The sequence below is a fragment of the Anas acuta genome, chromosome 1, assembly GCF_963932015.1.
Source record: "Anas acuta chromosome 1, bAnaAcu1.1, whole genome shotgun sequence".
NCBI lineage: Eukaryota > Metazoa > Chordata > Aves > Anseriformes > Anatidae > Anas > Anas acuta.
The window spans coordinates 106,137,062-106,209,150 of NC_088979.1; the positions used below are offsets into that span (position 1 = coordinate 106,137,062).

At 39.8% G+C, this 72,089-nt stretch overlaps 1 protein-coding gene and 1 long non-coding RNA gene across 2 annotated transcripts; both read right to left on the minus strand.

Moving 5' to 3' along the window:
• Window positions 1-1,701: 1,701 nt before the first annotated feature.
• LOC137860685 (uncharacterized) lies at window positions 1,702-47,038 on the minus strand. The gene is made up of 4 exons (XR_011099127.1): window positions 46,881-47,038; window positions 43,387-43,496; window positions 2,584-2,680; window positions 1,702-2,031 (listed from the first exon to the last, which is right to left on the minus strand). It is a non-coding gene; the product is annotated as an uncharacterized lncRNA (long non-coding RNA).
• Window positions 47,039-63,395: 16,357 nt separating this feature from the next.
• LOC137850215 (inositol 1,4,5-trisphosphate receptor-interacting protein-like 1) lies at window positions 63,396-65,197 on the minus strand. The gene has a single exon (XM_068670337.1). It carries the CDS (start codon window positions 64,900-64,902, stop codon window positions 63,871-63,873), a length of 1,032 nt encoding a protein of 343 aa, XP_068526438.1. The 5' UTR covers window positions 64,903-65,197; the 3' UTR covers window positions 63,396-63,870.
• Between the last annotated feature and the right edge of the window lie 6,892 nt (window positions 65,198-72,089).

A 72,089-nucleotide genomic window follows, 5' to 3' on the forward strand; every position in this document is an offset into this window, starting at 1 on the left:
GGAGGAGAAGGAAAGTAATTGTAATTCTATCAAGACTTCTAATTCAAGCAAACTGCTTCAAATGTTAATAGATTTCCAACACCATACCAGCTAATCCTAGGCTGTCAATTTATATAGCAGGAGAATCACCTGCACTGACATGTTTAACATGCTCTTTGTAGCCAACCACCTTGAGGTGCGATCTCGTCGCTTCTCGTTAAGCAAATGAAGCAGAGGCAGGTCAGCCTGTGGACAGCTGGATGCTGTAGCGCACTTCCACGAGGAAGCACATTCAGTCACGAAGGAGGTGGCACAGCAGCACCTCCACTGTCCTGCTCAGCTCCATGCACTGTCACAGAGTCATCTCCAGCAGTAGGCAAATCACTTTTTGCCTTGCACGCCTCCACCTTGCCCTCCTCCAAGCAGGCAGCAGTGGTGGCAGCAGCAACTCACTATAGGAGCTCGCATCCTTCCACATGGGTCCCTGTTACACCAACATTACAGCCACTGGCAGGAGGCATGCTGCTAACAGAGATTTCATCCTCAGGATGGGAAATAAAACTTGATCCAGCTTGTAGCTATTAAAAATCCCACAGTGCCTTTCACAGGACTACAGTTTAATGCTGGCAACCTGATCATATCCCAATGCAGGTAATTGCATTGCACCCACTTAAATTCCCCTGATGCACCACCTGAATTCGCCTCCTGAGCTGAAATCAGTTGCTCCAGCAGTGTGAAGGTTGCTACCTTACACTGCCCTGCTGAAGGCTGTGTTTCAGCAGAGCAGTACATTGCTTCCTACATACAGAGCATTTCAGATTCTTTGTAGGGCATCTTGATGCATGTGAATGGTGCTATATATACATGCAAAATAATCAGTCAATAACAGGGAAATGGTGCAGCATGAGAGGATTTCAAAATAGATTAAGCTACTCTCCTCACAAATCATTAACTTAAAAAAAACAGACAACACAGCATATACAAATTAATATCTTGGTCAGGTGAAGAAGTAAACATTTCTCTAATATAACTGAGAGCATAGATATCGATTTCTGAGCAGATAGGGTACTGCAGCCTCTAGCAATCCTATGATTAAATCACTAGCTTCAGCTCTGGCATCAGTGTTTCCTTCAGATGGAAAAAAATAAAAATAAAAATGCCAAGGATATCTCCAGATCCCCAGAGCCATTCCTCTGAGTAAACTGGCAAAATGTAAATATTTCCCTGAGGGGTTTTGATCTAGTGCTAGATTATCTGACTGAAGTTGATCATTTTAGCACTGCTTTGAAGGGGAAGTAGGTGCTGCCTTTCAGACTTGATTTGTTAAGGCTTTGAATGGAAATAAATTAAAAACTGCAACCAGCCTCTGTGACAGGGGTTTCTGAGCACTCTGCAGGCAAACAGATTTCCTAGTCTCACAGGTTCTGACCCCAGTCTCCAGAAAGTTAATACACCTCCTTCCCTTGGTTTTACTGACTTAAATCAAGGCTTCCCACTTGGAGGCAGCAGGTGCTGTGAAGACACAGTACTGCCAGAAATGGAGGGCTTCATATAACTCAACAGCAATCAGCAAAAATTGTGGAACGCAGAGACCTTATAAACTTTTAACCTGCCATCATAGCAATCTGTGCCATAAGATATGCAAGGAAATTTGGAGATCTGATCTAAAAATCCACTGTAATCACTGGCTAGGTTAATATACAGGAAAATGAAACCTAGAGATGCCTTGGTAAAATCAAGTTTATTATTGTTCGTTATGCTTCTAATAAATTCAACATTTAAAGTTTATCATCTCTCTTTTGTCCAGTGTATCTTAAGGAACAAGAGAGAAACACAAAGTTCTGCAAAATCTTCTTTACAGCTGTCTTAGATGGCTCAAATCTTCAGTACTTGAAGAGGTACACAAAGGGGCATATTTTCCATTTTAATTAAAAGAATGAGAAACTGGAACATTAAACCTGTTGAATTTTTTATATATAAATTAAATGGGGAACTTAAATGACGAGGCCGAGAACGGAGCTCTATTGAAACAGCAGCCCTGAGCAGAATGATCTGTGAAAAGGATTAGAGGAGAAATTCTCTAAATATTAATAAAATAAGAGAAGTTACTGGAAATTATAATTCTTAATTTAATGCCATTTATTCCTTATAAATATTTTCTATTTAAGTCCTAATATGCATTAAATATTGATAAAGTCTTTATTAAAACAGTTTCACAGTGGCACGATCGTTTCTGAGTTCCCGCAACAACGGGGCAAAGGAGTCCCCAATGGGCAGGCGTGCCTAGGAGGGCCCATGGGGAGCCTCCCCAGATATCGAGACCCACCAAGGCAGCTTCTACCCCACGCCCTGGAGGGCTGTGTCCTGGGAGCACGGGAGGGCCACGGGCAGTGCCTGATTTCAGCCAAGACATTTTCGGTTACTCCAGGTAAAAAAATAAAAATAAAAAAATCTATTACTCCAATCATTATGAACACAGCTCTAGAGTAATGAGACTGTAGAATAGAAAGGGTACGCTATAGGGAACTTGCACTACATGAAGACTTTTCTTGGCAATAACTTTTTATCAAGAAAATTTTGTTCATACCACCTCTTGCTCGTTACCTTTTTCATTGAAGTAGCTGTAGTTTTCAAATGTGTTTGTGTATCGTTTTCTTTTTTCCTTCCCCCTTTCCTTCCTCCCAAATGTGTTCTTATAGCTCTGCAACAGTAATACCATCCCCAAATGAGCATGTTTTGCCAGTGTTGCATAGTATTGCTATCAATATTTTCAGCCAACCATTTAATATCTACTACTTTTATTCAACTCAAGGGTGATTTGTTTTGAAAATAATGAAAAAATATTCATTTTTCCTTACACAAGTATTAAGGTAAAATTATTTAGAAATTACCAGCAGCTGTTAAGTTATTTTTCTGAGCTCTAATAACCTACATTGTGTTCAGTTTCTAAACTAGTTCTCAGAATGGTTTTGCTTGCTCCTAGAGAACTGTTAGTGCATCCTAAGCATCTTTCAAGCAAACATGAAATCACAGCCAACTGACACATGATGGCAGGGATCTTAAATTTGGATTTTTGAGAAAACAATGTTTTTGTTTTTTTATGAACAGAGAAATGTAAGTAGAAAAATCTGGCTCAGTATTTAATAGCAGTATTGTGTTCCTGCCTCACAAACTTTACAGTGGAATAATACAACAGATCTTAGCAAATGTTTAAATCACTTCTGCTATTGACCTTGTCCCCCTATCATTCATCATAGGAAAAGTTCCTTTTGATGTACATATCATAAGCTTGTCTTCAGTTTTCAGTAATACATTGAGACATGAAGGAAACAGAAGACCAACAGCAAATGTGACAGTGTCCCCCCTCCTCTCTTTTGAAATTTCCTGAACTGCACTCTGTTCTCAAAGAAGCAAATTTTTGGGCATATTGCAGAAAACAGAAGAGGATTCATACTCACAGCTTTAGAAACAGATTTCTTGCTTTCTGTTACTCATACAAATTTGGTGCTTGTGTTTTATAATTGCTCAACAACGCTCATTATTCTATCCCACATAGCCCTCATATGTGGTGAGACGGATTATATCATCTGCACACAGAGGGAATGTATCCATATCACCTTGCTATGCAGGGATGAGGGAGCTCTAGTCATGAGGTGGAAGAGAGCTTTAGCCTATTTAGTTTGCACTCTCCGTGTGTCAGAGCATTTCAGTCTGAGAAAAGACATGCCTCACTAACCCAACTGCCATTTCAGATGATTTGTCCTCTAGGAAAGAAGTAAAAAAGAAAAAAAATCCACCAAATTTACCTGTTCATAAATACTATTTACTGAACTTTTCCTGTTCTTACCAAACTCTTGCTCTGAGCTTAAGAAGCTCCATACTGAAGGCAAGAAACGTGTTTAGTTTTCTAAAGTAGAACCTCAAATTTAAACAAACTTTTTCAGCCCTTAGATGCTCATCTCCACGGCAACCAGGGACATTCAGGAAATTCTTGTGACTATGGAGTCACAAGATGCACACTTCATATATTATTAATATATCTCCTAGAGGAAGTTCCAAATGACTGAATTACTTCCCACCCCACACACCCCTATCTTGGCCTTATCTTCTAATGTTTCTTGTTATTGCCCAGTTGTCATCCAGTCTCAACACAATTAAAATAGAGCCCTTCCTCCTTTTCTTCACAAAATATCCTTTTTTTTTTTTTTGTCTTAGATTTAGGACAGCCCCAACTGTCCTCCCACTCAGTTACACAATTTGTAGTCAATTTTGAGCTGTCCCTCCATTTAATCCCACAACAAATATATCTCAAAGGTTCCTCAAGCCCATGGTATTTAAGAAGTTGAGCTGTCTGGAATGAGAGGAGAAACAGGTTTTTATCCAAGACTTCCTTCTGTCACGTCTAGGCTACTGAAGTTTCCACCCCTCTGGCCAAAACACCATATGCCTTCACTTGTATCTGTCCAAATTTTGCTGCCAAAATAATTGTTTGGGCTCATACATTTCTGGCACCATCTCCCTCATTTATTTCTACAAGTTTCTTCCCAAGTATAAGACATAATTCATAACGTAGCTGTTTCATGCCTACTATCACCGGCACTATTGGTGCTGAAGATAGAATGGTAGCAGTGACTATTGAATAGCATCAAGGGGAAGAACAGTGCCATTTTTTATACATACAACTCTGCTCAGATCTTCTGTTTCTGTTTTGCTCAGTCAAGATGCGGGTCCTGATAAGGCAGCACTGTTCAGTTGCTTTACCCTGTTTGCCTTGTCAGACCTATGAAAAGCTCACAGGTGGTAAGACAGTTTGTATGCTATCACTAAAACATTTTTCAGAATTAGTTCAGTTTATTCTTCCTTACTCACTTTCACACATTAATCGTCTCTCGTTATATCTAGATTGGAGGGACAGGAAGTTATTTTCTTTCTAGACTTGATGATGTTCGTACAGAAAGTCATGCCTACCTAATACTTGAATCCTTAAGTTCCACTACAGGACAAAGCCACCCCAATGGGCATACTTTCAGTGCATGCAGCTCGTGCTGAGGGAATGGTGCAGAGACATACTAATGCCTCATCACAGGTGGATCATGCAAGGCACAAAATGTTGGACCTTTACACAGTGTATTCTACTGTGCCTTGATATTCCACTGATCACAGAAAAGCTGTTGTTTTTTAACCAATGTCGCAATTCTTTGGCTTTTTTTTTTCCTCCCTTTGTATATTTAATTTCCTCACTGAGGACAAGGAACCATACCTAGGAAGGCATATCCTGCTTTTTAAACCATTTATAATACAACAGTTAGCCCCCCAACACAGGGGGCTTTTTTTTTTTTTTTTTTTTTTTTCAAAAAAGAAAAACACTTAGAGTGAAAGATTTCAGGAACCGTGGACAATAAATATTGTACCTTTGCATAACACATTACCCTCAAACTTACACTGTAGTTCTGCACTACTACTTGGGGTTTTCAGTATTAAGTGATGTTTTATGTGATTGCATTAGTTACCTTTCTTTTAAAAAAAAAAAAGTTGAATATATTTGTGTTAGTGCACTGTCAGATGGCTAATAAGGCATAAAAAATGTCATTAGCTTAACCTCCAAAAGATATCTTAACTAGTGAACTATAAAATTCTGAGCTCTTTTAAGCATCACCTGGAGAACTAGGAGGCATCTTCCATCTCTTTAATTCAAAAAACTGAAATTGAATATCCTGCTATACTTGAATAAGCAAATAATGAGTGCTGCTTATGCAGTTAGCACTTAGATGTGGTCACTGCGAGAAAGGGCAAGAACGAAGAAGCATATGTGACTGAAAAACTGAAAAGATATTAATGAGATTTCAAATATGAAGTGAAAATCTGAAGTTGTTGTACATTTAAAAAGAGACTGAAACTGTGGAGTCACTTTTTAATTATGATTATGTCTTGTTTCTATCTGAAGTCATAACTGTGTCGTCTCATTATATGACCCCAGTACAGCAATTCGATCTGCTCAGCTGAACATGGATATCTAACAATTCCAGGGAAGTCCCTAGGATTTTGCATAGATTGCAAGAAGAAAATTGTGATGAATTCATTAAATTTTGCTTGTCTTTTAACTTTATAATTACCATTGCTTGCCTCTCTCTCTCTCTAGATACAGACTCACACACAGGTCAGTGTTGTTAAATACTGAAAATCAAGTGTGTTAACAGTGAGCAGAGATACAATTTATTGAATATGGTCCATTTTAAGCAGATGAAACTTTCTCAGGAAAATAGTGTATAACGAAGCCCAACTTTGTCTCCTCTGTTTAGGGAAAAACTACCTAGCATGCAGAGATATCCAGTGGTTGAACAAGAAACCACATGCTAACATACCTTTAGATGTAACTAGCCCTAAAATACAGAGCAGCTATATAATTTAAAAAAATGCTAAACAGATCTAGTAAACTACTATAAAAAATTTATTAGAAGAGGTAGAATAGATCATTCCAGACGTGTATTACCATTTGCTGTAATTTGAACCCATGACTGTGCAATTCAAATGCCCCCTACTCACTACCCTTTACGGCAATTCTTCCTTCATTACCAAGGCAAAGAAGTATTTCAGACAGGGAAAAGAAATATACAAGGTTTTTTCTCACTTCTACTACCTCAAGTCTTTATCGTGTTGTACAGTCCTTAGACGAAGTAGAAAAAGCCTACTTATTTTATCTTCTTGAACATACAGTAGAAATAAGGACAACTATTTTACTTCCTCTGTTCTTAACTAAAACATTGCTTTCTTGTCCATTTTGCCATTAAATCTTGAATGAAATCTTAACTTCTCCTTCATGCTTTTCATGCTTTGCTGTTGCTATTATCTCTGTGAGTACATTATATGAATTAGTAAAGCATTTGGAGAGTGAATTTATATGAAAAGATGATACAACAAGAAAAAACATACTTGAGCATGTAACCCAGATTCGCCACTTCTACCTTACAACAAAGCTTAGATTTCAGTAATAGCAATGCTATGCAACTAGCAGCATAGTTTGATCTCATTTAAAAACAGGATATTTCTCCTCTCCTCCTTTTCCCTTCAACAGAACCATTAACAACTAGAAAATAATATAGCTGTTTTGCACGCAAATTTTAAAAACTACGTAATTCATTAAAATAAGCTACTCTTTCTTAAAAACCCTCTTCCTCTGCAAATGAATACAGTTAAACAGAAATTATTCCTATTTCTCCCTTTGGACAGATTCATACATACTATGAATACCTTGTTGTCTGATCACAGGTACAAAATGTACCTTTCACAGAAAGGATATATTTTAATTCTGTGACTTCAGAGCACCAGGATGCATATCAGGATGTATGTAGACAGCCTCAGTCCCACAGCTGTTGGCTATTCTGCTTTTCATAGGCTTACATCAGTTAAGCAATACAGCTCGATAGCTTACATTTCCGTTTCTTCAATCCTGGACCAATAAGGACTACTTTTCTTATTTCTGGAGCTGTACTTAGTATTTGAATAGCTGAAGAGCAACTCATTTAGTGCTGACAGCTGTTTGTCATACCCAGCTAAGGAAAAGATGAGCTGAAAAAACCCTTCTGCTATAAGAAGAACTGTTATGTATCCTAACTGATACACAGTGCTAAATATTTCAACTCTGTATAGTAGCAACTAGCAGGTTGCCACATCAAGGTGACAACACAGAATGGGTAAGGTTGAAAGGGACCCCTGGTGGTCATCTGGGCCAAGCCCCTGCTCAAGCAGGGCTGCCTACTCCAGATTGCCAACCAGGACCACATCCAGGTGGCTTTTGAAGATCTCCAGGGAGGAAGACCCCCACAACCTCTCTGGGCAGCCTGTGCCAGTGCCTATACCAGAGTATGAACTTGTCCAGGTGCAGAACTTCACATTTCTTTTGTTTGATTTTTTTTTTTCTCCAAACAGCTTCACCTGCAGCAAACTACAGAATTAATATGTACCACAAAGACTTGTACAAGAACGATGAACTGAGTCTGAGAAACAGTATCAAAGCAAATGCTATCAGATGAAAAAAACATATACATGTATATTCTGGAATCCTGGTAATTCTGGAAAAATCTTGCAGAATGACAACAGGGATAAGTTCTTAATAGTACTCCAAAATAGTAATAGCATGTTCTTTATTCAGCTTGTCAGTTTCTATTATTAAGCTAAGCACATGCCAAAGGAACTGCAAGACACATGCCTGAAACATTTTTCTTTGCACACTTCATCCTAGTATCCTCTGGTTTTATAAAACATTATGCATATATAAAATGTTCACCTTTGCAAACTAAGTCTTCATTGGAATATTCCATGTATTATTAGCAGGGCTAAGAGTATCAGCTATAGTAGGGGCTACTAATCTCTTTCCATGGCAGGACTCTTTTAAGTTGATTATAGTTACATTCTATATCCTATATATAACCTATATCCAGGTGTTGCCCTGAGGTTGAACTTTTTTTTAAGTATATCAATTAACACATTTCCAGTTTCTACATGAAATAACGTGATTCTGCTAAAGGAATCATCCCTATATGAAGATAAACACATTGTCCAAATTCTAACAAGCTAGTACTCTATACATTTGAACCAAGATTTGTGGAACCTTTTGACTTGGAGTACAAGGTTATTCATTTAGAGAACAATCTCCAACTGCAGATACCATTCAGAGATTTTCCCTGAAATTAATCCTTTTAGATACAGAATCACAGAATTTCTACGTTGGAAGAGACCTCAAGATCATCGAGTCCAACCTCTGACCTAACGCTAACAAGTCCTCCACTAAACCATAGCACTAAGCTCTACATCTAAACGTCTTTTAAAGACCTCCAGGGATGGTGACTCCACCACTTCCCTGGGCAGCACATTCCAATGCCTAACAACCCTTTCAGTAAAGAAGTTCTTCCTAACATCCAACCTAAAACTCCCCTGGCGCAACGTTAGCCCATTCCCCCTCGTCCTGTCACCAGGCACATGGGAGAACAGACCAATGCCCACCTTGCTACAGTCTCCTTTAAGGTACCTGTAGAGAGCAATAAGGTTGCCCCTGAGCCTCCTCTTCTCCAGGCTGAACAAGCCCAGCTCCTTCAGCCGCTCCTCATAGGACTTGTTCTCCAGGCCCCTCACCAGCTTCGTCGCCCTTCTCTGGACCCGCTCAAGCACCTTGATGTCCTTCTTGTAGCGAGGGGCCCAAAACTGAACACAGTACTCAAGGTGCGGCCTCACCAGAGCCAAGTACAGGGGCATAATCACTTCCCTAGCCCTGCTGGCCACACTGCTTCTGATACAAACCAGGATGCTGTTGGCCTTCTTGGCCACCAGAGCACACTGCTGGCTCATATTCAGCCGACTATCAACCATCACTCCCAGGTCCTTCTCTGCCTGGCAGCTTTCCAACCACTCATCTCCCAGCCTGTAGCTCTGCTTGGGGTTATTGCGCCCCAGCTGCAGGACCCGGCACTTGGCCTTGTTGAACTTCATGCAGTTGACCTCAGCCCATCAATGCAGCCTATCCAGATCCTCCTGCAGAGCCTTCCTACCCTCAAGATCGACACACGCATCTAGCTTGGTGTCATCTGCAAACTTACTGAGGGTGCACTCAATGCCCTCGTCCAGATCATCAATAAAGATATTAAAGAGGACCGGCCCCAGCACCGAGCCCTGGGGGACGCCACTAGTGACCGGCCTCCAACTGGACTTGACTCTATTTACCACGACTCTTTGGGCCCAGCTATCCAGCCAGTTTCTAACCCAATGAAGCGTGCGCCAGTCCAAGCCAAGAGCAGCCAGTTTCTTGAGGAGAATGCTGTGGGAGACAGTGTCAAAAGCCTTGCTGAAGTCAAGGTAGACCACATCCACAGCCTTTCCCTCGTCCACCCAGCGCATCACTTTGTCATAGAAGGAGATCAGGTTTGTCAAGCAGGACCTGCCTTTCATAAACCCATGCTGACTGGGCCTGATTGCCTGCGTGTAAGTGCTGCGTGATGACTCTCAAGATGATCTGCTCCATGAGTTTCCCTGGTACTGAGGTCAAACTGAAAGGCCTGTAGTTTCCCCGGTCTGCCTTCCGGCCCTTCTTGTAGATGGGCATCACATTTCTAGCCGCCAGTCAGCTGGGACCTCCCCTGATAGCCAGGACTGCTGATAAATGATGGATAGGGGCTTGGCCAGCTCCTCTGCCAGTTCTCTCAGTACCCTCGGGTGGATCCCACCCGGCCCCATCGACTTGCGCACATCCAAGCACCATAGCAGGTCGTCAACCATTTCCTCATGGATAGTGAGGGCCACATCCTGCTCCCCATCCCCTTCCACCAGCTCAGGGTACTGGGTATCCAGAGAACAACCGGTATTGCCGCTAAAGACTGAGGCAAAGAAGGCATTAAGCACCTCCGCCTTTTCCTCATCTCTTGTAACTAGGTTTCCTCCTGCATCCAGTAAAGGATGGAAATTGTCCTTAGTCCTCCTTTTTGTGTTGATGTATTTATAAAAACATTTTTTTTTGTCTTTAACGGCAGTAGCCAGATTGAGCTCCAGATGAGCTTTGGCCTTTCTAATTTTGTCCCTGCACAGCCTCGCAACATCCTTATAGTCCTCCTCAGTGGCCCGCCCTTTTTTCCAAAGATTATAAACCCTCTTTTTTCTCCTAAACTCAAGCTGCAACTCTCTGTTGAGCCAGGCCAGTCTTCTTTGGGCATGGCTTGCCTTTGGGCACGTGGGGACAGACCGTTCCTGTGCCATTAAGATTTTTAAGAAAGGATACGATGCATCCTTTACTATAGTCTCAGAAGTCAGAGCAGGGACGCTGACAACACAGACAAGAAAATGATAGCATTTTCTAGTGCATAACAAAGAAAAGCAATACATTCAAGCATCCTTCTTCCCTAGCCTTCATCCCTTAAAATAATCATGCAAACTTTAAGAACCATCCTCCTGTATTCGTACCAGAAGTAAGCAAATCTGCTGTCATTTAAGTGGTATTCTTGCACACATGCTGTGGACAATCACTTTATGCCTTTGGACAGTGAATTGTATACTGAAATAAATCAAAATGAATTTCAGTTGAGCCCTAATTTTACAGGCTATGGTCCATTACAGGAGAAATATAATCCCATATTGACGTCAGGTACAAAGATATCCAGACATATGATATAGAAATGTCAAATATTGCTAATCCAACATGCAAATGTAATGAGCAAATATACATAGAAACAGAGCTATGAAAAAGAGAAAAAAAACATTTTGCAAATTCTCTTCTGAATACCTTCAAAATATTTAACCCTAAGGATGTTTCAGTCCTAAGTACTTAAAGATTTTGGCCCCTACTGGGTTCTAGCTAGCACTGAATTTGTTAATACACCAAAGTTTGCAATGAATTCTAATTCAGCAGTCAATACCACTGATGAGCTGGGAGAAAGCAAAAAACACAGTAAATTCAGTACTTTTGCCTTTGAAAAAAAAAAATAAGTCCACTAATTTCTTTTGTCATTATGAGGCAGCAGCATAGATCAGTGAGAATTATAGCTGGATGCATGAGTTATCAGTTTCAGTACTGCCTGGCAAGTAAAACAATAGTGAAACAATAAAATAAATAAGTCCATAATAACATTATTAGTTACAGTTTATGCAACCAAAAGAAAAGCAAGTAATAACCAGGCATCTGAATGTTAAAGACCCCATCACATGTTTCTGTAGATGAGTTCAAATTACAAGATTCTGCCTAAAAAGTAGAGCTCACTGTTTAAATCAATTTGAGTTCCACATAACACACAACAACATAGTTGATATATTTCAATGTATTTCCTGGAGAGGATTTGAAAGAGATTGCAGCTTATATGTCAGGGACACGGGGAAAAAATAGAGAAGGAAGCACTGAAATAAAGTAATCCAACCAGTACCATGACTGAATTTCAAATAAAACTCCGGAGAAATTATAGCTTATGTCTTAACATCTACAGTTATCTATTAACCAACCAAAGCAAAAAATCCGCAAAGTTATTGGATATAAAATATTCTGTATAGAAGGCAATCTATTTTTAAATAATGGTGTTAATGCGCAGCACAATTAAAACCCATGAGAACCTTTTTTTTTTTTGTCATTTATTTTGTGGTTCTTTCCATCTCCTTCAGCTTGAATTTCGTATCAGTTACTTTGCCAATCAATCATAATGAATGATTCCAGCTGGCACAGATTAAAAGATTGTCCAGGTGGAACGAAAGTATCATGGAGTATCCTGGGGAATGCACACAAATTTTTTTCAATACTTCCACCATATCTTCAATGGAGCCATTCCCTATGTTTTCTGTTCTTTAACTCATTTCAGCACAATAGTTTCATGGGCAACGTAATCTTGAAGTTTCAAGATTTAACATTGACAGAAGATTCTTGCTAGAACATTTCCAAAGGATTGTGGTGTGAAGAACAAAATACCCTCTGAATTGAGGCATGACAGCAGCAGAAAGCAGTTTCCAGCATATTGAAGAAAAGCACATTGAATGGAAAAGAAATGAAATGTAAGATATAATTTAAAAAAATCCTTTGCACTTCATTGTACATCCAACTGCTTCCTCCACAGAGACGCATCTGGATACCCAATGTCGCTGAGGCAACTGGAAAGAAATTTTGCCTGAAAAGATGGGATGAGTTTCCTGGTAAAGTCTCTCAGTTAACAACAGTTCATCTGCAGTAACAGTTAAAGCAGTGGGGAAGTATTTGATCAGCACTAAAGTCCAAGATATGACTGCCCTGGCGTGAACACATTAGTGACGAGCAATGCCAAGGACCTGTTCCTGGGGGAGACCGGCTGACACGGCACCTCAGAGTGCACCATGTGGCATTGCACTGTCAGCATGACAGGGAAAGTGGAAGAAGGCCAGGAGTGGCTCCTGTTTGGCTCTTGGAGGTGGAAATTCGGGGGAACAAAGGATCATGGTGCCATTATCAAAATAAATATGGTAAGATTCAGTCATGAGAACAGTGGAGGAAGCACCTTAGTGAGAAGCTCTGCAAGACTATGCAGCTCTGAAAAAACACCTTACAGGAAAGCTTGTAGGAAAATCTCATAACTGAACTCTGAGAATTAGAAAGTACACGTATAATTGACGAGGGTAGAATAAATTATTATGGTTGAATTTTTCCAGAAGTGTGTGAATGAATTAGAAGATCCATCCACAAACATGCGTATATATACACACATGCTTTTTTTCCAACAACATCTAAGTTGAAGTCTTCACTACTTTAAAAGTATTATTAGTGCTTAGTAGAGTAGAAATTATACAGGGTAAAGTCCTCAGATGTCACTGAAATCAAGGAGAGCTTTATCCTTGATTCATTCACAGCCAGAATTTCACTCGTAGAGAGCATGAGGAGGAATTTCCAGCAGTCTCTAGCACACCTAAATCAGGCAGCTGCATCTTCCCAATCCCCTGCCTCTCATTTCTTATGTTATCACTGAAATTTCCACTGAAAGTTTGCCTTAAAGTTTCCTCGAAGAACTTGACCCCCCTACAGAATGAAACACATCTAAATAAGACGATGTATTTAGATGGTAGGTAAATCCTTAATGCCAACACAAACAGCTTCAGAGAAGGGAAAATGTCGATTCATTCTTAAAAGGGGAGAAAAATACCAACTGATAAAATGGTCAAACAGGGCTTGATCACAATTTATTTCTGACCTTTTAACGTCTTCTGTTCTCAACGATTTTCTGTCATTTCTGCCTGGCTTGGACCTGAGCCCCGTCCCAGAGGTGTTTAGCTTTATGTTGCCACTTAACTTTCAACCTCTGTTTTCAGGACTGAAAGATAAGTAACTAATTGTCACTGTGATATCCGAGAGTTTATCAGCTGTCCAAATCTACCAGGTTGGAAGAAGCCTTGCACTTGAAAACTTTTTTGTACTCATTCTGTATGAAAGCTAGCTTTATATGATAACTTGCTGGGGCCTGCTGCTGTCAGCGCCGTTATTTAAGATCACGGTGATGACCCGCCTGCTCTTCTGCTAGGCAGCAATTAATTTCATTTTCATCTTCTCCCTTCTCTCTTGAAGTGAAACAGAACAGACTCATCTAAAAATCCACTAAATAAACAAACACACCACTTTATATTATTACTTTCCTCTTTAAGCGTGACTGGTTGCTATCTGAGGAAACATATTCTGCTTCTATTTAAATGCACCCACCCAATACATGCAAAATATTGGCAGCACAAGGAAAGTTTCTTTACCGGTGTTTATGCTGCTGTGGTTCATCTTGTATCACCTTGGTTTTATTTTTGTGTACAACATCTGAATGTCTGACAAAGCACAGATGTTAGGAGAAGGTAAAAAGAATGACTTGAAAAAGAATTTAACATTTTGCTATGCTTTAAAAGAAGCATTTATAAGGGAAGTATTAAACACTGTTGGGAAAAATGATTCTTTTGAAGAAGAAAGACACTAGCCCATACAGGCATACATATGTATACTGATTGCATCTTGATAACAAAATGCTTCGACCATATGCTCATATTTTGGAATAAGAAAGGAAAAGAACCACACATCCATCAAGTGTGTTGCTTATCCAAAGCAGTTATTGCCCTTGAGTTACATTTCTGGACCTTATTGAAGAACAAGCGATACATTGTTAACGCTTCGATCAATAAACAATTATTGTTCTTTGTGAGATGCTGAAAGGGGATTTGGAGAGTTTACAGGTAAGAGGCGTAATTTACTAGTGGCTGTCAAACAACTGCAGCGCGTTCCTTCCCTACGCCCCCTCCCCTTTTTATTCTCGCAGGCTTCAGCAGAGACCCCATCCGACTGGAGCTGGTTCCACGCCTCGTGGTGGGACACGGTCATGGTGGGACCTGCGGTGGGACCAGGGGGCTCCCTCGGTTCCTTTCCAAGCACAGCACCAGCAGCGATTCCAAATGCCTCTTCCCTGAGGCATCTCAACAGCTACCATTCACCTGAACCACTGCTTCATCAGCTGGTAATGGGTTTTGCTTTTAAATGAAATAAGGAGGTCAACTGACAAAGGCCATATTCTATCAAATACATAAACAATGCTAGATTATTTTTTTTCTAAATGGAAAAAACAAAAACACCTCCCCTTTCTTCAGGGGTCAAGTAATTAACGTTGCCAGCCACAAGTGTTTTGTGAAGAACAAACAACCTGAAATCTCTTGACACCCATTTAATTCCCCTGAACTGTGCCCCTTTCTCCTATGCATACCACAAGCTCCAGCTTTTACACTTGCCCACTTCAAATGGCTTTTACACAAAAAACTCCCAGAGTGGGAAGTTTCAGCTTTCTGTAATAAGGTTATTGATCAGCTAGGTTTACTAACACCAGTATAATGTCATTTTCTTTTTCTTCTAGCTTAACGGATGTATTTTTCTTAAAAAGTCCCCTTCTCTGCCTTGTAAAGGCAGTGAGAACTGCATCAAGAATGAAGCCTAGATCCACGAGCACAGTAGGATCCATGACACAGTCCACAAATTGCTTCTGAAAGAGCTTAGTAATGGTAGCTTGCTAACACCAGTTACTACTAAATACTCCCTTCTGGTTTTTCGAACTACAAGCACAACTAAATCCCCGAAAACCTTAATAACATGTCACCAAAACCATTTATTGTGAAGTGAGTAGAATAGGAGCTTAATTGACGTTCTCAATAGGTCACCGATGCAAATAAAAGAGCAGCTAGTGTCCTCAGACCAGATTCAGCCTTCCCTTATTCTGATACATCTTAACGGGGTCAATAAATTTGTACTTGGGTCCCTCAAAGCCACTTCCTGGAATCAGATCAGTGCCTCGTAAACATGCAGCCACTTTCAATCCAAACATGGATCCCAAAGTCCTATACAAGCAGTAAAAGTCCAATGAATATTATTATATTTTGTACATAATGGAACACAGTGGGAAGTTTGTGTTTGGCTGTTGAAAGAGACTTCATAAATGCTCTGGCTAGGAACCAGGAACCCCAACTAATCCAAGCCCAACCTCTGAACAGGGAAGTCCACAGCAGCATCATACTTCCACCATCCACCATGCACTAGCCTAAACACATTAATTTGTTACAACCTGTACCCTTTCTTGTGATAGAAATTATTTCACTTTAAAAAACAAGGAACAGTCCAAACATTGTATTTTCCACCACACGTATCTTAAAATATCACAGATTAGCAGCTTCCTCTCCATCTCTTTATGACTGCCCTCCAGACAATCAGAATATTTATTTATTTGTTTTTAAATTAAAGGAAGGCAATTTTACATTGGGGCCTTAGAACCCTTAGATTACTTCAAAGTTTTTGAACAATGACAATCTATACTAAATTTCTCAAACAATCATGAGGGTTCTTTATGAAATCATTTGATGTGACAAGGTTTTAAGGAAAAAAATATTTTTAGATTTCATTAAAGAAAAATTCAAGTGTTACTAATGATTCCTAATGCTTTATTGAGTTCCAGCAGGGCAGACAACATTTTTTATCATATTACTCTAGAAATAATTTTACTGATTGTGCTTATTTCTGAGGCTTGCAACTTCTCCCATAAGCATGTGTATTAGTAGGTCTCATAGAAGACGTACCTCACACTTAATTTTTTTGAGCATTGAAACTGTAACAGCAGAATGGCCACATGGACTGCATGATGGTGGCTCGAGTTTGATAGAACATTCTTTTGACACATACCTTTTGAATGGTTTTCCATCTAATAAACCTGCAAAATTGCATTTCCATAGTTGTGACTTGTAGTTTCACTTATTTTGGAGACTCCCTCTACATAGTTGAGATTCATGAGCTAGTCAGGCAGTAGGATGTTCCTTCACCAGAGAACCTGAAGTTCTGCATTCACACCCAGCACTTTCCAGCAAACAAACTGAAAGATAGCACTTAGCTTGGCAAAGATTAAAGGCTACCTTTTCAGATTTGGGTGTATGTTTCACACACATTGTATGTGTGTCTCAGAATGGGTTTGGAACCACATTTCTGCTTCTAAACAGTAATCCTTTAAAAAACTTCCACCACCATTTGCTCTTTCAATAGCTATCAAGTATTTGGTTCTGTCAGTTACGCACAGCATCAAGTCATGTTTCCTCGCTGCACAACGCTCTGCGTGATTTTTACTCAGTTAATTTCTTTTCCACTCATTCACACAATAAGTGGGACAATTGCAAATGCATGAGGGTGTGTATCTGATGTTTTTTTGCAATGGATAACAGAGCATCTTAAATGTTTTAGGTGCATCAAATCTAACTTGACACACTAACATAGCTTGCTTAACAAAAGAAATCAGCAACTCAAGGACATTTCACTAGTGTAAAAAGTATCTAAGAGTTCTAAACGGTAAACTTTGCATTTTTGTGTGAATGATTTTTAGGAGCATATTCTCACAGAATCACAGAATTTCTAGGTTGGAAGAGACCTCAAGATCATCGAGTCCAACCTCTGACCTAACACTAACAGTCCCCACTAAACCATATCCCTAAGCTCTACATCTAAACGTCTTTTGAAGACTTCCAGGGATGGTGACTCCACCACCTCCCTGGGCAGCCCGTTCCAATGCCTCACAACCCTTTCAGTAAAGAAACTCTTCCTAACATCTAACCTAAAACTCCCCTGGCGTAACTTTAGCCCATTCCCCCTCGTCCTGTCACCAGGCACATGGGAGAACAGGCCAACCCCCACCTCGCTACAGCCTCCTTTAATGTACTTATACAGAGCAATAAGGTCACCCCTGAGCCTCCTCTTCTCTAGGCTGAACAAGCCCAGCTCCTTCAGCTGCTCCTCGTAGGACTTGCTCTCCAGGCCCCTCACCAGCTTCGTCGCCCTTCTTTGGACCCGCTCAAGCACCTCGATGTCCTTCTTGTAGCGAGGGGCCCAAAACTGAACACAGTACTCGAGGTGCGGCCTCACCAGAGCCGAGTACAGGGGGACGATCACCTCCCTAGCCCTGCTGGTCACAGTGTTTCTGATACAAGCCAGGATGCCGTTGGCCTTCTTGGCCACCTGAGCACACTGCTGGCTCATATTCAGCCGACTGTCCACCATCACTCCCAGGTCCTTCTCTGCCTGGCAGCTCTCCAACCACTCATCTCCCAGCCTGTAGTTCTGCTTGGGGTTATTGCGCCCCAGGTGCAGGACCCGGCACTTGGCCTTGTTGAACTTCATACAGTTGACCTCAGCCCATCGGTGCAGCCTATCCAGATCCTCCTGCAGAGCCTTCCTACCCTCGAGCAGATCGACACACGCACCTAGCTTGGTGTCATCTGCAAACTTACTGAGGGTGCACTCAATGCTGTCATCCAGATCATTGATGAAGATGTTAAAGAGGACCGGCCCCAGCACCGAGCCCTGGGGGACGCCACTAGTGACTGGCCTCCAACTGGACTTGGCTCCATTCACCATCCCTTCCTTTTCTCCCCCCCCCCTTAAACAAGCTTAGGAAAGCATGACTGCTTTATTATACTTTCTTCACTGCACTTATTCACTACACTTATTATACTTTCTTCACTGCAGACATAGCTGAAGATAACATGCCCTCCCGGCTAAACAGAATTCCTTTGGTAGTGACATCTCATTTCCATTTTTAAAAAGATCACCTCTGTCAAAATCAGAATTTGAATTCATGATTTTTGATTGTCATGCCTTTTCATTTAATATTAAACTCTTGAATTACTAAAAAATCACAGAATATGGTGTGCATGTTACAGTACGTGTTGCATGTTAAAGCAAGTGCTTTAAAAACTAGCTATTTCTTGACTTCAAACTGTAACTCTTCATGGGCCCCCTTCACCTGTGATGTGCAACTGGTAGACGACACTGGAGAGAGACAGAGCAAGATGCCAGCTCTGCTAAAATCACTGCCAAAACTTCATCAGCTTCACCGAGGATGTGGATTAAGATTACCCCATATAGCAGACAGAGCTGCCCTCCTCCCACTTCCACCCAACTGTGGGGCTATGAACTGTCCAGAAAAAAATACTCGTTTTAAATTAGATGGGGAACATAAACTTCTACTGATTGTTTCAAGAAACTCTGGTTGGAGAAGTCTTCGGTTTGCTGCTTGTCCTTTTTATCCTTGTTTCTCTGTCTTCTTGCAACATAAGACAACTCTTCATAACAGAAGCCTGACACCATTACAGCTGCTAAGAGGTTTGTGACATTTCTTTGTCTCTGCTGGACTGAGTTAGGAAAGCTTCAAGGTCATTTTCAGCACAAACCTTATCTCCCACTTGTCATTAGCAAGGATGATAATATGTTGTGACAGTGAAATGTCTGCTGCAAATGAAACGTCCTTTATATATTTCTTGACAGTATGACATCACAAATACATACCTACAATGAACTACATGACTGAATTTATGCAATACCTAACTCTGTTGTGTATATTCAGACCAACTCCATAGATTTCAACAGAGGCAGGATTCCTAACAAAAGTACTTATAATTACACTTGGGACAAGAATGTTTTTTGCCTGTATTATTCTCTCATTTTGAAAGGAAAAACATATTTCATTATGATCATGCAAGTATCTGCTATTTATAATTCATACATTTTAGGAAATAGTGATTTTTCCTGACTCAAAAAATTCTGCCTGACTGTGGTTGTTTTTATTCTATGCGTATAATTGTGCATTTTTCAGCGGTATCATCATACTCATCTTTCATCAAGCAGTGGAGACACGCTTCTCTGATTTTTAGTCTAAAGAAATGGTGCATTCTTCCTTGTGAACCAAGATTAAGCAAAAAGATAAGTGAAAAGCATGAAAATGTCTAACTAGTGAGCAAAGCATGAGTTCCCAAGGTTTTTCCCTATTCTCATTGCACCTCATTTTGATTTAAGACTTTTAAAGAAAGAAAAACTGTTGCCATAAAAAAATATTTTTCTCCTTAAAAGCATAGAAAGGAATTCAGCCAATTTTTCTGCCATTTTCTTACAGATCAGTGGTTACCTCTCAGACTAGGTTTATTTAGTTACTTGTTGGATTAAGTTGTCTCAGTGGTGGAAATCTAAATGAAGTGACACGTCCTGTGATGACAAATACAAACAATGACAGTCCGCAAGAAAGATACTTAAAATCTCTTTCTACAGATGAATAAAGAGTTAATTTTGCCCAGCCTTTAGGTATCTGTATTTGAGCCATACATCTGGAATTTCTTCAAAGACAGTGGTGAGAACGAAGGATGCAATTGACCTTGACTTTGAGTAAACATCTAAAATAAATCAGACTAATCACACACTGCTTCTCTCTAGCATCCAAACAGGCAATCAAGACATGTAGCTAACAGAATTAACTGATATATTTCAAGCTACTGCAAAGAAAGTCATTTCACTGAACCCTGGGAGTACAACTTTTATAGCACAGTAGTTGTATCAGTCACAGCTTGGGAAGACATCCAAACATCTCCCTACGCTTCTCAAAGCTAGACACTCAAACCTCTCCTATACAATATTCCTGTGCTACCAAAAACCAGAGGAAGTTGACATCAATATAGGAACACAGCCTGAGTCCTTCCTAACAGTTTGCAGGCAAAGGGTGGTGGGTGATAAATTGTATCTCTGCCAAAAAAAAAAAACAAGAGTTGTTTCTTTGCCACTGAAAAGTTCACTGGTAATCCTAATACAGCATGATTAGGATCTGACAGACGCGTGCTCACGTGATGGGTGCTATGCATGCCACATTTGCTCAGTTTATCCTGTACTTTGCAAATCAGTTTGAATTTGTCAATGGAACTAAGCTCTCCAATAGCACTACCTTTCTTAACTACAATTTCCTTCCATACAGTAGTCTTGACCCCACTTTGACAAACAACCAAAAAAGAAAAAGTATTTGGCATCTTCTTTGTTTCTTCAATTTTTTGTTACATTACAACATGTAGGTATATTAAAATAATAATAAAAGCACTTCTTGAGCAGCTGTTACACTGAACACTGTGGTTCACCTTCCCAGTAACACAAACTAATGAATATATATACGTGTGTGTCTGTGTGTGTATATACATATGTATGTATTAAAGTCTCTTACACTTTCCACAGGAGAGCCAAATAAAATGAGAAGGATAAAGGTTTTGAACATTTAACGGCCTAACACATGAAAATTACCTCCAGTTCCAGGATGCAAAGCTTGGCTGACAGTCAGGCTCTGCTGGATGAGGAAACCAGACATACCCTGCAGGCAGCATTTTCCTTAGGCCCTGACCAAGGAACTACTTTCCCGTTGAAGGACAAAGCACGCTTTTATGACCTTGCACACTAACAGAAATACAGAACAACACGTGCAATTTAAGAACTGAAATCCCTATCAGAACATAACACTTCACTGTCCATACTTCTTCCTCTGAGGAGACAATGGGAGAACAAACAGTATCTGACAGGTATTTAGTCAGTTTGCTTAATGTGTAAAGTCCAGCAACTGGGGAGTACAGCAACAACAGCAGCATAAAGAAAGCCAGCCAGCCAGTTCCAGCTTGTTCCATGAAATGATGATCCAGAGGAAAAGGTTAGAAGAGGGAAAAACTGCTAGTAGTGAAAAGCATTAGAAAGGAGATAATTTTACAAAAAAAAAAAAAAAAAAAAAAAAAGTAAAGAATAACAATACACTTTGACCTGCACTTAAAAATGAACTGAAGATTACATCGCTTTGGATGTTTTAGTATTTTCTTTAGAGATCATTTTAATATGAAAGAATCTGTGTAAAAAGCAAAAAGAAAACTAGAAGAACCTCACCCATATACTTCCAGAAATAGCCTTAAAGAAAACCTCAGAATTTAAACACTACGATTTTAACAGTACTTTTTCTCTTGTATTTTTGTTGCAATTGGGTGACAATTCCGAAGTAAGTTTTTGTTTCTCCCAAACTGGATTTATCCCCAAATTAGTTTGTTAAATACACTTAGTTCTGTGAGATGCACAAAGGACCAAAGACAAACCAGCCCTAACTGAGAAGGTTTCAGTACTTTTGCCTAACTTCTAATTTCATATTGAGGAAAAAACTAGTCAATTCCAAGCAACGATAATTAGAGGACACACAACATTAATTGAGAAGAAAAGACAGGCAAGAGAACCGCGTTCAACTGCACAGACCTGGAAGCAGAGTGTCATTGCTACACTTGTAAAGGCACCAAAGTTCGGCAAGGCATCCAGCAATCCAGCAGATTGTGGGTTTGTTTTTTTTTTGTTCGTTTGTTTTTCTTTTGTTTGTGCGTGTGTGTGTGTGTGTGTTTGTTTGCTTTCCTGGAGTCTGTGTTACAGATGTAGAGTTATTTCCTTGTCAACAACAAATACTTGATGATGAAAGCTTCCAGCAGAGACTGTTTTTAACCAACAGCTAACTTTTTGACTGAAATTTGGTTTCTAGTCTACCTACTACCCAGCAAACACCACAAGTTCCTACAGGGAACACGCATGTGCTACCCAAGCTTTGGATTTTCAGTGGAGACATAAAGCACCTTTTCTCCACAGCATACCTGCAGCATATTTGGGGAATGCCAGCTCTGGCACATGGTTGTCCCACCCTGCCCTCACCCTTTCCTGGTGGAGAGCTCCATCACAGGGAGAAAAAGAAATCTCAGCACCTTCTGAGACATTTAACACCAGCCGGCAAACTTCATGCTCTTTCAGGGCTTAATCACTGCAGACTCCTAATCCCCCCCGGGCTTGGCAGACTACCTAGAAAATAAATGTTACTGCCTCACACAAGGCTGAGCTGCTCAGACAGGCACTATAATGCTGATGAGACCAGTAAAATGCAGTGTTTGCAAAGAGATCCCTTTTCTGGGTAAAATAATTTTATTTTTACTGATAATGGTGAGGTCTCAGTAAACAACACATAATTGCACTTCAATACCCCTTTTTCATTCCAAGTTTTATTTCAGTGTTACTGGGCTAGTTTCAGTAGCACAGTTCTTGTAATACTGGACACATCATTATCACAATATTTTAAGCTTGCATTAAACACACAAAAGGCCTGTTGATGCCAAAAGCAAGAAACATTAATTTAGTTCCAAGATACAAAATCAAAAAGATAAAAACAGTATCTAATAAAATAACCAGGTATTTTCGAGGAGGGACCCATGATTATTTTCTGCTGTACTTTTTAGGGGGATGAGAATTTTGCTTACTGTGTGGGGATATCACACAAGATGTATAATAAATTGGCAGAGACTCGTCAGCCTTTGGGTAGTTAATGGCATTTCAGTTTTGCAAGGCAAAAGCATTCCTGTAACAAAGTGTCAGCTGTGAGATATTACATGAAGGAATATGACACAGCAGAAGTGACATGGCTGCTGGGGATTATGGCACAGCAAGGAGTGTCCTGTTTGACTCAGCTTCTTCTAATCAGAAATAAGTTTGTCTGACATGCCTGTGAATTCATAATTTGTAAAGTTTAAATTGAAAAAAAATAAATAAAAAATGCCAGTTGCTTCTTCTTCAGGGGGGCAATCTGAGTCTTTCCCAGAGGTGTATTTCTTATTCAGAGGAGTGCTATAAAGCAGCCGACCCTAGCAGCTTCCAGACAATAGAATCTAGTTACTTTATCCTTCCCTTTATTCAGTAAAAAAAAAAAAGAAATGCTCTATATAAATGCTGCTGCTCATTATCATGAGGATGACTGCTATTTTAAAAACAAACAGAAAACACATCTTACAGATTTATTTAAAATACGAAAGTATTAAAGACATCTCAGTGAGTACCACTAAAGCAGAAAACAATGTAAATCAATTTCACAATTCTAGAACCGACTTTTTTTTTTTTTTTTTTAAATCTTCAACTGAGTTGGGGCTGGAATTTAGAAAACATGAATGTACCTGAAGGACCACCTTCATTTTCGACAAGTTTCTCATTCATAGAATTAAACAGGGAGCCCATGCAAGTGCCATCCAGGTTTGCACTGCTAGAATACATTATGAAAACAAACTGGTTTAGAAAGTCCATATTTCCGCTTAGATAACAAGTGTATCAGGTTTTCCTGACTGAAAGAATCAGAAAGCACAACACCACCGAGAGAAAATGAAATAAATCTGCCACGGTGGTTGTAAGTCATGCAAGCATAAAGCCTGATGGATACGAGAGAGACTCTTTGCCATGACCCTTCCTTAGACCTACTGCCTCCATCACTGATGTGAGTAGCTGTATTCTGTCCTAAGATAAATGATTGTCACTGATAAGATGGAATAAATAGACAATCAGCTACCTGATTGAAATTCTGTCTATTTTTTTCCCCCGGTACTGTTTAATCACTGATTGATTGACTGATTGACTGACTGGGTGATTTGAAAGCAGGGTCAGTTTCTGTCTTTGCTTTGGGTTATCTTCCTGACAAGGGGGGGGCTCGGCCATAGCTAGAGGCATCTGAGATCTTCTGACCTGTATTAAGATTTGAGGGCCTTGTATTCCTGATTCCCATCGTAATGAGCTAGCTAGGTACAAACAATGCTCATTTTCTATACAGATAGATACACTCCACCCTCATTATAAAACTATTTTCAAAAGCCAAGGATATTGAATGTTATAACAGTAATGTCAGCTCTCATGATTTAATCATGAGGCACATGAGTTTTCCGTTTAAATTTGATGTTCTCATGATCTCAATATTTTTCATGCAAATCTTGTTATTTCTGCATCCTTTCACGCTGTAGCTTAAATTGCTTGTCAATTGCATTGCTCTCCTCGAGTGCGGTGATTCTGAGATTCACCAGTATGATTTTACACTTCTATTTATAACTATTACTTTAGCATTTTATCTCTTAAAGAAGACATTATACATTACCCAAAATCTATTCACTGCACCAGATGAGTTGGAAGAAATATTTCTTTCATTTTTGAGAAAAGGAATAGAGAAACAGTTTAATTATCAATATTTAAATTAGCCCAGCATAAGGCTCCTCAGAAGAACCAAGGAGAGCAAAAGGGCACTAGACCCAACAGAAGAGAAAGGCAGCATACAGGAAGTTAATTGCAGTGCTGTTTCAAATACACCTTATAAGAAGGAGAGGAAAAGGCATTTTATCTTTACTATATCTCCAAGCAGGAGCGTCTCTGGGGCTTAAATTAGCCACAGTTCCCCTGACTAACTCTTACTTTTGGAAATTCTCCCTCCCTACCCACCCATCCCACCAGCAGGAAGACTCTAGTGCCTTAATCCCCAAATGACGTGGTCTTTATGTGCTGTGAAACTACAACCACAGCCTACATACCTATTTTTTTCCACCTTTTATAGCAAGGAATTACTAAAGGCCTCTAAGGTTCCACACAGATGTGCATGTAAGTTGAGTCTCGCTGCAAATAAGGACAATCAGGACGTATTTTAGTCTCATAACCTAGCAAAATGAGCTATGTGTGATCTTGCCATCTCTGCCCATTTGTCAGTCCTTAATAAAAATTATCAGTCCCCATCAGCCAAATGGGCAGGAGAGTTGAGATTTCCCCGTGTTCTACAGATCAGAAATGTAAATTAGGACACAAGGCTGCCGTATCCGCTCAACTCTCGGAGGCTCTGTTTGGTCTGTCAGCTGCCACTCAGCAAATGTGCAGCTCAGTGCCATCTGCAACACATGCTGCTGCTTGCCCAGCCTGCAATTAGAAAACACAGGATGGAGCACAAGACATTCGGGGGATTTAGAGATGCAAAAGTCAGGGATTAGAGAGAGAATGGCACAGGTGATGCAAGAGGGAGCTAAGACTAGTGCTGTCAGAGAGAGTACGTAAGACATGAATCCATACACGCACACAAAAAGTTGCTTTGGTTTCCCCCACTCATAGAATAAAATCTTATAAAACAGCAGCAACCCTTTGCCTAGCACACCAACCTGAGAGGTTTCCACAACCTTTTCTGTCATACCATAGTGATCTTTCCTATCACTTCTAGATAGCAGTGTACTGTTTGAATTCATAGCTATTGTGAAAAAATCAAATGTAAAAAGTCCTACCTCATTTTTGCTCATTAAGGATACACAGACACAGGCTGCATAGTTTTTCATTATTTTAAAGGAGAACTAAGCTCTTGTACAATTAGTACAATTCTAAGTAAAATTATTACTGTACAACACCCATCAGCACAGTTATAAATTAACAAAGAAGCTTGCTAAAAGAGTACCAGTTTTATATACATATATATACACGCACACACAATACATGCATCCCTACAATGAATTGCTCTTTCAGAGCCAACATTTTTCATTAAAAGTACTCTAAATGAATAAAATCATTGATGAAGAAGAGGTCAGAGAAAAAATAAAAAGCAGGAAAATTGCTGAGCATCAGCAAGAAATAAAATACGACTTATTTACATATGGGCCAGAATAATTATTCCATAGACTACTTTTAGGCTTGTCTAAGCACATTCTCGGTGCAGGTAGAATGAAAGAAAAGTAGAATACTAAATCAAAGTACACACCACTAGCTCTGTAGGGGGAGTGTAGAGGGCAGCGTAGGTGTGATTGGATTTTACTAGGCTTATACTGTGGGACAAAGTGACCTGTCACCCTCAGGGACTTTCTACTACACCTCTTTACTGGAGTGCATCCAGAAAAATCCATGCCTTTCATTGCAGTTTTGGAAATAAGTTTGGTTAGGAATTATAAGCCTAAAGCAGCTCAGTTTGTGCCTGGAATAAAAATGCATGAGGTCCAAACATGCAAATACATTTTGAATCACCTCCATTAAAATTATATATTTAGAATGAAGACAACAGCACTTCCTTTCCTACCCCCAGCCAGTGACAGCACACAAGTTGGATCAGGGCTTCCAAATGCGCAGGCAGAATTCATTTCTGTTGCTCTGGCTGGGGTGTGCATGCATGGGAAGGAGAAGTCCAGCCTTGGGACAGCTGTCTTCTACCATAAAAAGGGAAGATTTAGAGGGAAACAGGAGACGGGAACCAGGCAGCAGGAGAAAGCTGCGTAAGGGTCAGGCACTGCTCCAACTGCCCCTGGAGCTACGCTGGAGTAAGAAGAGTGGTGTCCTCCCATTGCCCCTGTCAACACAGTCGGTGCCAGGAGCACATTTGCCTGCACAAGTTTGCCTTTGCCAAGGTGGCAGGAGAAGCCTGCGTACCCCCATGGCTGCACAGCTCTCCCCAGGCTCCACTGGAAGAAGAAAGGAGGTGAACACAGGGCTGCCCTCGTCATTCAGGAAAGAAACAGGACAACAGCAGGGCAACGGAGCGTGACAGAAGAGGGGTTGTCTGCTCAGTGAGATGGGACAATGGCTTGTAGAAATCTGTCAGAAATATTATAGGGAAAAGTATAGAGTTATTACCTTTGCTATAGCCCCTAGGATCCTCCGGTGGCAGAACATTTTCAATGATTGTTTCTGTTTGGTGGAATCAATTATCTCCTGATAGATTCTCCTTCCAAGTTTAAGATTGCATTTAAAACTCATCTGCTTTCTGAATTCTAATTGGGTATGTTTTGAACCGCAGATTTTTTTGGGTGAATATTTCGTTTATGAATTTCTTTATATTTCAAAGTGGTTGCCAAAGCCATTTATGTGTCTGCGTGGTATAAACTGTTCTACATGCAGTATACAATTTAACTTGGAGATCTGATTTATTAAGAATGGTTTGATATGCTATCAAAGTGAGAAACAAAAAGACAAAGCTGAGAAAAATGAAGCTCATTAATGTTTATGTATTTTTAAAATCACACTTGTGCCTGGGAAGCTTGATTTATTATTTCAATAGACATTCAGACATGCTAGAAATAGTATTATTATTAATTTTATTTCAGACAAAGTGAAAATGGGGAAAAGGGGGCAATAAAAGATAAAATTGCCCTTTTTATTTGTTCATTGTTGAATCAAGCAGTCTTATATGTAACTGATATTATATGTGCATAACAATTCCTTCTGAAGAATTCTTAAACGCTTCATAAAATATGAATAAATCCTGAATGACATACTACTGCCTTCCTTACTCAAGCAAATCGCTTTTAAAGTTAGCGACCATTTGTCTGGTTAATTAGAAAAAAAAAAAAAAAAACACAAAAAAAACAGTTAAATCAGGACCTTAATCTTGGTGAGGACCCCAGGCTGAGATGTGGCTCAGGGGAGATGCTGCTAGGTGCCCCCCAGCAGTGCCCATCCCTGATGCAAAGCTCTAGCTGAGGTGCGCGAAGCATGCATGGACAAAGCCTCCCTTTGTGCCGGAAGGCAGCCGACCACTTTCCTCTGCTCCATCCTTCTCTCTCATCATCTCCAGCTCTTCCACCTCCCAGAAAGTACCAGAAAAGGCATCTGTATGCATCTGTTTCTGAATACCATTGTGAACGAGAGTGAACGTGAGCTGAAGCACTCAGCCAGCCTGTCGGCATCAGCTGCAGGGAGCGTATCATGCAGCACGCTCATCCATAATTGATGTTGTGGGTGTTTATTTTACAGCTGCCAGTTGTGTGCAAGGACACAGGTGCTTCCTGGGTAACAGAGGGGAAGATTAATATGATGATGGAACACAAGCTTTGGGGGTTGCAGTGTCTGAGATGTTGTTGGGCCTTAGATTTGCCAGTTCTGTTGATGAAATCATCCCTGAGGTCTTCATATACATGTACACACACCTCCACCACCCCACCTCCTACGATGTGTTACTGGGAAGCCTTTGATGACTTTCAGAAAGACCTGTGCCAGCTGTAATCACTGTTCTGCACTGGTACCAGTTCTGCTTCTAGGGTTTGCTCCCACTTAACACTTTTGCAGTGTGGTCTGTTCCTAGAAGCCCTATTCCACCTGGAGGAATGCAGCCTGCGGTTGCATTGCTCACTGAGCCTTTGCCCATGCAGGTGAAATCTTCATGAAGGGATGATTTGCCCAACACCTTCTAGACTCTAGGAGCAACCAATGCCTCTGCCTCAGCTGACCTAGTCTCCACTATCATGGCTTTCAGGTATTACTGCAACACATATAGGTAGGATTGCAATACAACACAGCATTTTAGAAAACAAATTTGTTGCTTTGAGTTAAAAAAAAACAAAAAACAAACACACCTGTAGTTGCAGTGCAGTGCTTTGAAATCACCTTCATTTGCAAGCTTTTTGTTAAATAACATATCTCCATGTAAGTATTTAGCTGCACGAAGCAGATTTGCAAAAAGCAAATGGAAAAGAATATTCATTGCTGAAGCAAATGAATTTTCTTAACTTCTCTCTTCAGTAGTATGTTGTTTTTGTAATACATCTTTCACTTAAAGGTCTTTCCAAGGTCTGTAGTACAGACATCATTGCATCACACAATCTTTGCAACACCTTCAGGGACAAAGGGACAATTTTTTAAATTTTGTTTTTAATGTGGGATTTGAATCCAAAGATGTTACCACAACATTCAATTTCCGTAAGTCAAGCACACTTTGTAAAACTCCTAGAAACCAATGGAAATGTAACCTTTGAGAATCAAACTAATTTTACAGGAAACACCAATGACTAATTTTTAGCAGCATTAAGCAGTTACAGACAGCATTTCTGGAAAACACAGGGGCCTACGAACTTTGGAAAGTCCCACCCTTCTTTGAACCCAGCTATTGCACTTTGCTAATTAGCGTGCTTGCCTTTCAAGAATACTTCTTATTTTGAACCCTAAGTTTGCTCTTCTTTGCCTATCTATATTTGATAATGCGCTATGCCCAATATACAGTATACTTAATCTCAAAATAACAAGCAGCATAGATGACACTCTTGTCAGCAAATGTGGTGAAAAAATAAAAGGACAATCTTTTTCATGCAGCAGAGCACTTATTTCTGAATTGGAATTTTCACTTGAAATAAATGTATGGGGGGAAAAAATAAATCAAATCTCCATGGATATAAAAAGGTCAGAAAACTTTCTTGCCATTTGGATTTAGTACCATCCCTGCTGTCTGATGTGCCCAGCCCCTCAGCTCTCAGGACAGATACTCTCAACACTCACTGGCTCCCCTTCAGCATTCAGGACCAAATTGCACCAGAAGGACCTGACAGTACAGCTGCTTGCCGATTGCAAGGCACTCCAGCACATCTCAAGATGAGATGAAAATGTTCCATGCCAGTTCAGTAAGGGATTTATTATTTCCCAGTCCCTTCCTCTATAGCATAATGAGAATAAAAGCTTCTGAGATTCACAGATCTTTCCTGAGGTAGTATAATGCATAGAAAACAGCATCTATTTCTTCAAGAAATAACCCAAAGATTTTACCAAAGGCAAGAGAAAAGGAGCTAACGTTAGACAAAGAAAACTTTTCCTGGATTTAAAAAAAAATAAGAGCACATGAGATTTCAGGCTTGAAAAAAATAAATCTGTGCTGAGACATGGAACCTCTAAGGTGCTTCATTACTGGCACTTAAAGCTACTTCCAAGAAACACCTGAACTTGAGTAAGCAGTGTGATCAGACAGTGTCAGCAAGGGTGGACGGATTTAGAGAGAAGAGCATTACAGATTCAAAATCCATTTTAAAGCTGGAAACTGCATTATAAGCAAACCATTTACAAGTATCCCAAAGTACATTGTTATTAATGCTGGAGCTCTGCTATCGGTCACTCAACACTCATCCAGTACGACTGCTCTCAGAAAAAAAAAAGTGGTTTCTGTTTTTTAATTATCATAACAACATTATTAGCAATAGCTTTAACATACATGATCCCAAGCAAGCTCTTCTGCATATCCTTTTGTTTTCAATTTTAATTTTATTTAAAAAAATGCCTATAGCAATACTTGCTAATAATCACAATTTTCCCTTCCTGAACAGGATGATTCCCAGGATGAAGTCCTTTGCCTCATGCATTAAATTTCAGGATGAAGGAGAATATGTTCAGTGGTCACCGCTTTGTTTGCATTCCCATTTGGATTACTGCTTGGAAAGCCTGAGCTTTCTGCAGTGTTATTGAGACTGTGAAGTAATCGCCAAAATTCAAAGCAGCCATAAGCTTTTCTGTTTTCCATGTAGCCAAAAATACCTGATAAGCCATTTATGCCTATATGGATCTCATTATGCTCAAGAACTTGCACTGATCTAATTAATAACACTCCTTCCAGATAGTGACGCTTAAGCAGAGACTAAAATTGCTCAAAAGTGAGCATGAACACCATTTCACAGATGGAAAAAAAGACTTGATGAATTGGTTTGCATAAGACTTCAAAGAGAAGGAAAGAGCAAATTTATGTGATTCACACCCCAGTTATTTTTATTTTACCACCATATTCTTGTCTGTAAAGATACCTACACATGTATTACACAAATACACACATATCAATAAGAATCATTTAAGTCAAAAGTACCTTCCAGAAAAATATTTTAAAATTAACTAATAAATGGATATTTGTCTTATTCCTCAAATTATGGGCATAAGAAGTGTTATTCTGTAATTAAATATCTCATGGCAAGAATGAAATGCAGTCATCTGAGCATACCAGTTGCTGCTTCACACCCTCAGCCCTGACTTCCAGCATGCACCATATATTCAAACTGCTTCCTCAAATACTAGTGGAAGCAGAAAAGAAAAAGGTACAGCCAGAAGTTACCTTTCAAAAGTTGGAATGCTGAAAGGTACCTTCAGGACAGAGATGAATTCCTCCAGAAGGACAGAGCATGTGTTTTTGTCCGCAAAACCACATTTCTGCAAGAGTGACAGAGGAGCCAGTTTCTTCACATTGGCACGTCCATATTGGTAGCAGCAATCACCTATTAATTATTTTCATGTAGCACTCTTTGCTGTATCCCAATTGTCACTCCATATTGGGAAAGATTTAAAGAAAGCAAGCCAATTCACCAACACATTTTGGGACATTCTCCCATCCAACTGGAAGGCAGGAATGAGCATGGCTCATGCAAACCTGACCCAAAGAACCTTTGTAGTTAGAAAGGTTTTGAGCATGTAACGAAGGCAGAACAACAACTCCTCCATAGCTCCAGAGAATGGACTTAATTCCCTACCTACGTGACAACTGAGCTGATACCACCTTTACTCTCACACAAACGATTGCCTGTAGCTTCCAAACATCACTTCATTTATTCAGTCAACTCATCGATTTGGGTCAGGTTCAGACATAAACATGTGTCCAATATCCACATTGATAATACGCTTAAAAGAAAGTAATGAATGCTGTACTTTCAGAGATAAAATGAACACAAACCCTCCCAAAATAACTGTATGTGCATGCACTCGAGCAAGAGCAATGCTCTGAGCAGCAATAATCCATCTTTCCTGTTGGCAAAATATTCCACCAGTCTATCAAATTTTTAGTTTTGTACTTCAGTGTCTTCTCATGCATAATGCACAAACACTTGGATTCCAGGTGGACATCCAAATTATTTCATGTTTTTAAGCCATAATTTTGGATTTCTTAAATAAGCTGCTCCTCATTATGGACATTTTTAAAACATTATTTGGAGAGTTACAATAAACTTCAGGGCATATTTTATAAATTCAGAACTTAAGTTGGTCTCACAGAGCATCCCTTTAAAACTTAGCATACACAAAGTAAATGTGAACACAAAAATAGGCAAATACATAAATAATTACCTGTTTTGTAAATACGTATTTTTTTTTACATACAGAAAGAACATTTGTTCATATTTTGCAGAGGAAGTTTCAGATATGACGTTAAAAATGTACTGGCATTCTGAATTTTAGCTTGGTCTTCAGTTAATTAGTCATGACCTGTGTTATTCCTGTCCATTAAAAGGAATCAGTATCATCTTGAAGATATAGATGAAGCAAGAACTAATGTAATCTGAGGTAATTACATGTTTTTTGAACATTAGTTTGCAAACATGTTTCTGCCCTTTGTGTCCATCACAAAGCTTTGTGACTTGTGGCTGTAGTTAGACTGCATACCCAGAACCTAGAAGGAACAATTGGAAATACACCAGAATAACTCTGCTGAAGTGCAGTACCACAGCACTTGTGACATGCACATTGAGCATCTAAGGAGGAGATCTGCCTATTGTCATCTTAAATCTAGACAAGAGACTGTTTGATACAGTAGACCATTGAACTACAGAAATCACAACTTCCAAATGCAAGTATTCTGCCTTAAAAAGAGAAGGCAGAGAAACAGGGAGGGATAAACATCCCTACCTCCTGCTAAGCAAAATAGACCTTTGAGAACAATCTGCAACATGTAGTTTGAGGTTCTGGTTTTCGTGTTCCAAATTCAACTTGAGAGGGACTTGAGTTGTCCAAAGACTACTACTTCTGCTGTCATCAGAAGTGTGAGTTCTGCTCTCTGAAGGAGTTCATTTTTGTGCTTATGGATCTTCAACCCCTTTGCACTCTGACAACACATTTACTGAACTGGAACCTATACCAGTTTCAACAGATGCTGCAGAGCAAGACTCAGCAAGAAGCAATGTTTGCCGCCATCAGGGAATTAAAGAGAAGACTACACTAGGCTGAGACTGCAGTTTTAACTACAAATATCAGAGACAAATCATGGTTTTGGGGGCTTGCAAGCACAAATTGAACATCAAGGGACAAGATTAAAAAAGCAACTTTTTTTTTGTTTCTGATTTTGTTTTAAATGGAGAAACAAGGAATTCCTGATGTGGCATTTCCTTCTTGGACCGAGTCATAAATCATGTGGATCTTTGACTGAAACAACACCTTTGCTACTCTTTGAAACAGCGATGTTTTCCTGAAGTGTTACCCCACAGTTTGTTTCACATATTAGTATAACACAAAGATTATGCCAGTCTTTACTACAGTCAGATTTACATTCCTAGTCTTTCACTTTAGTGTTCTCTCTTTCAGCACACACTCTTTCCATCTTACTTCCTTCAATTAAATGTATCCCTTACCAACACAAATCCACAGAAAAAGCACAAAAAGAGCTAACTAAAACACTGCCATAACTTGAAGCTCATATATTGCCTGCCTCTTTATCATTCCTCTCTTGCATAGCTTAAACACTCACGGGAACTAGATTAGATACTTTTTTTTTAAAACATTGCCCAAAAACAATTGGTTTCAACTGCTCCCTTGGCACTAATATAGTCTTCTACTTGCTGAAAGATCTGAAAAATAACATTCTCAGAAACAACCTCAATTGGCAATTGAGTAGAAGTTTCTTTCAAGGCTTCTTTAAAGTAACACTGAACCTTATCTTTAACTATATATATTTGGTACTTTTAATGTCAAAAAAAAAAAACAACACAAAAAACAAGTATTTATAAGCAAAAACAGAGTTAAACACAGTAACAGTAATTAATAACAATCAAAATAACAATTATCTACTGTAAACTCAGCTTCAGTAAGGAAAGGCAAAGCAAGTCATTGAACTACTTTGCAACACTTTGTACCTGTGCATCTAGAGATAGGATATTGACTTCATCCAGTTTTTGTCTTATGCTTGAAAAAAAACGAAAGATTCAAAGTCAATGCCACTGCTGCCTTGGTCTTTTCGCATAACAGCATCCAGAAGTTGTTTCCATTACCAATACCCTCACATTTAAATTCTCTTGAAGAGACCTACAGCTGTTAAAGGATCTAGATATGTCTCAGAAAAAGCACACCATAGATTTATGCCCTGAAATTACATTAGAAAGACAGTTTAATTACAGTGGTAAAGGTGTAGTGTTGAAGTCTTGTTTGTGGACCTCAGTTATGACTAGGCAGTCAGTTGATTACCAAATGTATCTGTGAACTTGAAAGATAAGTGATCAGTTTGATTGTGTTCTTGTCTTGTACTGTTAAGATCTACTACAGAATGGCATTATAGAGTTTTCATACTTATGTTACTCTACTACATCAACTGTACATATACAATAACATTGACAATTTGACCATTATTCTATGATGCACACATTTTGTCTACTTAAATACATACATACACTGCCGTAGTTGTGTCCGGAGTTTCAAGGACACGCTATTGTTCTTAGTTACCTTCTCCAGGCTAGATAATCTTGTGCAAAAAAGCTGTCAAGCATTTTCAGGTCAGAATAGCGTATACCTAGCCTTGCTATAAGAAACTGTAAGATATAAAGCATGGGAACATCCAGCACAACTTCTTTCTTTTGTGCTCTGAAAAATACCAATAATTTCAGTCAGCAAAATGCTGAGTGGCAACAGAAAAGGTGGGCTGGAAGAGAGGACTCATTGTGTTTATCCGATTATAATAACTAGTTAGAATTACACATTATGCATTTAAATTGATTAGTTACACACACTTACTATAGGCAACAGTGTTTTTTTCCCCTCTGTCTTCCCCCCCCCCCTTTTTTTTTGTCGCATAAAGGCATTTGCTGACAAGAGAAGCTTAAAAGAAAAGCTGAATTGGACAATAAAGAATTATTCTGCAGGGACAAGAGAAAAACATGGAAGGCAACAAAGGCAGCAGGAGAAGGGCTGATGTATATGATGGCGAGGGAGCCATGGCAGCTGGAAGGAAACGGGATGCGGGATCAAAACATAAGAAATGAGAACAGCAAGAGCAGAAACTTTTTCTGTGTTAGGAGAGCAATGGTGAAAGAAGGGGAGATCTGCACGTTTCTGCTGACCACTTCCAATCTGAAGTCTCCTTTTTTCTTAATGGTTCCAGTAGCCCAGAAGACTTAAAAGCCTTGCCTAGAGGAGCTCTAGCATTAAAAGAATATAAAAATAGTGCAATGATTCAGAGTAGGAGCCCTGCAAAACAAGCAACAATGAGGCAACAGTAGTTCTGCTAGCTGACCCAGTGCACCCAAAGAAAAATAATCTGTTATTATAGTTTAAACAAGTAAGAAGTCTATGCATTTCAGAATCTTTTCTCACCTTACATTCTCTTATTAAGGTAAAGTATTATTTCCCTAGTAAGGTAAATCATAATTAAACTGATGCCATAGTCTTTTCTCCCCCGATATTACTGTAATGTAATGAATTCCTTTAATATGTCTTTTGCTCTAAGTGCACTGATCAGGTATCGTCTTAACTGCCTTTAGTGTTTCAAAGGCTATCCTCAAAATAAGACCCCCGTTCACAGATGGTTTCAACATCTTCATCTATCAAGACCTTAAACAACCTTTTCTCTTTTCAGAGAAAAATAGCAACAACGAAGTATGCTGTTAAAACATCTGTGGCATTCCACTTAGTTATACTGTGGGTTCCATGCAAACCTGAAGTGCCTTATCCTCCCTCAAAAGTTCTCCTCGCCTTTGGCTGCTTTGGTCTCTGCTCAATTGGCATATGAGATGGACCATTACAAAGAGTTGTGCTCTGGGGCTCTTCAAAGCACAGTAATGTTTCTGTCTCTATGACTCTTGCCTCTCAAATCTTTTATATATAGGTTTTCTGTCCCTACAAATTAAGGAAAAATCTAACATTTGGATTTAATTTTCTCCCCTCAAATTGACATCTTTCGTTTTATGAAGTGATTTTATTTTATAGTTGCATATAGTGCTTTTCTAAAGCCAGTTGTATGTTTTGTAGGACATATACTGATCCCATTATCATAGAAGCTCAAACTAGTAGAAGACATGGAGGGTGTATGCATGTGAAATCTGTAAGCATCCATTCTTATCAGACCAATTTTGTCCTTCTTGCTCACTTTCCACAGAAGATTACCAGTTTTTTCAACACTTCAGAAGTTTGCAGTAGGAGCAGATGAACAATCAGCTGAATCTATCATCCTGTCACCAGAGAAGGCACTGTAATGTACCAAGGGCTACCTAAGGATTATACAAGCTAGCATACTTGAACACCAGTATTTCACTGCAGCTGCACAAAGGACAGAGCCTAGCTTGCCCTGCTGCTTGGTAGGCTGACGGTAGGGTGTGGATACTGGTAGATAAGCTAGCTTTTTAGTTATTCTTGGGCAGGTGACCGGTCCACATCAACCAATGAGTAACTCAAGTGTACAGATCAGGGACTATCTAATGCTCTTTGCCCTAAATAAATGGAAGAATTGGTCTGTGTGTTGTTGTGCATGTGTGACATCTTGCATCATGCACTCATGATCTTGATTCTAGTCTCAGAAATAAAGGGTCAGTTTTGTAAACAAAGTTGGTGCACAAGCTTTGCTTCTCAAACAGCCGGGTGGATATACGTGATGTTTCTAAAGGCCTGTTGGCAGCCTTACAAACATTTCTGGACCACAGTTGCAGTTTGTGTTCCAGAGATCCATGAGCAGCTCTTCTCCTCTTAACATTACACAGACTTCTGTTTTCAAATGAGAACTGACCCAAAGCAAAGCCACTTACTTCTGGGGCTGTAAGCTTCATGTGAGCTCATGCTCCTTAGATTAGGTCATGATAAGGGGCAAAACTGTAGAGTTGCAAGAGAAAGTCGGGACCACAGGAGACTGATACAATAAGTCAGGAAAACAACAAGAAGGAAAACCTGTTGTTAGGATTACTAGCAGCTTTCACTTCACAGCCTCTGAAGTATCATCATGTTACAAAACACAATCACGGGGTATTGTGTACTGATGCTCTGGAAATAAAATCTGTAAATACTATCCCTCAAAATTGATAATTACAGAAACATATATAGAACAAAGCAACAAATATCATGTAACAGTAATACATATTAATGACTACCATCAACAACAACTATTTATTCTCATATATCACTCTTACTACTGCTACATTTGCTTTATTGGTAATTATTGATAAAGCTGTCTGCTATTTATTCTGGCAAGGTCATTAGCTACTTATTCTTATATTTTATTGGATGTATTAGCCGGACTTTTTCCCTCCATTCCCAGTCCTTCTTTCTAGGAATTAGGACACACAGACCCATCCCATCAGACACCGAGCAGCCACCCCCAAGTTTGCATATTATTTTATACCTTCGATATATAACAATATATGAATTAACACGAAGAGGAGAAACAGAAGGGGAAAAAAAAAACTGTGTGTAATTACTGAAGACAAAAAAAACACTTATCTGTGAGAAGAACAGCAGGTTTTTGTTTGTTTTGTAAAGTTTCCACCACTCACGCTGTCGGGGAGACCCCACCTGCTGTTAGAGCAGCAGCACAGGTCCCTGGCCACCCACTGCTTCGCCCTGCCAGCTACCAAGCCAGAGTTGCTCATCAGTAAGAGCACTACTTACACCTGTGTTACTGCCTCAGGAACTCCTCAAACACCCTCCCATTGCCATTGTTGTCACCAGTTTGCTGGCAGATCAGTTACTCCTGTCTTTACCGAGGATAGTACGAACATTGCTGGTAGTGAGTGTTATTTACCTTGAGGCCCGTCATGCCAGGAAAGCAGTATGTCCCAGCCTAAACAACTGTTAGACAGCAAAAAAGCATAGTTAAGAAAACACTTTGCAAAGATTACCACTGGTGTACATTAGGCTGTAAAGTACCCATTGCAAAAATACATAAAGAAAGTCAATGACAATTTTTTATTTTATGGCTCTTAATCCATGTTCAAGTTCATTGCTACAGCCTTGCTGTGTCCTAATGGGGATTTGTATACATGAGCAGATTCTATGAAATCAAGAGCAATTAAGCTAATGGGACTGCTAGAACTAGTTGTAGAGTAGTAGTAGTATAAGAATTACATATAAACCATGCATTTCTGTGTTATTCCATAAGTTATTTGCTCCCAAATGAAAATTGTCAGTAGCCTGTGTTTATGTTTTGGAGCAGAAAATAATTTGTTTCATTTCTGATGCAAACGCTTCCCTAGAAAGAAAAAAACATTTACTTGTTTTAATTGACCCTGACTTGAAATCAGCATGGGATTTGTTTGTTGGCCAAAAACATTTCAACAATGCTTGTGATTACAGAGCTAGCTAACTGTTTTTAATTTTAAAAGAGTTCCCAATTCTGTACAGTTTTCTTGGAGAGAAGAAAACACAAAATCAACCATCAACAACAACAAAACTACACACTCCTGCCTTCAAAGTCCAAATTCTTTAAAACAAACAAAAAAACTTAGTTGGCCATTGCCTTCAATGAACCTGTTCAACTGGACCCCAAAACTGCATCTAATAGCAAATATTTTACTGCATAGTACACCCAGTAGTTTTCTGATATTAGAAGATATGCCATTTATGTGGAGAGTACTTGTGTACTGCAGGATGCAGGTGGAGTAGGAAAAAAAAACACACCTTGGCAAATCAAGTCCACCAAATAGACTCATCACTTCTAATTGGCTCTGCTGTGCATATAGCAAGTAGTGCAACTGCGTGTTACCACTCTCTAAGGGCTATTTATATACTGCGACACATTGAAATACTCTGCTGGAAGAGGAAGGAGTCTGTAACAGCAAAGCCTGGTTTCACAAGTCAGCTCTTGTCTGGCTTTGTTAGCATCAGGGAAATCTAAGAAGGACCGACACCTTTATGCGATGCAGAGAATTAGGATCAAAGCAATCCTTCCGCAATCTGACATTGTTTTGCACTCTGAAGTACATTGACCCTTTTAAATTTGTTTACTATTTTGACCTTTTTAAATTGAGACCTTACTTTTTTTCCCCCCCATTGACAGTAAAGCACAGACAAAATTGCAAACTAGGCATAAACTGATCAAAGATTCATTAAGAACAAGACAAATAGCATATCAAGTTAAATGTACAACACCATTAGATGGTTTAAAGGGTTGATTCAGTAAATTGAACCTCACACTACGCTACAGAACTGAGACTTAATAGAGAGTAAGAAGTCAGAGCAAGTCAGGTTTTGTGCAACTAATGCTTCTGTATTTCAGATATTCCATACTAATATCACAAATTAACATCCAATTCTCACAATGCCACATTGCAGATATGAGAACGGGGGTGAGATGGAGTGTGTGTGTGTGTAAAGAATGAGACATGTTTAAAAGCTTCACTATGGGTCAAGGTTTGAGAGGACTTTAACAGTGCTACTAATCACCACATCATCCCTATCAAACACGTGGTCGTAATGTTACAGCTTGGTGATGGCATAGCCACAGCATGGCCGGTGGCTATCAGAAAGAAAGGGGTGTTATCTGCCACAGAAGAGCACTTCTCCCATTCCAGGAAATGAGAAGGTGGGTGCCAGTGTTAGACCTCTGTAGTCTGTGTGCATAGATGGAAGCAGGGAGGAATGCCAGATTAGAGTTCCTTACAATTAATTTAAGGAAGGTTAAAAAAAATTGTAGGTCCCTAAGGATAATCCTGCCATCTCTGCTGCTTTGCATCAGCACACAGACAATATTATTCAGCAGCATAGTCATCATCTCAATATTTTTGTTCCCTGTCCCCTTTTCTGACAGGTAACTATCAAGACTGCAGCATGTCCAATAGGGAACATCCCCATCAGACAAGCCAATACAGAGCACACAATCCCCATGCCACCATTTACTGAAGTGCAATCAAAGATCTGCAAATTGCAATGAGGTAAGTTCATCTTGAGTACTGCTCCAGCCTCCCAAAGATTAAGTCAAATTTGAGCATTTATAGTGGACATATAAATTCATGGTCAATCATCTAGGCCAGTTCTACTTTGGCTGTGGGATTGGTCCAGATAACATCCAAAGGTCCTTCCAGTCTAAATTACTCTATGTATCGCCCATTTATGCCTTGCCTAACACCACAAAGGAGACAGAGCATCAGTCCTCCTCCCTTCTTTTATACCACAGCTGAAATAAACCAGCTACATTTGCATCCACTCCTAGTTTAAATACTAAGCTTACCTTTGAGAATGTTTTTATGAGTTTCCCAATTTACCTCCCCAAACTCAAAATACACGAAGAAATACTTGTTGCATCATTTTTATAGTAATTTTTTTTCTAACATGTCTTCAAATTACTTAAATCCTGAGAGTTTCCAATAGAAAAAGTGATGGAAACAGCACATTTTAATGAGATGGACAGCAATGACTTCAAAGGGCTTTGCATTCAAGCAGAGGGCTTCTGCATACCAAGAGGGGATGATTACTGTATGTCTTCAACTTCTGTAAACTCAAGCAAGTTTTCTGATTGCTTTTATTTCTATTAATGCAACTTGTCCTCATGACTTTGTGCAGGAATGATTACAATTCGGAGACAAACAGGCTTAGAATAGCAGGTCACACTGTTTTCCTCCCTGTTAATGCAGCCTTAAAAAAAAAAACTTGCATTTTGCTTATACTGTTCTGTTTGCCTGCAGTGAGATTACACACTCCAGCATTTTCTGTCCTAGGTTTCTTTGGCTACTGACACAGCAGCTGCCTGCATCCCCTCAGGATCATGACTTCCAGCACAGTACATGTCTAGCAGCAGCCTGTTGGTTTGGACATGGGATCCTCAGAGCCCCAGGAATGGCCGTGCCATAGCACACAGACAGTTTGAGTATCTGTACAACACAGCATGATGCTGAAACCGCCCGGGGCTGAGATACTTGTGGGTCTGGAATCAGGAAGACCTGTGCAGAGGTAGAGCTTATGGGGTTAGATGTAATGTCGTGCTAACGCAGTTACCATACCTCCTGGACTCAAGCAGGTATTGCCACACAAAGCTGCGCACTGACTGTGCAGGTATGTGCATGTAAAGGCACAGGCATGTATACGCATGCACCAAACCCTTACAACTAGCCCAAGGCTTCTTTTGCAGGTCTCTAGTACGCACTGAAGAAAAGCACTATGAACCTCTTTGGAAAATGTGATTTTTTTCAAGGTGTTACCTTTTGATATTTAAGGATGAATCAATCAAAGCAAAATATCAGACTGCATGATATATACCTAGCATAAATGAAAATATTATGAAAGGCACTGTTGTTTTAGGAAATGATTGACAGGAAAAAAAATTGTGACAGGCAGGTGACTCAAATTCCTTTGAATTAAGTAGTGTTAACTATGTCAATATCAGCATTCCTCTAACCAGAGAGTAGGGATTCATAGAGAGACAGACAGCCCCAGTGAAGACCACAGTCATCCTAGATCTGTGAAGTTACAAAACCAACACCAATGGAAGATAAAAGGCTTTTATGGTAACACCACTCAGAGCAAGGCTTTCAGTAAAATAACATTCCTCAGGCGATAACTGCAGACAGAGCAGAGGAAGTGGGAGAAACATGAAGTCCAACCAAAATGAATAAGACTCTTCTAATGCTAATACTTTTAAAAGGTTTGTGGAGGTATTTCTAGTGGAGGATAACCTCTTACACTTGCAAAATCTGCTTGAACCAACCACTCTTACCAGTCACACCTAGCATCATTTTACCCATTTCTCCAACTCTGGGGATGTACAAATAGTCAGTGTCATGAGAGAAAAACAGCAAGATAGATATGTTTAAGATGAGAACTGCAGAAAAGTGTTCCCCCCTCTCCCCAGTGTACATTCAAAACACATTACTACTGCACTTGTTCAGTATTGTTTTAAGTTTAACATTTTAGTGAAGGCGTAGCTAAAATAAACACTTGCTTTATTTTAGCAGGATATTTTTCAAAATCCAGTGGCAAACTTGCAACCTTTTGCTATCGGCTAAAGGTTATACTAGCCATTGGTCAAAATGAGAGGAGTAATATTATTTACATACTGATAATGCAGCTTCACCTTGTCCACAGAGGCACACAACACACATTATGGAAACACTGGACAGCCAACTGAGCCATAAGAACAGAAGAGCAAACACTAGTTGCACCACTTGAAATCTGGCATGGCAAAAAATCGATGCACGCTTATTTTTAGTTGGTCTAAAACTGGCTTCATTTTGTCACTTAATCAGAAGCTGCTTTATGTAATTTTGGTCAACATGAAACATTTGAAGTAGCATGCACACATGTACACTGCCTTACTTCAAAAAGGTTTCAAAAAAAATCAAAATAACAAAGAAGTTAGATCAAACATCAGTTTTTAAGGAGTGAAACATCAACGATGCATCCACTGAAGCAAATGAAGGAAAAAATGCATAAGAATGCTTAAGCACTAGAAAAAGCCCCCCCCCCCCCCCCCAAAAAAAAAAAGCCTTCCAGATTTTATTTCCTTTAACAGATGCAAGGAAAACATTAGATGTACAAACTGATCAGGCTGTGCCAAACATGATTCCTCTGTTACAACAGCATGGATCCAGCACACTTCAGTTGACACCTATTGTGTGACACCCTATTTACTCCTGCTGGGCTGAGAATTTGCAGCTTCTGCGGGAAGCTGCAGCCTGAGCTATCAGAAATGGCAGGCTGGGGGAGGTCCACAAAGTCCTGGAAGCAGCTTCGTGCAGCTGGCGTATTTCAGCTCAGCAATAACTGTTTAGAGTCAAGTACTCAGAATGTCTTGCACTACTCCCCAGTCCCAGTTCAGAATCTATTTAGAGGTGAATCTCAAGAAAAAGGGAGTTTGCTGTCTATAGCTGAAGGCAAAATCCAGCTCCCCCTGATGAGTATGCAAACTTGATGTGAATATCAAGTAGCAAGAACTGCTTATATTAATTTTGCACCAGCAAAACACTAGTAAGGGAAAAGACTGCAAACACTACCATTTCCCATCCCTGTGCCACATATGCACTGACACCTGCTATGTCCACCTCCTGTACTATGATTTTAATCATGTGTGGGACAAACAATTCATTGGGATAGAAATTCCAGAGTCCACATACCTGTGATTTTTGTAGGGAGAAACATTCATTCTTCACTGTGATGTCAGGGGGATACGTCATTACATCAGAAGCAAACCCTCATCATTTTCTTGGATTGTTTTCAAGTGTACCTGCAGGAAGGTAAAAAAATATCTTAACAGTGCTAAGAGTTTCTGTACACTAACTACTGTAAGAATAATAATGATCTTGGCTCATATTTTGTCAGCAAGGGCAAATTTCCTTTAAAGAAATAGCTAATTACGTCTGTTTCAGATCTCTAAACTCCCTCAAGGTTGCATTTTAATGAGATTCAAAAGACTCGCCAAAACCAAGTTGAAAGCACATTTGGCATTTTTAAATATGCATTCAGATAAACTTGATAAATCTGCTGATATGCTGTTATCTATCACTCTAAGATACCCCAACATGTTATTCTTTACACAAAACCTGTCGTCAAACATGCTGCACCTTTAGTAGAAAAAGGTAATGCATTCATCAGGGACTAGCAATATAATCATGTTAAATGAAAAGAAACAAGGAATAAAGAAGTCAAATATGCAAGAGAGGGAAGATGCAATGAATCCAAACTTGCATGGATTGAAACCTCACTTGCCATGCTATCAGAGCAGTGTCATGACAGAATTATCCCCTATATGAGTTTTTTTTTTTTTTTTTTAAAAGGGGGGAGGACCACTACCATACTTAGAAGTGCTGAGGTTACCATGACAGTACAAGTATGTGCTTCTATGCTGAAAGCTGTCTTTGTGCAAGAGCATCTTTACATTCAGCAGGATTGCATAGCCATTCATATCACACAGAGCGCTTTACTGGATTTTTGTTCTTATTAGCTCTGTGCAAATGACTGAACAGGGAGTGAGGGTGCTGAATCCTATCCCTCCTTGAGCATTGTTTACCAGGTCCCTCACTAACTCCCAATCAGTTCCACCTCTGCAATTCTGCTGAAGGCAATGAGTTTCCACAGGTATTGCCACACACCATAATTAGAAAGCAGTTTCAGTTCAATGAGGCTTTATTGGCTTGACAAGGCATACAGGGCTTATAAGTGTGTAAGAAAAGGCAGAACATTCCCAGCTCTGTCAAAAATCAAGTAATATCCATCAAGGAGAAAGCCATTTCTTGAGCATGAGCTTTGATATCCTTCGCTGTCTGTCAACACCTGCAATGCATTGGAACTGGAAGACCTCACTTGGTGTATTTGAGTGCATTTAACGTGCTTCATATTCCTGTTTTTTCTCTTCAAGGTCTCAGCTAGAAGAGCTCCAACACAACAGCTGGTTCTGTATTCCTTAAGCACATTTATTTCATATATTTTATTTTTATTTTTTTAAGCAACAGCATGCATTCTATTGTCACTTTTTTGTTGTTGCTTTGTAATAACCCATATGAGTAGTGGTAGCATAAAAATAGTTATGTCTCTTTGTATTTTGGTTCACAAAGCTGATCATTTCAGCAACCTGCCCGAAAGTTTGCTGTTGCAGTCCAGCACTCCCCTAATGTCAATGACAAGCCTAGGGCTCTCGGAAGGAAAAATCAACATCTCAGCTGGGCTGTCTATGGGATTTTTGCTTTTCAATAACAGTTATCTCCTTTTCCTATGAATGGAAGCCAAGGATAGTCGTAGGCAAGAGCTACCATGCTGTGTAAAATGCAGAACTTCATGTATGACTCAGGGCTTCAGGAAAACTGTTGTACCTGACTGTTAACATAGCTCTTCACTTTCAGAGTGTTTAAACCTGGTTTTCATGCCCAATTTTACATGGAGATTTTAGGATATGGATTTAAATGTTGCTGTCATAATTCCCCCTTCTGCCTGTTTTACTCACTGTATTAAGAGGTATCCTAAATAATTGTTATGCTTCATAGGCCTGCGACACATCCACATGCTTACTGAGAACTCTGAGCATTCAAACACTTTGATAATCACATATGTTTAGTATTGGTTCATTCATACTAATGAGACAAGTATGGTACCCCTCATCAGACATGTATTTAACTGAATCCTTGTCTTGACCATTTCAGCTCTCTCACATATTGTCATTCTTGGTTGATCTAGGTCCTTCTAGAAACATGAGTTTCCCCAACAGTTCTTCGATGAGATTTGGCAATTGCATGAGTACTAGTCAGATTGTCACTTAAATCCTTATTTTATTTTTTTGTTCTTTACTTCATGTCTTCCTCTATCAGCCTTCCATACAAATAAAGCTAAATTTAAGTTACTCTACCCCATGCTTCTTAGCTCACTGAATGAATCAGATGAAAATATTCTCTATATGATAATTAGCGTCACATAATATCACAGATTATCTCCAGCTGTACCCTTGTTATCTCAAGGAAGTCTTTGCCTCCTGGGCAGTCTTGCAGACAGTTGCCTGCTAAACCCTTTAAGCAACTCTTCCCCCTCCTTCCCTCAGGTGTATCTGACCTTGTAGTCAAACATGAGGACAATTACCTCCTCTCTGCCAGCTGCCCCATCACCTGCTTCAGGTGAGGTTCCTCTGTGAAGTTTATTCCTACAAGATGATTCCCTCAAAGATCTGTCTGCCCTCATACTTTCTTCTAAATTAGGATTCTCCCCCACCTGTGCCATCATTTTTACATCTTGATTTTTTAATTTGTTTTGCAAAAGCCTCCAGACTAGCTTTACGTAAAGCCCTTTTATAAGGTACATTTTATTATTATTTCATTTACTTAAGAAAATATTTAAATACACATTTATTTAAACCCTGGACACTTGCTTTTCAAAAAAGCAGACTCAAACGTCCATACCAAGGACACTAAGGATCTGCATCAAAATATAAGCAGAGAGGCTTTGACCAGGTTTCATGGAGTTATGTATTTCTTACAGTTGTACTTAGTTGCATTAAAACATTGCAATACTATAACTTGTGTCAACGGAGGAAGGGAATACTGACTTTCAGCATGGTAAACCTTATTTTTAGAACTAGGTAGAGCTTCTGGCTCAGTGCTCATGAACTCAAATTCAGGTTCCAATGGCTCTCTCCCTAAAACCTTGAAAAAATAATCATACTTTTTCCTTTGTAAGACAGTTATTACATTTTTATACTAGAAGAATTAGATTTTTTTTAAGGCATAAGCTATCACTTTCTAGAATTAGAGTATTTCCACAGCAAAGGTGATCTCTCTCACCTGTTCCTTCTTTTCCCCCAAATCCCAAAGCCCCACATGCCATCAAAATGCAGGATAAAAAGAGAATGCATGTGTGGGTAGAGATTTACAAGTCTGACAAAACAGAAGCCAAGAAGGCAATAGTTGAGCAGGTAAGTTACCCTTCCAGAAGAAGAAAAAAAAAAAAAGCCTTCTGACTAATTTAACAACAAAAAAGGATTTATTTTCCATAGGGAATGTATTGATGAACATCTTTAAAAGCCAAAGTTATACATTACAGTTGCCCCTCTGCACAGATCATCACCAGAAGAGAGAAAAAAAATATTATTAATAACATAATTCAAGAAAACAAACCCAAACAGGCTTACCTGCATGCACTAGCACAGCTCCTGACCCAGCCAGCTGCCAGCCCACTCTGAATACCCAGAGCTCCAGCAGCAGCCCCAGCCCAGCTGGGCTGATGGAAGCTGCCTCTACTACCTGTCCCACTCCAACAGCTGCTGTCAGTTATCTCATCACAGACATGTGAGGGATGGAAAATATCAACCCAGTTTTCTCCTTAGAGGAATAAAGGGCTTATAAAGTTTCCAGCAAGAAATAGTTTTCTTGCAATTATATTTCAGAAAATGTTAAAAGTTTCTTCCAAATTAAATGATGCTTAAGATTAAAAAAGAAGAAAAATCATACTTGTTCAAATGTGCAAAAGAACTAAACAAAGGACATATTTCTTTCATGAACATACAGGAAGTTTTTACTGTTCCTATACCTATTTGTCTTTCTTTTTTTTTTTTTTTTAAAGCAGGACCGAGAAACAACAATAGCAAAAAATGATGTAACATAATAAGCAGAGAAACTCTTCTCACAAGGAGCTAACAACTTCCTACCATCTCCCCACTAAAAATCTGAATATATTTTATAAACAAGATTTATGTCTCCAAAATACCATTTCCTCCTTATAAAAATCAATAGCTTCTCTAAAGTAAAATGTGCTTAGGTATAACAGATTACTATGAAAAGCAACATTGAGAAAACCATCACGTTAAAATGCTTCACAAGACTTTTCTGTGGAAGTTTACAGAGCAAATGTTATTGGCAACTTACAGACCCTTAGGTTTACATTTTGGAGTTCCACATTTCAGAGTAACTCATATCTAGGGTTTTAAATTTTGATCCCTCATTAAGTTTCCTGTATATTAAAAGATGACCTGTTATGCACTGATCCTGGAAATAATTATGCACATGCTAAAGTTAATGTGCTGTAAGTAATCATTGCAATGACCCTTGGTGCATATAAAATTAAGTAGGTGTGTATGTCCTAGCAAGTTGTAGGCCATAGTTTGTTTTATTGCACAATTTCTTCTTTATTCACTTTATTTAGATAAGGAACCAAGAACAGTAAGATAGGCCTTTGCAAAACTTAGAGAAATCAGAGACAAGAACAACTAATGGGAATCATTAGTTTTCACCTGCCACTTTTTATGATGCATGGACAAATACTAATTCTTAAAATTGCCTGCTTCTAAAAAAATGATCATCATGATTAAAACAATGCACTAAGAAGTGGCTGTGGCCATCGGAAGGGATGCCCACACAAAATCTCTCTGTGCTTCAGCTGGAGCTCACCAGACTCAGTCAGTCTCTGCGAATATAGGGATTCACTTGTGCGAATTATAGCCTGAGCAGGACCTTTGGAAGTGAAACACTTCTGCCTTGCCTTGTAACTTCACCAGAAAAAGGCTTCAGGTTTGGAGCAAAGTCCTGAAGGCTTGGCATAGATCCTGAGATAGATGACAGGGAAGAGACCAGATTGCAGCTCTCTGGTTTTGTGAGCACCTGGGAGCTCAGACCCTGCCAGAAGGGAGAACCATCACAGGGAAGTATACAATGCTCTGTAGCACAAACATTTTAAGTGGCAGAACTAATGTGTCAGGAATGCAAATTAAAATACATGTTCTCTACAACCGCTCTTAGGTAATATGAAATAGCATTGTCAAAAATAAATAAACAACAAAGAAAACAGATGAACAAACACAACTTCTCAGAAATTTGGGGAAAGAAGAAATAAGCCATATTGTTTCCCACTCACTTGGGGACATTGAGGTGAGTGGACAGAATGAGATGATGTGAAGGACAAAAAGGATGGGAAGAGAAGCAATGAAAGTGGGTTACAAGCTTTGCTTTCTAGTTTTGCTGAGCATCGAAGTGTGGCCCTTTTAGCTTTTACATTTGTATTTGCAGAGCGTATAGAAAAGATGAAAAAGAGTATGGAAGTTCAGGTGTGACTTACTATGTACACAGATTATACAAGGACTTGTTCTTGAAACAGCAAGGCAAAATGTACCACTTGTATGAGCAGTTGCGCTTAGCTTTGCAACAATATCACTGTGCTTAAGTGTCCACTCAAGACTTTCATAAACTTGTGCAAACAGACTAGACATTATAAAGACTAACAGATATCAGAATCGAGTGCCAATTCTTGAAATGAAAAGAATTTTACAAATTAGTGTTCATTAAAAGCAAGACTCTCAAAACCTCCTTGAGGACTCAAGTATGCCTTCCTTATGGTCTAACTAGGAGAGAATATACAAGTCTTCTCCATTTTCAGCTTACTTACACTTTAGAGGAAGTGAAAACTGCCTCTGTTTCAGCAAGAAAACAGTGGATTTCTATCTTTGCCTGTCCAAGTTATGTGCCTAAATACCTGCACTCCCCCTGCCGCAAGTGATAGTGGTGTTGCAGATACCCTTCCAGTGACTATCCTGCTATGAACCTCTCCCTAGAGAAGCTTACATCTGATCATTAAAAACACCAAGTGTCTAGGACGTCTGGTCTCTCCACCTTAAGGTCCTGACCCTCATGTCTTGATTTCTCCAATTTAAGACCTCTCATACGGAAAATAGTTAATAATACCTCTCAATCCTTTTCTTATGACATCCTTGGACAGCATCTCTTAAATGAGCCAGCATTCAAACATTCTTAAATTAATGGGTGAATTTCAGCTCATTCAACACAGCTTTTAAGCTTATGTGGAAGCTTCAGCTGGTAGCTAAATTCTCCCCAGGTCAATGGGTTGCAAACACACCTTTTTTGTTAGCAACTGCCAAGAGCCTGGCTAGACTGCATTAGTTTCAGCAGGATATGACCCCTGGCCTTGGAGTGAAGAGCAGGGCTCTGAGCAGCCACTGCCCTGTTATGCTGAACAGGGAATTGCATACAATCATATATATATATATATACACACACACAGATCTAAATATTTGGGATGCATATGCACATACATCCCAGAGACATTGCTTCTGACAAGACACAGGCTGTGATACTCTTCTTCTGGAGGCCCAGGTAACTTTAGATGATGGTATCACCAGACTGGGTGAACAAAAGACCACTGAACAAAAGGATTTCAAAGTCTAGCTGCATTCACCAGGCTTGTGCCAGAGACTTTCGCCTCACACCCAGAATGCCTGTGTTTCAATAAACACTGATAAAACACACACTGCCTCTACTTTTCCAGGCAGATCTGCTTGAGCAAGGACTTGATGCTGTCCTTCTGGTAGCTCCACCATCTAGACTCATTATGGACAGGGGTCCTCTTCCCTCAGCTCGTGCCTGCCAGCTGCCTGTGCCACCTGCCAAAGCCAGAAGGGCTCCCTGTGCCACCGACCACCTGCCACAGGACGCCCCGTGCCACCCTTCACCCATGCCTGGCAACTCTCCATGCCTCAGGCTGGTATGGGGAGAGCTGGCTCCCCAGGACCTCCTCTGCCAAAGCTGGCCCAGGCCCTGCTCTTGCTTCAGGCCATCCCCGAGGCCCCTGGGCCACCTGCACCAGCAGCCATGGCTGATCTCCTCACAGAGAGCTGCTGGGCACTGTGGTAAAATAGCTCTGGCCTCTTCCCAGCAGCTCAGCTGCCCAGACAGCCCGCCAGCCTCCTGCAGTGGCTGCCTTGCCATTCCTGCTCTCCTCTCCCTCCTGCACAAGGTGGGTAAGAGTGAAACGATCCACTGGTGTCTGTACACCACTTCCCCCCGATGTGCTCCTCAGCTCCTCCGCCAGGGTTAAAACAATGTTGGCTGATGCTCAGCTTTGCTGGGAACGAGGAAACCTCCTGCTCCCACCCCTGCTGGGTTCTCCTGCTGTCTTCCCCCAGAAGTGCCATCTACCCCAGGCATTTAACCCGTACCTCCACATGCATTATTTAAGGGCTGCTTTGGGTACTTCAGTGATGAAGGGAGAGATTTCAACTAAGCTGCCAAAGGGAGGGCTGTCACAGCTGCCACTCTGTGGCACCCTTCATAGTTTCAGCTCTTGTCATTTATGCTCAGATGCTGCAGAGAGGTCCGCACATCTTCTGAAACAGAGACAAAGCAGTATTAAAGAGTTTTAAATCTATCCTACATGACTGCTTATGGCACTAGCATTATTTATTCTGTCTGCACTTCTAGGTAATGTCAAGAGGAAACAGCCTGCATTTTCAAACACTCAGGGTGATCTCTTGTTACCTAGTCAGTACAGGAAAGCGCTACGGTAATAACAGAAATGATTACTCCTTTCCAAAGCAGAGACATTTCTAGTCTGAGCTGCCCTGGCGTCCAGGTTCACTGGACCTTCCCGTGTCCCACTCCACAGTAAGCCTATGATGTCCACAGGGAGACAAGCACTTCTCGCAGTTCCCAAGGTATGCACTGCCTGCGCAGACATCTGCAAACTTGTCCCTCGCCTCTCAATTCCAAGAGCCTGCACTGCAGCTAGGAAGGATTTGCCCCTCGGCTGTTAACATTGCTTCTCACAGTTTTAACTTGAAGTAAATGCTTAATGATATATGAAAGGGATGCAAGAGCAACTGCAGGTTAATTCAGAATTAATTTGTATAAAGGGAATCACAGATGTCAGGCTCAACTATGAGGTCAGGAGTGAAAAAGATAGTTTTGAAATAAAAAAGTTAAGACAGAATAGAGGTGCACAGACAAAGAAGGAAATCAGGTAAGAAAAAAAGCATCAGGCATCTTGAGCAGGGTCTTGAGCAGTCTTTTCTCTGTTTCTATGATTTCTCATGCTCTTGTGTTCTAAGCCAAGATCAATTGAGATTAATCAGTTGTATAGAAACCATTGTAAACTCATTGCAGGCTTTTAGAGTTTAAATTTGTTTATTGAGCACAATTTGGTTAGCATCAGGTGCTGAAGTTACAGACACCAACACTAGCATAGAAATTACTTTATTTAGCTCCCAGTAGTAAGTTTCTATAGCAACCTGGTCCTATAACAGGAAGCTGAGTTTCTGGCACATGAATGCTGCTACTGCTGCTAGAGATTGTTAATACAGTATTTTTGGAGCACTCAGCTGTTCCTTAATTCTTTCTAACATCCCTCCAGGCCCACTCCCCTACCCCCCTTGCTTCTTCCTGAGGTCTGTCTTCAGCATAAATCTGCCTGCTTAGTCATACTTGTAATTGCACCTTTTGCTCTTAACCTTCCTTCCTTGGCTGTAACATAAAGTACCTATTTCAGCAAAGGTTCAGTTTCCCTGGCACTCTTTGTAGGGCGCACCGTGCTGCATTCAGATACGCTTTCCAAACTGTGCAAAGTGGTGGAGCTGGAGGGAGACGACCTGGGTGCTGAAGCTGTCAGGACTGTCCAGAAAAATGATACGTGCCTCCTTTGGACAAACAACTCTCTGTGGCTTTAAACCTTCTGGACAATACAGAGTTGTGGCAGCTCAGCCCACGAGACGGACATCTCTGATGAACCTCAAGGAAGGGCTCATTCTATAGATGCTCCTTGTGTCTCACATTCAGAAGACAATCATGCTCCAACCTTACATAAGCTCAGATTTTTTGAGGTGGTGTCAAGGATGAAGCTGTGGCACTTTGTTGCAAAGATTAGAGACCCCATTGCAACTCCCGTATTTATTGGAAACTCTTGGCAGAATACCACCTTTAGACATTAAATTTTAAAGGCAATCTCCTCAAGACACTTCCAGTTTTATCCCTTCATTTACTGAGCTCTTTTAAAAGGCTGCAGGAGCACTCCATGAAGAGGCCTGTTATTATTATTGTAGCATGATCAAATTTTTCTTTTTACCTGTAAGATATATATATATATATAAATGCGTGTATTTCACAAGTGCGAATAAATAGTTTTTCTCTGCAACTAGCTTTTTTCTGGTGCACATTCAAATGTTTGTATGAGGTGTTGGACAGTCACACAAACCATTGCTGAGATAACAGAAAACACTAATAATATAAGTAGGTGTTCAGGTGGCATTTAGCAGCTATTTTGAGATTCTGCTTTGGGTGTTGTTCTTTTTTGTTGTAAAATTACTTTGCATTGTTGTTTTTAAAACAATGGTAGGTTGAAGCATTAGATGTTTATACACTCTAGTACTGTTTTCAACTTATCTGGCTCAATTCCTTCTACATCAAAGAGAAATGTGTTAATCTACCCAAAACCCTCTGGGGATGTCCCTTCTGCTGTCCTGGAGCCCTCTGTCCCATGAGGAAGAGTCCAGGCTATCTCAAAGCCTCAGAAAACAAATCCTGATATCAATGAGATGCAAATTTTTATTTGGTGACTGAGGCACAGCACAGACCATATGTTTTGAATAACAATAGCTTCAAGTATCCCCAGGTAGGCTGGCTACTGCAACCAGAATTAATTCTTGTGATTCTTCACACATGAAAGAAGAAGCTGCTGTAGGGTCTCACTTCTATGCACTTTCTAGCTGAGGCAGCAGCTCCAGGAGAATAATGAACACCACAAGATCACCTGGCTGTACACCATAAGAAAGCTTTAAGAGCACTGAGCCTTGCATGGGCATCTGTTGTTTTGTTGCAGAAAAACTTCCAGGAAGAAGTATGCTGAACCTAGAATTAACTACTAGCAGGTCCAGCCCCAGTCTATGTTGGCAAAGCCTAGATAACAGGGATATTGGCTGTTTGCTTCTGTTGTTACCTTTCCAATACCGTTCACTTTGGTTGTCTCTTATCACTTCTAATAGGTACTTTTGCTTTCCCATCTGACCTTAATAAAATGGGATCATCCTTGCTCAGGTTTCTAGGACTGCTATTTTTAGTGCTGACAGTTCAAGAATATCTATCTGTAGAAGTCCTTTCTTTCTTCCAGAGCCCTGCTTTTTGCCCATCCCAGGGGTGGATTCCCTGTCCCGCAGTATTCAGCAGGGTGATGTGGTGTGCTGTGGACTGGCTGGGGTGTCTGTCTGTCCAGAACACTCCTTACCTGACAGCCGCAGGCCATTTCATCTGTCTTGCTACAGATCTATGCCAATGTATAGCTCATTCTCTAAATTCCTAACAATGAACTGCTGAGTTTCCGTGAGGGCCTATTTCAGAATAGAGGTCAGAGCCCCAGAGCGGGCTGTGCCTCCACCCAGCGCTGAGGGCAACACAAGTCTTTGGGAGACCAGCGAGAAAGTTAAGATGCTGGAAACTGTTGCCTTAAAAGCATTCATCATCTCTCCAATGACTCAATTGGCATTGCAGGCAAACTCAGCAGTACCTTCTGCTGCTCCTGCTCCTCTTGCATGGAGAGCCCACACAACCTGAGCAGAGGACATGCTGCCACCAGCTTTTGCCAAAACACTTCTCCCTGCAGAACTAAAGGTTTTCATTTTCTTCTATTTTTCTTTCATAGGTATCTGGCTTCTTTCTTAACAAGCTTTGAAGAGCTTTTTTTTTTTTCCAAAATGGCAGCTGCAAAGGTCATCTCTTTCTCTGCTTCTTGCACAGAGACAGGAATCATGCTTTACAGTAGAGATGCAAGGCAACTTCACAGAGAACAAAAATTCAGCATTCAGATATTTTCTCCAGACTACAACCGCTGACCAAGACAAGGAGAGGGCCATGCAAAATTAGAGATTTGACTTTTGAGGATTTTTTTTTTTTTTTTAAACCATAAAGATAACAGGCATGTGAACTGTAGTGTAAGGTTCCTGAGCTGGGCATAGCTATTGGAATTGTATTCTCAAGGAACAGAGCAGGCCCTTCTTCTTAGAAAGAAGGAAACAAAGGAAAGAAACAGTAATTTCTTTTCCTTCATGAAGGAAAGAAACAGTAATTGCATCACTTCTGCATTTTTATAAACTTTTATCATTTTCATTCATTAATCCACAATGATTATAATTTGCCTAGTTTAGATCTACTTCTGTTATGAAACACATGGTTTATCAGATAGAATATATTCTATATAGAATATATAGAATATATTATATGTGAAAAAAAAAAAAACACAAAAAAAAAACAACACACAAAAAAACAAACAAACAAACAAACAAAAAAACCACGTGAATTGTTAGATATGTGAATTTCTCCAGCTAAGTCCACTAAGAAAGTACTTCAGGAACAGATCATAAATTAAAATTGCATATTGTATGACAGTTTCTGAGAAAAACCATCAGTCAAACACTATGAGGTAAAGAGTTCACTGCTATATCTGAAAACAGCTTGCCCTTAGTGTTTTCAGTTATTACTAATCTTGTGCTTAACGCATTTCTAATGGAATAAATGAGCTCTGAAACAAGCTAGAAGAAAAAATAAAGAAAAAAAAAATCAAATGCGATCCCAAAATCTCAACAGAAAATTTCTTTTAGCTCTGGGGCCCTACACTCACTCCCCACTCCTTCCTAGCGTGCAGACCCCTTTTCTCCCTCTGCACAGTTACCAGATGTGCAAGAAGCAGCCTCCAGAAATCTGGCTCCTTCATTCCCTGCTGAAGGCGTTGTCTCACAATCTGTTTAAGGGAATCAGTGCAGATGTCACTGCACGGAGAGACAAGTCTCTTGCCCGTCCTACACAACTCCAGTATTGAGCTCCCACTTTTGTGCCAGCACCCAGCATTGAAGCAGTTGCATCTGCAGTCAGACTGATATTGATCCACCTGAAGATATTCCACTAGTAAGTTTGTAGCTGGATTAGTTTTAACCTAGACCATGACTTTATGACCAACAGTGCTAGTGATTTCTGTGGCAAAGCAACGTAATAGGAAGGGTGAGGACCCTGCTGACACTGACAGTGTGGATTTACAGTAATGAGTCCGTTCCCAGTGACATTTGATCAACATTATTGAACAACTTGATTAAACACAAGAAATTCTTATTTGGTGCAACCAGGATGTAGACATAGACTAGATTTAGATGTTTAACAACTCTTTGCATCAATATTATTTGCTTATAATGAGGCTGCATCTTAGAAGCAGTTTACTGTGTGGCTCTGCTTACCATAGACAACATTCTGACTTTTTTGTCATATTTCATGCATGAAAGCACAATGGTTCTTGTTGCTATCAGACTTCTCATACCAGAAGCAGCATTGATTTTTAATGGTTAAAATGATTGTTTAACTTTAAAATGTTGATGAGAACTACAGGAATCTTATACTGAAGTGCATTTCATCTGAAAAAAAAGTCACATATTTTTCCATGACAATAAAACAAAACAAACAAACAGAATATGGATTTTGCAGCTAAAAAGATTATGAAAAAAAAAAAAACAAACCCTATCAGAATGCTACTTGATGGTAGCATGATGCTGCTCATCCACAAATCTCAAATCCAAGAATGATGTAGAAGTTATCAGAAGAATTTAATAAATGGAGAAACTGAGGCATATGGGGTTTACTCAAGGTATTTTTCAATTATTTTTTTTTCTTTTCCTTAAATTAAACACCATATTTAAGAAGAAAAGAAAAGAAAAGAAAAGAAAAGAAAAGAAAAGAAAAGAAAAGAAAAGAAAAGAAAAGAAAAGAAAAGAAAAGAAAAGAAAAGAAAAGAAAAGAAAAGAAAAGAAAAGAAAAAGTTGTAATTGTGTCACCTCATCAAAAGTAAATGAAAACCAAACTAACCTCACATGACATCATTTTAGAAAAATCCCGAGTACAAAGATTATTTTTATAACAGGTGCTATGCTTTAGAAGTCTGGGGTAATGGGCTGAGGTCAGCACATCTCATTACAATAGCCTCTTTTCTAGCCACCTTGTATTTTAAACAGTACTTGTTGATAAAAGAAACACCTCAGCTGATTCCAGATCATAAGCACATAAATCATCTCTGAAGTACTGAATATATAAAATAAAGGTTAAAAAATGGGTGCAGGAAGATACAAACCAGAAAAAAAACCTGGATGTGAGAACAACAGTTCCAAATTTGTTTGGAACATAATGAAGATGAGGAACATCACTGGCAGAATAACAGTGGAAGAGGATGCTGCACTGAAAAATCATAATTTCTTAAAGTCAGTGGAAGAAAACATGCAATATCCATTGCAGACAGCCTCTGAATACTGTCTGTGTGCAGCTGCCTGCAGACCACGTGAATCAATCCAGAGATGACAAACGCACAGACAATTACTTTTAAGTAGTGAAGGTTAAATTACTTGTCTCCATGAGTTTAAACAAAGTCCAAAAGAGCCAAAGCCTTCTGACACATATTGTCCTGCTCTAAGTGTTAGCCAACGCTACTTGCAGTGAAACCAGCTACACAGGCATGACACTTTCAGTGCACTTTTTTTTAGTCTTTTCATTATTATGGAATTACTGATAGCTAAAATATTATGGAATTAGCCAATTTAGGCAAATCCTGTACTGAAGGTGTTGACCTTTTGAAAATGGATTCCTTCAGCACATCGGGTTTTTACTTCCTCTATCTTATTTCTCCTTTAGCAATTATTCATCTTTTATGGCCTCCTTCAGCTAAAAGCTTCAGCAACAGGAACATTTATTCAGAATCAGAATGGAAGATCTGGTACTTTTCTGTACATTAAAAAAGAAGAAAGTTCAATTTTCCTTCTGAAAAGCACAAGAAAGACCATTACGTGAGATGTAAAGACAGAGAGAAAAAGGGGCTGAATTCCCAAAATATTTGATGGCAGAAGTAATAATAGCAATGAATGAGGCCACATAAATGATTCATGAGACTCATTTTTTTCCTATTGTTACTAAAAAGAGGCTCATTATTACTCAGAAAAAATGCTTTGTTGGTGATGTAAAAAGAAATCAGTATTTGCTATCAATTACTTTCATTAACACTGAGCCTTTGTACACAGTTTTAGAAATATATTTTATAACAATATAATTTTGTAATTTCATCCCTACTGTGCTTTGAGCCTTCTGAGGCCCACAAATCTCTTTAATACCTCCACTCCTGCTGATAATAAAAAGTCTTGTGGGTGTAGTAACAGCTAAAAATACAATAGTAAATGATTCCTATATTACCATTTCAGAGGTCACAATGAGTAACAAAGAGACCACAAGTGTGTAAAATAAACATCTTGCTCTAAAACATAAGCAAGTTGTATCTTCAGGATGATCACTTTGAAGAGATGTGCTTCCTTTATGGACGTTTTCTTCTTTGGTTTGAAGGCTGTTAGAAATGTCTGAACATATGTTCTGAGGCAATGAAATTTCAATGGGATATTTTTCCTTTTAAAGCCCAATCCTTAAAACACCGACTTGCAACATGAGACAGCAACAAAAATGAGTCAAGCTAGGAGCGCATATTTAGCAGAGAGATGTAAGGAATGAATAGAGCTAAACCTGGGCTTTTTGATTTTGTAAATAACGTGTCATTAGAAACCAATGAAGACAATAAAGAATGGGATTACCATGCATCCATTTGAGAGATTTCAATCAACATTTAAATAGTTCTGGAGAATTTAATGTAAAACAGGGAGCTTTCTCAAATAAGCAATCAAAATAATCCATTAAGGCTCTAATCACCATTACGCTTGGGTGTTCCCGTGCTTTAGAATAAACTGATTGTGTAAATACTGTTGAAGTGGTACCTCAGGTATTTACCTTTCTAATTTTTAAATGTTTGTGGTTGTTGTTGTTGTTTTTAATTACTACATATTATCTTGCTTGATCCTCAACTTCAAAAATTTAATGAATCCTTCCTAAACCTAGTTAACGGAATATCTGAAAAAAATAATAATAAAAAATAATTAAAAAAAATGATAAGATTATAAATATGTATAAATGACTATAAGGCAAATGAGGCCAGCCTCACAGTGTTGGAAAACAAAGACTGTGCATCTGTGGAGATCATGTCTAATTACTCTTACTGTGCAGAGATTTGCTGTGAACAATTAATACTAATTTATCATTAAAAATGTGCTACTGAACCTTCAGAAAACAGGGGATAGTATAGGTCCTGTTGTCTGTTTTCCTCTGCAGCTGAGCAATAGTGTAACAAAAGGGGTGTCTGTGTCTCACGGGAAATTTTACAATGAGTATTGCTAGTTTCGCAATCACACTAAGGTTATAAACTTAACTGATGAGGCTAGATATTTCTGTATAAATAGCAGAATGGCATTGCAGGTATTTGATGAAAGGAAAGGAAAGCAACGTAAGAAAGCTTTGCAACTTCCACAGAAGCCAGAAGGCTTAAGCAACTTGATTTGGATTAATCAGATAGGGGAAAACACTTGCAGGCAGAGAGACTGGTGTAGGTAATACCACTCAACTGCTTTGTAAAATATTTTTGCATTGCTCTGTCATGAACAATTTTGCAACTAAATAACAAGGAATCTGGCACTGGTTTTGCAGATTATCTGTAAGAAGAAGAAATGCAAACCACGCTAAAAAAGAAAGGATTCTGCATTTTTCATATTTATTTTGATTCTTTTCTTTGAGGAATGGATTTCACCAGCTGCTTTTAGGCAGCAAATATAGGGAGGAAGTGGGGAGAGAAATAAATAGATAGAAATCTTGCTTTGAAAGGAATAAATAGGAGCAAAAATGTATGCTATTGTAATGATGCATAAAATAGTAAGTTGCAAAGACGGGGAGAAATACAAATCTAGCAGTTTACCAAAGTTCACACTTTGAAGATTTATATTAAAGCTGTATAGTAGTGATGGAAACTAGTACCACTGCCAGAAAGAGGCAAACACAGATTACCAGCAATTCTTCCTTTTGTGTTCCTAATTTTTTTGCTCAGATACTTGTCATTCATGCCACGAAAAACTCTTATAATTGTACTATCCTGACTACTCAGTTTGGATGGAACCAGTCTCTTCTGAAGGTCTCACTTCATAAAAATTGGAATACACATACATTTGCCTAAACTGTTGTACCAGCACTAATGGATTCCTCCTCTGTACGAAGAACCCACTTCAGTCACAGGAACTCCTTCAGACAGAATCTCCCCTGGGAAGTGCCACACTTGCAGTGGATGTAGACAGCTAATGTGGGTTGGTAATCTAGGGGGTAGCAGTGTTATACATTTGGTTTCCCTTTTGTTTTGACAAGCATGTATTTTAGTTTGGGTGCTCTACAATACCCAGTCAGTTACAGGCAAATTCCGGGATAACGATGCTGCAGACACAACCTTCCCACACATGCTTTCATTGTGCTCCTCTCCTTTTCACCTCTGTCTTTGAAGTTCCTCATAACCTCCCTCGCTATAGGAGCACTCTGCACCTCTTTTTTTCTTCAATTGCAAATAGTGTCCTGTCTGCTCTCCCTTATAGCTGCACTCTTATTACCCTCTGGTGCCTCATAGTCTTAATCCTACAATAATGTCCAACCCTGTGGGGTCTGTATTTATACTTGCCTTCTGTCCATAGCACCTTTATATCCTGTTAGGGCAGGATTTCTCCATGTAATTCCATGACCCTCTTGCCATCATTCTTCAACTGTTGTTCTTTTATGAGCGTTATCAATGCTCTAATACTACATTAATCATTAAGTACTTTAATTTTCAATTTGTTAAGCTGTAGTAGAAGAATGGAAGGTGAGATAGGATGCTGTGATTGATGCTGTCATCATCAATTACAGGGCTGGGTTCTGTAGGTGGCTGGAGGAATTCTTGAAACTGTGAGTCTACCAGCCACATTATGTACAACATATACTGATAGGCTTCCAGGTCAATAGATTTACCTCCCTTGATGCCTCAACTCCTACAATTTGGGGGTAGATTAAATACATATTTCAAGAGAGTATCAACCAGACATGGAGAAACAACTACAAGATGCACAATAAATCTCACAAACTTTGCTGCTAATTGGAACTGATGGAAAGATGACAAATTGCTTGGCTGATCATGAAAATGGTAAAACTGAGTACATATGATCAGTTTTAGCTGGCAATTTACACGCACTCTAACATTTCACACACAGACTGGAAGAATACTTTTGCTTTATGTCACATATATTTGTTTAGCAGGTAAAGGACTTTTCAGTTGCATGTATTGAATGACAGCAGGAGGAAAACCTATATGACTCCTTAAAGTACAAAGTTCTGGACTTCCTCACAGCCAAAGAATCTGGTAAATGTCAGCTTTATTTAGTGCCTTGACACCAAATGTTCAGCTCTGTATAACTTTAACTCAATGCACAGTGCAAAAACCAGTTACAGTTAGCCTCCTAAAGGTTCATTTGTGGCACTGAAATATCACCTCAAAGAATAGCTCGCTAAGAATGTTTTTCCTTGAAAATAATAAAAATATTTGAAGTACAAGAATAAAAATATATAGAAAGTCATGCTTCCTAGGAGACGTAGTTCAGTTACCTCATCTTTCTATTCCTTACCTGCTCAGACTGCCTTCCCCATCAAACACGATCATGTTTCCATTTGGAGAAGGAAGAATTTGAATGACAGGGAATCAGCACTGTGAGAACTGATCTAGAGATGGCAACAGGCTAATTACATTTCAAGTCTTAGGAGGAAGGTAACATTTCTAATTTAATCCTCTGTTCTGAATAAACATGTCAAAGACTTGGAAGATTTTGGGGAGCAATTTGTTGTTGCTGTTTGTTTAGCCAATCTTTCATTAGGAGCAGTTGTTTCTTTATGAAGTCAAATCTGAGTCATTTAGCTTGAAAAACTGCAGCACATATTTCCAGATGCTGCCAGTGACCCTAATGTCCCAAGCACTATTGATGCAGCAAGCAATTAAGAACCTGAGTCCCTTAATGTAATAAATGACATCTTTAATGGGATATATCCTGTGCATGCAGAGACAGCTACCACAAAAATACTGTTCTAATGGCCTAGGTTAAGTTGGACATAAAGGATTGGATAACTGACTACTGTATTACAACAGAAATATACGAAACAATTCCAAGAAATGTCAACCACATCCATCCATGCTCTTCCCTTCTCCCCACCCCCACTAATTACTGGAAATTGGTGATGGTATTACAGTTATAGTTGAAAAGAAGAAAGAAATGGACATCAGTCTTCCTCATACCATCCTTTAACATAATTTACAATGTTTCACATTACCATGCAATATCTACAGGATGGAATTTGGAAAAGAATGGGAAGTTTTTGTAGAGACTGAAAGCTGACAAAAGAAAATAAAAAGAAAGTAGAAATTGAATGTAGTAATTTCATTTACAGCTCTGGGTAACACACTACACAGGTATAAAAGGTAAGTGGCATGCGTTAGCTTTTATTGTTCATTTAACAGAAGAAAGAATCTGGAAATTGAAAGGAGGCAATTGTGAGTAATGTAGTCAGCTTCAGAGACAGTTTGCAAGCTCATGGTAGACAAAGCATTGTGTAACAAGACTAGTTTAAAAGTTTATGACTAAGAAAATAAAGCATGAATTTGTAATAGAAGAAAAGATCAGAGACTGAAATAGCTAGTGTCAGAGGATTTTTTTATATTATTTAAAAGTACATCCATGTATTTCATGTTCAAGTTGGAACAAATTCAGTAAGCCTAATTCAACAGTAGGAAAACAAAACAAAATACTGTTTTAGCTATTCTGGTTGGTTTTATTTTTAAACCAGGAGAAACTGAAGGCCTAGAAAATTATTATGCACATCTAAAGCAAGAGATTCAGTAGGAGAGACCAGATACCTGAAAGGTATTATCAAACATAAAATGGTTCTTTAAAAAAAAAGAAGCCAGAGATGCAAGAGATGTTTCCTCTAATGGTAGAATTGCATTAATCAGTTTATCTGTTCACCAGTTAGAACTGATAAAACATCCCTTCATAAAAGCTGGGTAAGAGACTCACTAAAACCTAGCCCCAGTTTCATATTCTGAAATAACCTGAGTGCACATGAAGAAATAATTTCATTGTCAATTCTTTTTTTTCAAATTCTATAAACAGGCATACCTTATGCTAAACTATAAATAAAGCAATTTATTTTGAAAACCTCTTACATCATGATCATAAATGACAGCAGCAGGACCACCTGTGAAATCAGTTTAAAAAAGTCCGTGTTATGCAAGATAATAGTATTTATGACAATATCAAATGGTATCAATGGAACTACATGCAAAGCAAGTCATGTGAGAGAATAAAGCCTTTCACAGAAACATTAAAAAAAAAAAAAAAAGAAATTTGGTCTTTTCTGCTGGAGGAAAAAAAAATACAAATACAACAAACAAGTGCTTTTATTACAAGAGAACTGCAAATAAAAGGAAAATCTGTACTTCATATAACATAACATAGAACCATTGAATATACCAAGTTGGAAAGAACTCACGTGGATCACTGAGTCCAAATACTGGCTTCAAACAGTACGGTCCAAAAATCAAATCATACATCTGAGCAGGTTGACCAAACACTTGAACTCTGTCAGGCTTGGTGCCATGACAACTGCCCTGAGGAGCCTGTTCCAGTGCCCAACCACCCTCTGATTAAAAAGCCTTTTCCTAACACCCATCCTGACTCTCCCCTGTCTCAGCTCCATGCTGTTCCCTCAGGTCCTGTCGCTATCCCCGCAGAGCAGAGCTCAGCAGCTGCCCATCTGCTCCCCAAATGACCTCCAGAGGTCCCTTCCAACCCTCAGCCAGACACTGGCTCCCGTGTTTTTGGAAAACATTTCCTAATTCTGTGACAGCGGTGCGCTCAGCACCCTGTGCCTATGTTCCCCCACAAAGTGCTGCGCAGACACGGTCAGAGCGTTTGTTCACATAGGCTGTTTATTGGTGTCAATATATAGGATGAAGCTCCCTGATGGAATGGATTCCCTCCAAGAGTTTGGGTGCTCACTGCCTGGAAGAAGTTGAGCAGTCCAGCTGCTTGGGAGGCCGGGGACACCACCATCCATCTCCTCAGGTACCCTCTCGTTGCCTTCCCTCTCGAGGAAGCGGTTGAGGTGTTTCTTCTCCAGGCAGCAGCAGAGGCACCGCAGGAGGTCATCCAGGTGCAGGGGGCAATCTTTCCTTTGCCAGGCTTGCCAGGGCTGTGGCTGTCAGGTGGTGAATCACAGCCGTCCTCAGGGCGTGGGGGGAAAAGCCTTTGCTCACCAGCATACGGGCGCGGGGCTGCAGATGTTTGAGGTGGAAGCTGTGGGGTCGGGCATGCCTGGCCGTGTGCCCGACAGACTGCATCTCAGCCACAGCGCAGCTCTTTGGCGGCGCCGTGCTGCTGGTGAAGCTGGCCGCGGCTACTCCAGGCTCAGGAAGGAGTCCGAGTCGTCTAGCCGCACCCCAAGCGTGATCTCAATGGAGAGGGTGCTCTGGGAGGCGTTGGCCAGCCTGATCTTGCAGGAGCGGCGGGAGGGCAGCACCGTCAGGCGGCAGTGGCGCGACTGCGGCAGAAGCTCCCAGGCTGCTTTCACCAAGGCCTGGAACCAGCGAGTGGTTTCCTCCACATCCAGGTAGGAGCCGGTGCAGAGGGTGCGCAGCAGGCTGGGCTCCTGTCTGCTCCTCAGCTCGTCCTCGGGGTGGTGGAGGAAGCACAGCATGTCCCCCACCAGCCGCTCCCTCGCGCAGGCGCACTCCAGCTCCACGCGCAGGCCGGGCTTCCTCGCTGGCGTCTCCCCCTCGGCGCCCAGCTCCGGGTGGAAGGCGTGCCCGGGGGGAGGCCTCAGGGGCACGAGCAGGCGGTACAGGAGGTTGTCCTGCCGGGTACTCCCGTCTTCGGAGAAGCAGCCCACACCGATGGCCGGCTGCAGCCGTGGCTTGAAGAGAGATTCCCCGGAGAGTCTTTGGCAGGCACCAAGAAGCTTGTCCACCAGCTCCTCCACCACCTTGCACTTGTCGGCCATGTGCGGCGCCGGCCACTGGGTGCGATTGGCCCAAACCCTGCCCAGATCCCGGGTGTCATCGGTGTTGGTGTTGTCTTTGTCCCTCTTCTCCTTCTTCCTTGGGTAGCTGCCCTGCTTGCTTCTGCTGCGGAGCCCAAGTCTCCATTTCCTGAGCCACCGGCAGAGGCCGAAGAGCAGGACAAGGAGGTCAATAAAGGTCCAGAGCTGCCACTGCTGCAAGGCAGTGAAGAACAGGGCTCCCAAGGCCACCCCGCTCTGCTCCTGGCTCCTCTCCTCCATCTCATGCAGCAGCCGAGCCATGCCTTCAATCAGCTGCTCCGCATGCTGCTGCATTCGCTCATTTGCATCCGCATCCACTTGATCATCCACGAACCACGGCTTCTGGGCAATGCCCAGCACAGCCAGGGCGAGGAAGATCAGCCGAGCCATGGCTTACAGGAGGTGCAAACTGCACACACCGACGGCCAAGGCCAAAGTGTGGAGGCGCTGCTGCTGCTGGCCCTGATGACAGCTCCCCCGCTGTGACTCATCCTCTGTGCTGTCACAAGCACCACAGCCGCATCACACCAATCCCCCTCCTCTCTCCTGCTCTGCTCTGCTTTTCAAAGGTGAAGAGGGCCTCTGGTGGGTGACTGTTGCAGAACTAAAGAGGGAGAGTCAAAAGACATCTGGACATGGAATCACAGACTATCCTGAGTTGGAAGGGACCCATGAGGGTCATCACGTCCAGCTTCTCAGTCTTCTCTGCTCTAGGCTGAACAAACCAAGTGACTTCAGTTGCTCCTCATATGCTTTCTGCTCTAGACCATCCTTATTGCCCTCCTTTGGACACTGTCTCCAGTAGTTCTGTATCCTGAGATGTATCCTATCCGTAACCATGAATCTTACAGAAAGCTACTGAACAACATTTAAATATCTGCATGGAAAATTATCAGAGAACAATTATGGTTATAGAGAAATTAGCTGCTATCTCCTGTTGGTATTCAAACCACCTTCATCTCAGAACATTTTGTGCTTCCTCATTTAACTTGTTATCTTTTTTAAGTGTTCTTTGTGGAGCAGAATTTTGAGAGATGAGAAATATATGTCGCACTTCTGAAAGTGCTGGGAATCTCCCAAGAGAAACATATTCTCATGAGACTTCTAGAACAAGCAAGATGCTTTGTCTAAACTTAAATGTTTTTATTAGGTTAGCTGAAGTTTTGAGTTAAAGGTTCTTTCCCAGCTGTGAAATGTTTTTAGTAAACCCACCGATAACATGCAAGTTAGTCCCTCCTAATACAACTGTTCCTATCTACTTACAGCTATGGCACTCTGCAAGAAATTATGACTCAAGTGGGAATTAATACTGCAATTAAAGGTTTTGAGTTTAGAAAAAGATTGAATAAACAGATCCAAAACACATTCTTCCTAATTGAAAACAATTAAAAAGCAGAAAAAATGAAGACAAACATGATTTATAAAATGAAGAATGGTACCACAAAATTGTCTCCCAGAGGGAGCAAGTGCACCAAGAAAACAAAACAAAAAACAAACCAAAAAGTGACTTGAAGGCAGAAATAGGTGAATTGTTAAATGAAGAAAATGGATAAAAGCTATGCAGAAAGACATTGGGAAAGTAAAATAGCAGAATTTGTTTGCATTAGATGCAGTACTTTAAATCACAGTATTTTTTTTGCTTTTGTGTCTGGCAAGAAAGTAGTATGTTCACTTTAAGGAAGACAAATACAGTGAACAAAAAGACTATGATGTCTGGGAGAAATAAGTAATTTGTAGGCTGGTTTATACTTTGCAACTCTGAGAACAGCATGAGCTTACATGTGTGTCAAAAAACACTTTGGTGGGATATGTTAGAAGAGAAGATTGTTCTGAGGCAAAATCTAAGATGAAGGAGAAGAACAGGTTAAAACCACCCAGAAGAAAATATCCAACTTTTATGACAGTCTGGCATAGTTTAAAAGGCCAAGAAAGGCATTCTATTCCATGGAGACAGAAATCTTCATCCCAAGCAATGGGAATGAGAATGGCAACCTGCTCCCACACAAAATTATTGCAAAAGTGAGGTGCAGTAGAAATGCCACCTTTTTGTTCAAGATCAACAGACAGCCTCCATTTTCATGTGTTCTTCCACTTTTAGATTTCCACTATCTGATTAACAAAATTCATGCACATTGAATAAAACCCTTATCAATTCATAAAATGTCAGATATAAGAAGTAGTGAAAAATAGAGAACACATGCAAAATCCAGACCTGACCATACAAAGTCTCTTTGGCTAGAAAACTGTAGTTAAAACAGCCATCCAGGAATGCTGGCCTAGAAGGCCTGCTGGGAGTATGTGGGCAAGAAGCACATCCACGCTCAGGCATCCAAATTACATGAAACTACCAAGGTAGCACAGAGTCACAGGCACTTATCACCTTGATCACAATAGTTTTGTGATTCCTTGTTTCCCTGGACAAGCTGTGGGATGTCACTGAGATGTGAACCCAATTTCATCTGCTGACTGTTCGAACATATTGAAAAAAATTCATATCTAATAAGCAAAAAGCAGAAAGTTCAAGTCAACCTGGCTTTTGGTTACAGCACTAACAGCTATGAAAATGATAAGACATTTTAAGTAAAGCTGGGCCACATAGTAGTATATGAGGTTGAATTTAGCTTGATAAACAATGGAGTAAAAGGACATGTCCCCTTGAAAAAACAGGAGGAAGAAGAACTGTAGTATTAGGAAACATTATTCACCTAAAAGTCCACTATTTTTTCCTCATGGTTTGTGCACATCAGCACTCTAATTTGAAATCATCTTAAACATAAGGAGTAACCCAGAAAGGAGAAAATGTTCCTACTTTAATATTCGAGTATATTGTCATAGTATCCTACCAATCCTATCCTTCAAGTGATGTTCTACAAAGTACATTTTTTACACTTGGAAATTTCAGCTTTTGGGGTTACATTTTTCATTTATTTTATATTTATTTTTTTAGCATTGCTAATTGATTTCTGCTAAGAGCAGTTTTGTAAAGAAATCTACAATGCATTTTGATAAGACATTTATGACTCCTCTTGGTTATTTTGCTTTTCTTTAGGTTCCTGATGTTGGTAGTGTGAATAAAAATGCATACGCCTAAGCCATTTTAACCTTTTCAACTATTCTGAAAAAAAATAAAAAATTAAAACATTTTTTTTTCAAATTTTTTAGTTTCATGGGGAAAAATAGCTGAGAAATATTTCAGCTTTATTCCTAATTTTTCTGTGTAAATGAATGTCATTTTGTAGTCAGAACTGCATCATTTAGAAAAAAAAAAATCAGATTTCAACGTTTTGATTACAAGTTAGAAGTTTTCCATGCTACTTAGAAAAGCCATAAGCCACAGTAAGACAATGTCTACCTTCAATTTCCAGTTAAATTTAACAGTTATATGTGTATACATAAATGTACAAGATATATAGCTGATGGAACTATTAATTTATCTACATTTTTTTCCCAGTAGAGGCATACTGGGAATAAAAGTAATAAAAAAAAATCTCCCCCAAACCCTCAAGCCTTTCCTTTTACATTAGGTCAGAATAAAAGCCAGATGGCAATAAGGACACAACCATCTTTCCTCTGCTAAGAGCAAAGGGAAACATCCCGTCAGTACCTGAGTTAGATAAGCGACACAGATTCTTTCTTAGATGCTACAATGCAAAGTTCCTGCTCCTCTTTCCAGTTACTGAACTTTATTCATAATCATGGGTTAATCCTCTTTAAAAGTCTGAAAGATAGCATGACTAAGAAAAGCCTTTCCAATGGCTGGGTTGTAAATCTCAAGGACTCTTATCTGTTCCAGACCTTTTCTTTTGAAATCTTCTTCTGGCAAGTTTCTCAGCAGCAATCTGTCAACAGAGTTGATGCCACTGAAATTTTGAAAAATGGCAACAGCTTCAAAAAAACAAATCCAAAACACTGGCAAACTTTATTATTTGCAAAGCAATAAGTAATTTCAAAATAATAACTTTTAATGATCTTTTGCAATCAACTGCACTGGGAGATTCCACCACGACAATGCTGTTTGTGACCAGACTGACTAAACTGAATGGAAAGATTCCTGTTGACATGGATGGGTTTCCAGGGCACTGCCTAAAATCTTTGATGCTTTTCCAAGCAGCTACATTTTTGGAAGAAATACTATGCCTCAACAGCAGAGTAAGATTTCTCCCTGACATACAGGTTTCACTTCAATAATACTGATAGAATTTCCTAGATCAAAACTCCTAGACTGATCGGTAGAGTGAAACTCAATGTTATTACACTGTAGGTGCAGGCAGTATTAACAGCAGGAGGCTATCATTTGGAAGTCAGATTTCATAGTGTGTATCCTGATGTAAGGTAAAGACAATTCCATTGTACAAACTAAGGCATCTCCTTAAGTATTTATATTTATTTCATATTTATAGAGGGAAAATATAGAAAAAAGCGATGTGATCCAAATCTCAATTAGATATGCAGAGCTGATTCATTCTGATTGACTGTTTCCATACTAAAACCCAAAGAAACTCAAAACCAAATTCTGAAAATTGCCTGCATATCAGAGTTTTTGCAGTCTTTCCTGCAACCTTGCAAAGCTCCACGTGAAGCAAGTATGAGAGCACAGTTGACAACTAAAAGCCATCTGAAACAAAGGAAGGATGTGGGAACAATGAGAGGTGCAAGCTGAGACTGCTGTTTTGGCGTTAATGCTTTGTTCACTCCTGACTCCTAGTCCCTCATCACCCACACTACATGTTAGTCCTCCCAGAAGCAATTCGTTTTGCCATGAACCAGATGACTTGTAAGCAAAGCCCAAACATGTCTCCCAGATTCCTCACTCTAGGGACAGCCAAATGGACAACATGAGGTGACTGCTTCAGGTTTGGCTCTCTGGACCACACACAGTCCTCCAAAACTGATCAGGGTTTACAATTTCAGATGCTTCCACGTGCCTTCATGCTAATCCTTAAGGCACATAACATGCTCCCTCAGCTTCACACTATAAAATAGCCTTCTGATGAGCTGCAACATATTTTTCATATTATTTCATACATTTTTAAAAGTCAAAAAAACAAAAGCAAAAAATACACACCTTGCCTGCAGTTGACAGACCACACAGAGTGGACAGAGCCTGTTCTAGAGGAGGTGAAGACTGAGAAGTGGGGATTTAAGCAGCTCTGTGCTACCTGGCCTAGGACCAAACATCACCCCTGAGAGCTGATGCAGTCAGCAGCATCTATGTTGCTACAGACCAACAGGAGGAAATTACAAGGCCACAACTATATCAGACACTAGCAGCTCCCTGGTGAATATAGTAGCGTCTCACCAGTGATATAGCGATATCCCATCATTGCAGGAATCACATTTTTTCTTTTATCTAATTATTTCAGGATGCTAATAGAGCAGTGATTCAGTGCCTTTCAGCTTAGCTCAGGGCCATCAAAATACCCTGAGTATTTTATGTCCTTCTTCAGAAAAAGCTTTCTATAGCTAATACAGAGTTACCGTAGTTAAACCTCAGAAGGCAAATCAGTGGGTGAGAGGCAGAGCAGTACAAATGTGCAAATCTGCACAACACCATCCTACCCCCACAAAATGTTCCTTGAATTCGGTGTTTTCACTGCGGAGCTTGTTGCAGCCACCACAGCTACATGCCGATAGCACAAACATCTGTCCCACTCCGCAGGCTGCTCTGGCTGGGCTGAGAGCGACCCCTTAGGCAAAGAGAGGCAGGTGGAGTACATGCACCTAGCGTCTGCAGCAGCTCCAGCCAGTCCTCTGTGAGCTGGCGCAGCTGGCAGAAAAAGGATTAAGTAAACCCCAGACATCCCCTCAAACCTTTCCTTTCACAGCAGCTCAGAGCAGGGGTACCAGCTAGATAAAATCCCGTCTTCTACAAGTTTGAGCAGTTTTGTGAACAATAAAAATTGGTTTGATTACTCGCAGAATCAGCATACTGTAAATGCAAACAAGACAGTGCTGTAATTTACATTGTTTTTAAATTGGAAGGGGAAATATAATTAATGCTTAATTCTTTTCTCATGTGTGCATTGACTTAGTTATTATTTCAGTGCAAAACCGAAAGAATTACGTCCACAGCACCACTGTTTGCAATACTGCTAATATTACAGACCCTGCTTTGATTATTTTCATTAAAAAAAAAAAAATAAAGATCTGATGCAAGCATGTCAGAGAAGCCTTTTAATACAGTTATTTATTTCACACTGAAAGATGGCTGCCTTCATAATGAAGGCTAGTTCAGTCAACTATAGATAAAAGAATGTCTGACTTATATGATATCCAATACCAGAAATGGGGAAACTCTACACTGATCTTTAGAGGAAGAAAAAGAGCACTCAATGAAAGATGAGAAAAAAATGTTAATGTTTAACATGGAAAGGTCAGATTATTTCTCTCACTCACCCCAAATCTATTTACTAAAAATGTTAAATTCTTTGTCTGTATGTCTCATGAGCTCACGCTAACAAAAATAAGGAAAATCTGAAATAATTATTTATACTAAGTTGAAGCAGCCAGAGAGAAGTTACACATACAGCCACCTCCCTCAGCATCCATTTATTAATTTCAGCTTTTGTTGAGAGTTCAGTGAACTAGTTCTTTTAAATGTAAACCATTTTACTTAGTTTTAGCTGACATAGAAATTTTTATAAGTGTATTCTAAAGAGAAGCTACCTGAACAAAACCACGTATCAATGCTATCTTAAAATGACTCTGTGGTCCTGTGACCAGAATGAACTGAGAAAACAACTAAAATGTCAACTGCATATGGTCTGAAACTTCCACAGGGACCAACAGATCTGAACTTCTTCAATTAATTATTCAAGCAGCATCACATTTGTACAGAACTCCACTAACCCTGCACAAGTTAGTCAAACTTCCCTGAAATTCTTTTGGCAATGTTTATAATAAATGGATTCATAAAATGAAAGAAGAGTAGAACTGGCAGGAAATGAGACTGCAAAAACTGAAAAGAAAAAACTATATAAATTTTCTGCCCCATGTGGGAAATATATAGCATTTTAAATAATCATTCAAATACACGGGAAGGTGTTTCTCTTTTTTAAACGTCCTGAAAAAAGACCATCTATAACTAGGTAATAGAAATTGCTATTGCAATGCTACCAGAGTATAATGATTTCCTTCCTGATTTTGTATAAATAATAAAAGACTGCTATGAGTGACAGTTTTCCTGCAGCTAGCACAACAGCAAACAAGAATAGCAAATAAGACTGTCTAATCTGGAGAGAAATATTTCTGTTCCGAGTAGGTGTTTAAAATTATTTCAAGTTCGTTTTACTTTTATTATTGGATTCATTTTTTCTGTCTTTTTTGAATATAACACTTCTTGGCAGATCAGAAAAAAAATATATCTGTTTTTATAAGTCTTTCATCTGGAGCGAAACCCACAGACACAAAGTTGTTATGCTTTGTGGCTGAGGCAGGTCTTAAGACAGTTTATCCTGAATCTTAGCAGACTATGATGTATCAAGTACAGCAGTGATGCTGCTATAAGTGGCAACTGTGCTGTCAAACTCTGTAGTGTAATACAATCCCACTTATTAATGCTTTCCAATTAAATCAAG

What these genes read in the sequence shown, in the direction of transcription:
- LOC137850215 (XM_068670337.1), bottom strand. Translation starts at nt 64,902, where the DNA reads ATGGCTCGGCTGATCTTCCTCGCCCTGGCTGTGCTGGGCATTGCCCAG.